Source organism: Saccostrea echinata, unplaced genomic scaffold (genome assembly GCF_033153115.1).
Source record: "Saccostrea echinata isolate AGI-Se365-2 ecotype Australia unplaced genomic scaffold, CSIRO_AGI_Sech_v1 ptg000054l, whole genome shotgun sequence".
Classification (NCBI taxonomy): domain Eukaryota; kingdom Metazoa; phylum Mollusca; class Bivalvia; order Ostreida; family Ostreidae; genus Saccostrea; species Saccostrea echinata.
The window spans coordinates 50856756-50917703 of record NW_026889803.1 but is presented as its reverse complement, the minus strand read 5'-3'; the positions used below and the strand labels follow the sequence as shown (position 1 = coordinate 50917703).

The 60948-nt window shown below is 32.3% G+C and overlaps 2 protein-coding genes across 2 annotated transcripts in view; both read left to right on the top strand.

Moving 5' to 3' along the window:
* Positions 1 to 20280: 20280 nt before the first annotated feature.
* LOC133171578 (cysteine-rich secretory protein 2-like) lies at positions 20281 to 30580 on the top strand. The gene is made up of 9 exons (XM_061306347.1): positions 20281 to 20441; positions 20571 to 20701; positions 26021 to 26230; positions 26589 to 26674; positions 27552 to 27637; positions 27737 to 27766; positions 27899 to 28000; positions 28094 to 28228; positions 30178 to 30580. Exons 1-9 carry the CDS (start codon positions 20396 to 20398, stop codon positions 30234 to 30236), a joined length of 885 nt encoding a protein of 294 aa, XP_061162331.1. The 5' UTR covers positions 20281 to 20395; the 3' UTR covers positions 30237 to 30580.
* A 28584-nt stretch (positions 30581 to 59164) lies between these two features.
* Positions 59165 to 60948, top strand: part of LOC133172297 (zinc finger protein 691-like) — a 5013-nt gene continuing 3229 nt past the window's right edge. The window contains exons 1-2 of the mRNA XM_061307158.1: positions 59165 to 59314; positions 60520 to 60948. The exon at positions 60520 to 60948 is cut by the window's right edge and continues 557 nt beyond it. Of these exons, the coding sequence (XP_061163142.1) occupies positions 59242 to 59314; positions 60520 to 60948 (502 nt within the window). The 5' untranslated portion in view covers positions 59165 to 59241. The remainder of the gene's footprint in view (positions 59315 to 60519) is intronic.

Here is a 60948-nt window from a genome sequence, read left to right as displayed (position 1 = left end):
TATTCAGGATATAACTTTGGGCAATACAGCCCATCAGTTTACAAAAATAACATATAATAACATATATTACAAAATTTAAGACTCTCAGTGAGCCTAAATTGGGGGGTGAAACCCCTGGTCAAGTGTTCCTCAGTCCCACTCATTTATATTATACTATAATATATTGAACAAATTAAGTACAATACAATAAGCAGTACAATACATAATTCAAAGTTATAATACAATATTTAGCAATGATGTTTTAATGTACAGACATCTGAAAATATAAACCTTACACAGATAGAAATTAGGTTAACCTGATTGATCTTAGGTGTCCGGCCCAACTTTTCCTTCATTTGTTTGAAGTTTTTGCAAATGTTGAAAACGCCAGTAAGTTTAAAATTAGTGCATGTACGCAAAATAATCTGTGTTCTGATTTTGATTTAATAAATGTACAAATTAAACAGACAGAAAAGATTCAATCATTTCCACTAAAAATGGGGGAAAATGCCACTTTTTTCTATAAGCCTAGGAAGAGTACATGTTGTTCATTTGGAAAGCATAAAGTTGATTAGCCTCTGTGACTTAAATGCATGATTTTGTTATTATATTAGGTTTACTTTTTATTAATTCTTCAACAAATTATGATCACTGAAAAACATAAAGCAAAGATCACCAGTGAAGTGGCCAATGTTAAGCGACTTCCGGTGTTGGTGTTAGAATTTTCCGACAGCTGGGGAGGATCATCAGTGGTGACCAATGGATCATACCATATGTATTTATTGAATCTTCGGAAGCGGAAGCGGAAAAGCTGGTTGGCGCCCCTTGTTTCGAAGACGGGAAAATTTTCTGGCATTTCTTCAGACCTCACCATGTTATCAACGAGAACCTTTAAAAAAAAAGTCCGTTGATAAATCTTAAACACACGAAGAAAAACATTATTGATCCTATTTGTGACAAAAAAAAAAAAAAATGATAGTTCATAATCATTGTGTCGGCTGCATTTCATTTCCGGATTTTTTTTTTTTTTTTTTTTTTTTTGAAATTTTCAATTTTTCATTTCCGACATTTTACAGTTTTCATTTCCGACATTTTCAAGTTTTCATCTCTGAAATTTTACTGGTAGTACTTTCGGCAATGAAAGCAAGATTGAAGACTTCATTTATAAAAATTTTAAAGAATAAACCATTAATAAATCATTGAAATCCAAATAATGAGTTGTGCTTAGATATCAATGAAAATAATAGATTTTTTTCTTTCTCTGAGGCACTTGTAAGTGTTATGAACTTTCACTCATCTCCTTTTCAAAAGTTCAATTTAAGTGTGAAATCAGATATGTTAGGATAGAAATTATAAGGTATATTTTGAAAATGTGGTTTGAAATTAATAAATTCTTTTAAAAATTCAATTTCAATCCACTTATTTGGCTAACATTAAATTGCCGGAGAAGTACCCTGCAAAATTCCGGAAATGAAAAAAAAAATAAATGTCGGAAATGAAAATAAAAATTGTCGGAATTGAAATAAAAAAATGTCGGAAATGCTATGCGAAATTCCGGAAATGAAATGCAGCGATTGTGTCAAATCAAAGAACTTACTGAGTAAGGGTTAATCTTGATTCATTCTCCATTATTTATATGGAGTTGATAAGTGTCATTTATGTACTGTTTTCTGCATTTTTTTTTTAAATACAAGATTAAATGATTATGAATCCTACTTTTTTGGATAGTGAAAGGGTGACATTTCCGCCCATCTCGAATTCCTCCCCACGGGTTTGGTTTCTTGGAATACGTCCAGAGGGTGGACGACGATTCGTACGTCGTGTTGGAGGTCTACGTCCAAGAACACGAAGCGTCACATCAAGATAACGTCCAATTTTCCCTGTACAATTTTCCCCATCAGTGTCACCACAAAATGTCCAATTGGCAATAAGAATATTGAACTTGACAGCTCCCGGTTTGACCAAAGTAACTTCACCATCCAAGGTTATATTGCCTTCCTCATGGAAAATAAAAACTTGAAATGTAAGCTCCGCACCGTTGGGGAGAAATCCGTCAAAAACTATTCTAGTAGCTTGCATGAAGGAAAACGTTACATTTACCGGTCTTGAAATGTTGAATTCTTGGTTTGCAAGTGTATTAAACCTATGTGGCATGGATCCTCCCTGCCCCACAGAGTCTCCCCTCCCATCAACCTCCTGAATAGAGTCGAAGTCAATAGTCATTGCATTAGAGTCCGATTCCAGATTTTGGTTTCTTCCGATTCGGAGTTTTCCGGACCTTCCTAATCCCTGTACATGTACTCCGTTTCCATTGATCCTGCCTTCGAGTCCATTCGGGGGTTTACCTTGGGCAAGAAGTACATGTAAACAAGCAAAAAAAGCTCCATAAAGTTTGTACATGGTTTTTTTGTCTTGATCTGAAGACAGCTGTGTTTGGGTTGATGCTACTTGTCAACTTGTCAATATCCTGTAAAATGTCCGTAAAGGCTAAATTCATGCTGGATTTATCCTTACGTGGTATAATACTTTTGCATAACGATTGAGACAGCGCTGAGTGACAAAACGGATACCCGACTTAATCCATTTGTAAATATAGTGTCCTTGTCTGCATCCTGTTACTATACCTTAAAATTTATTTACAATTATGTAGTAACTAACTCTAGACCAAAAAAGCAAAAACAAAGCAAAACAACAGGCCCAAGGGCCTTAACGGTCACCTGAGTATTAATAATATGACCCTGTAAAGTATCCATCGAAAGGTAAATAATTTTATTATATAGCTAATATATAGTCTAGTTCGTGCATTTGTACAGCCAATTGACCAATATAAATTCAATAATCGTTTGATATAATAACATAAAATATACTGAAATTCAGAAAGAAGAAAAAAGTGTGATCAGGGTCAACAAAATAGTCTGGTGATCACTCAGACACTTGCCTAGATATGCATGTGTTATCTTTACTCTATCACCCTCAATCATAACGAAGACAATGGCACTTAAGCAAAAACGTATTATTATATAGGTTATTTATAGTTCCTATATAATCTTTACACCCTCAAATAACGTTGAAAGCAAAGACTGCGACGGTTCGCGTTTGCAGTGCAACTTGACAAGAAATAAGTTTCTCAAGTCTATCGCCGGTTATTATCTACATGTATACATTTCGACTGGAAATGATGTCTCACACACTGAGAAATGCAGACACTGAAGTTAAAACTTGTAATATGGACATTTTTAATGTCTCTGTCACGGAAGTTCGTTACCGAAAATGGTGTCGTCATGCAGCCTTCGATGTCTCATTTATTCAACCGGACTATATAATAAACATATTATGGATTCTTTAGATGATTGATATGGTTGGATATTCACCAGAAATATCAATATTGATCAGGTGAAGCCAAGGTCAATATTGATATTTTTCTGGTGAATATCAAACCATATTTACCACCTTAAGAGTGTTCACAGAGTACACTCAGCACGATCCACACACCATTCTGACCTCTCTTGATCTTTGAGTAATATTAAATATATGTAAGGTATTTTCGTCTCATTTTTATTCATCAATTGTTAACAAGTCTACATGAGTATTCAATTTACCTCTCAATTCATTATTTACAATGATTAATTATCCCCATAAGTGAACAACAAGGAAATGACCTCCTAATAATGCAGGATGAATGTTAACATAAATGATAATACTAGAGTAGAACCCTTTCCTACCTCTAGAATGCATTTCTAGGGTACCATGAATTTCACAATTTTAAAAGAAGCATTCTTTTTCATTATAACCATGCACTTAGTTTTTTCTTCTAAATGCTCAAGAACAGAGAAGAAGTTATTCAAATAATAAATGCATTTTCCCTAAATGATCAAAAGACCCCTACCCTAATTTAAAAAACCTGTCTCCGGAGCCATGAATTTCAAAAATTGTGGAAGCACTCTTGCTTATCATACCATGTGCTTAGTTTGTTTACTTAATACCCAGAAGCAGAGAAAATTTTTTCAAAGATAATATTTAATTTTCAATATATAATCATCAGAACTCCGCCTTTGCACCTTCTTTTCTACTCCTGCGTATTAAGAGGGCTTGGTGGTTGTGACCATTTTCAGACTATTTTGATCTCCTTTAGAAGAAGAGCTCCATATAAAGATATACAAAAATAATCAAATTTTAAGACTAAAATGTATGAAATTTTTGTTTGCCAAATGATAGTTGACAGCTTAAGATATCATATCTAAAAAATTAAGTTATATCTGATGGTTAATTTGTTGACCCCCCAGCCTCCTTAAGCAGGCAAACTAAGTGCATGGTCATATGGTGATAAAGGGAGACTCACAATAATGATACGATCTTCTAGTGTGTAGGAGGTCGTACAGTAGCAGGCTCATATTAATATCGTTTTATTATAATGCTAATAATAAAAAATACGAAAAGTTTAGAGAATATCAATTTTAGTGTTCAATAACTTTTGCGTTTTTGAACGCTCAATTCGTAACGAATACGAGTTTGCCCCGAAACACTCCGAATGCGAGCGTTCACTATTGAACGCCCCTTTGTAAACAAAAAAAACAAAAAACAAACAAATAAATAAATAAATAAAAACAATATATATATATATATATATATATATATATATATATATATATATATATATATATATATATATATATATATATATATATATATATATATATATATATATATATATATATATATATATATATATATATATATTAAAGATTTAAAATCACTCAGCAAATTTAAGAATTACAAATGAATTCGAGTCATGATTTCAATAGCCAGAATTTTGTAATTCCTTTGTAAGATCCAAGTACGTATATAATGTATATACATTTAATATTATAACAGTTTATCTAATTGGAAATAATTAATTCTCAATTAAATGAAAAATAACCTTCTAAAACATGTGAACTAGTTTTTCATTCAAATATAAATACTAAGTATACATATTCTTAAGACAACACACATATTTTCTCATAAGTTGGTTGATAAGACTTTGGGATTTATAAATCACATGCAGTTTTACATACGCCTACATATTTCATTTACATTAGTGTCATATCATATCGCAATTATTTGATTAATTATCACCAAAATAAAATACCCTCCGAGAAACAAATTAAAGATGTAATGCTACCCAGTCGTTATATTAATATTCATAATATAACGATTAGGTTACGGATTTGCCTTCAATGCTTTTCACAGCATTGACTTAAGGTCTCGTGCATACAAAGAGCCAAGTGACTGGCTAAAAGGGTGAATTTGTCTTTCTTAATTAGCCCCGTATACAAACGTATACATGGAAAATTAAGCTCTGATAGATATGATTATTTCAGAACAAATTTCATTTTATTTTTTTTAACCTATTGATTGCCAAATGATTTTATTCATTTATAACTTATCAGAGCGGCACCTTTTTAAAGAAAAAATCTGAGATCTTCACTGATCTGGAATTCTCAATTACCAATTGCACCCCCTTATTAGAAGACCTATTTTTTGCATTCATATTAAGCAAAATCTATTCAAAAATTTCTACACGAGAAGAAAAAAACACTTGCTGTGGCCTTCAACTCGATATTTAGATATATGGACGACGTATTATAAATTAACAATAGTAACTTCCATTCATATGTCGACTCGATATATCTCAGTGAGCTTGAAATAAAAGATACCACAGAGTCTGACACATCTTTTTCACATTTGGATATTTTACTAGAAAAAAAACTTCAATGGTAACCTAACAACCAAGCTTTATGATAAAAGTGCTGACTTCAATTTTTCTACCGTCAACTTCCCTTACTAATGTAGCCATATCCCAGTTGATGCTCTTCGTGCGAACAGTTTCTAAAACGAGGCAAGCCATTTACAAACAAGTTGATGAAACAAAGATATCAACAGTCTCGTTTGAAGTCATCATTTCGCAAGTTTTATGGTCGATACAACAACCTTGTCAGCAAATATAACATATCATTAAGTCAAATGCTGACTGACGTTTTTCATGCTAGTTGTTAGGCCTATAATTACACAGTGAATTGTCTAAGGATTTTTCCCGATCATGGCAAGGAGCACACGGCGGGTGACACAACATTATTAATGCAAATATAGAAGTACTGTTAAACAGAGAACAATAGACAAACATGTATAAAAAGTCAGTAAAAAAGTAGGCGTCCTCATTATCACATGGAGGTTCAAGAATTTGTGATGACCCCCGCCTTTGAAAACAAATTGGAACTTCGTAAGTACATACATGTACTTTCATTTAGTGTAAAATTTACGTAAAGTTGTATATTTAATGTTGACAATTCCTGCAATTAATAAGAAAAATGCTTGTTTTGAAAGTTTATTTTGTCGCATGTCCTTAAGTCCAGTTATCCTTTCGATAAACTTAAGAGCTCTAAAATATTTGGCACATGCGTGTGTACATTGAAAATTTCCACGTACGTCATAGTGTGTCATAATAAGGAGCTTAAGTTTAGATTTTAAAGAATTTCACTGAAATTTTCACGTAGAAAGTTATACAGCAACCTGATAATTAACCAATCAAAACTTAGAAAAATTACAAGCATGGACGGACTTGTATTATCTACACATACTTTGAATTTTTCTTTAAAAACTAAGAAAGTTATAATTATATACTTGCAATATTAGCCAGTCAGAATTCAGCGCACATGCTTGCAAATATTTGCTAGTCAAATTTCTCCGATTTGCACTCTTATAGTGCCTTATAATATATACCATTTTCTTAGATTTTAAAGTATTTTACCCCCCATGAGGACCCGGCTGACAAGAATATGTTCCTGACACTCCCTTGCTTGTCGTAAAAGGCGACTAATTGACCGTGAGTTGCGACCAGTGTTGGTGGAGTTGGGAATCCTGGTGGCTGAGATCTGCATTGCTAGATGTAATGTACCTGACATAACCAACACTTCACTTTGGCCACATATTCATCTAGACGGAAGGTCAAGTTTGGCCTGACTTCATCAATTATCTAAGTATTGATGTATTTGCAACTTATATGAAATCATCTATCTTCTTCTTACGCAATTTTCCAATACGCCCACCCCCGTGGGGACCCGAGGTGGCAAGAATAGGTCCCTGGTATCTCCTTGCTTGTCGTAACAGGCAACTAAATGGGCAACCTGTTGGCCATGTTGGTGGAGGAGATCCTGGTGACTGAGGTCTGCAGGTGCTGGGTGTAATACACCTGACATGACCAAACCTCACCAAATATTGATATACATGCATTTGCAACTTCTACACTGTATGTTATTATCTGTCTTCCTCGTTTTGCAATTTTGCACCATTTCGTGTAAAACATTGCATTATTATACTTTTCAAATTCTGATTCAAAGAATTGATTAATCTTAATTCTTATTCTAAAACATATCACTCCTATTCGACAAAATGTGAGTCTTATTCAATAAGTTGTTAATTATTCCTATTCGAAAAAAATGTCTATTTGATAATTTGTCATTTCTATTGTTTGTTGTTTTGAACATATTTTATATTTTATATTTTATTTTTTTTTATTACAATATGTCAAAGGGAATGGATACAAGTTCCAAAAACTATAAAGTGTTATCTCTATTGGAAGAAATATGATTCTTATTCCAAAATATATCGAAAACATGTGTTTCCTATTAGATAACATGTGATCCATATTCGAAAACATGTGAGTCCTTTTCAATATTCTTGCTAAGATTATCGAATAGGAATTGTATGTTTTTGAATAGGAATGATATGTTTTTCAATATAAATAACATGTTTATGGAATATAAATCATTTAATTATCGAATAAGAATGACAAAATTATCGAATAGAAATGACAAAATTATCGAACAGGAATCACAAATAATCGAATAGGAATCACATGTTTTCGATGGGAAAAACAACTTATCGAATACGACTGATAAATTATCGAATAGAAATAACATTTTTGGGCAAAAGAATAACAACTTATTGAATAGGATTCATATTTTATCGAAAAGGAATGATACGTTTTAGAATAATAATAACAAAATTTTTGAATTGGAATAACAAAAAAGTATCATAATGCAACGTTTTACACGCCATAGCCGACGTTTCTATGTTGATATTATTTTATTCATCAAGCAGTGGCTCAGGGTCAGTCAGATATATTATGTCTGAGTACAGTTTCTTTGTATCCTCTGGGTGTCAGTCTTGCTGGATATCGTTTTACTCGACATCGTCAACGTTGGCGCTCCGAGGCGGGCGGGGAACAAGGATTCTGAAACTATTTCATCTAACCATGGCTTCTTCAAAAAAAAGTTGCTACCCATTAGCTTTAGATGTCACTGTGAATGATGAGTAGATACTTGTGTTACAGAACACTTGCCCCGCTTCATCACACTTGAAGCACAATTATCACATAAACATACAAAGCCTTTAACACAGGTGTCGCTTTTTCTCATTCAATTATTTCAACTCAATTATAAGTACACTAAAATCTGTCAAAAAGTTGAAAGCTTGTGCTCTTCTCATCAAAGTAAACAAAAGCAACAGTCTACATCTTTGTTGTCATCGAAGCCCCTTGCAGAAATTTCTGTAATTGGAAAGATTCTCTTATTTTCGAAAAAAGGCAAAATAACCTTCGTAGACCAAATCTACACAATAAACCTTTCAACCCTAAAAAAAGCTTACACCTCAGACGGATGGGTCGTTTCCGAGAGTACTCGCGAGATCATTCAAAAGAAGAAACTTGTCATGACAACAAGAAGGTCTTCGTGCCTTTTCCGTCATCAGAATTTTTTCCTTAACTCATGACACAACATGTATTTTTAATTCCTTGTGTTTAATCCCTATAACTCCTATATACATGAAATGTAATAAAAATTTTAAAATGTTAAAATATTGCAAAATTCGAAAGGAAAAAAACCAACCCTGACATCTTCAAAATTAAGATAAGTGACTCCTGACATGAGTTAAATTAAGGGTTTTTTTTTGAGAGGTTTATTTTAGATATCTACTCATTGAAAATTGGGGATAAGTATGCATCTTACTGAGCAACGGTACAATTAACTTGATATTTTTTGCACTTAAGTAATCACTTTAACCTAAATCATATTTTACCAAATGTAATCTTGGTAATAAATATAATATCATATTACTAGTATATGAACTTGTTTTGAATAATATTTATTATTGAAAAAAAAATCATGCAAATTAATGCTCGTAAATTTTTGTTTGACCTTTTAGCACAATAGATATATCATAATTTAGGTATTAAAATGTAAATAAGCAAAAAATATTTTCTTGTATCAAGCTTTTTAAAACTTTAGAACTGATCGGTTGGAAGTATAGTGTAGTTTTTTTAAATCAGTTTTTCGATGTACATTTTGAAATATAGGTCAAAATATGCGTTTTTAAGGCATTAAAAAATGTAAATTAAATCTTGACTTCTTCAATATATTTTCATTTCTGCTGAATGAATGTGTAAAATTTGGTCTAAAAATATCAATTGAAACCTATTTTTAATATTCCTAGCATATGATAACAAAATTCTCTGAGTAAAGATATGTACGGCAATAGTTCCAAGCTATTAAATTAAATCAAACAATGTGTAGATTTTAAGAATTTAAAAAATAATAACCCAACAACGTTAATCAACATTCGACTCAACGACAAATTGTATTTGTAAACAATTTGTATTGACCATGCATTTTGCGCAATGTTGACTTCATACGAGATTCATTTCTAAGTTCCCCTGCATCATCAACTTATGTCAGGAGATTGCTGCGTTTTAGAAATCGTATGTAGAATATGCTCTTGCCTATCGAATCAATTTGGAGAAATGTGCAAATAATAATGGTGAATTGCTATATGAATATCACGATTATCCTTATGAACCTTATATCATAACCCTATTAAGAATTATACTTCTTCTTTTGATAAACTTTTTAATTCTTCTCCTTACAATTCTTATATCTCTGGATTATTCCTTTAAAACCCGATAATTATTTTATTCATTTATCATTTTCAATTATTGATACATTTCACATTTCATCATGCAATGCTTAAAACCATATGATCACCAGTCAAGAAGTGCAACAATCAGGAGGAGAACAAGGGCGCTGAAAGAAAGGTACAAAGGTACAAGGATGACAGACGCCGCATTCAAACTTCTTCCTCAAGCAGATAAAGATTTACTAGTATAATTTTTCTCTCTTTCCTTGTTAAGGTTTATCCTTTATTGTGAATCCACCTTTCAGTGGGTCGCGTGGCGCAGTGGTTAGAGCATCTGCTCTAGAGTAGCCGAGTAAGGAGCTGATCCTTACGTCGCGGGTTCGAATCCACTGCGGGACATGGAGACCGGTCCTTCGGATGAGACCGTATAAACCGAGGTCCCGTGTCGCAGTAGGTGTTGGCACGAAAAAGATCCCTCACTGCTCAATGGCCTTGAGTGCCGAGTATAAGTATAAATTGCAGTCCTCAACCGGCAAGTAGTGGCGTCTCCATATGAGTGAAATATTCTCGAGAGGGACGTTAAACAACAAACAAACAAACAAAAAAAGCCTTTCAGTGGGAGCTAGGATTTGAACAAACTTGAATCTGCACTACCTAAATATACTTGCATATTATTGCCTAATCATGGCCCTGCTGCTCTTGAGAAGAAAGCTTTTAAAGATTCTCCCATATATTTCCCGAATAAAACTTTCATCCCCTATTGTAGCCTAACCCTTTCTCCGGGGCTATGAATTAAACAAAATTGAATCTGCACTACCTGCTTGAAAATTAATATAATTGATCATGGCCTTGTGTTCTTGAGATAAAGATTTATAAAACCCTTTCAATATATATTCTCGTATTTGATCCGTTATTGTCGCCTTACTCTATTCCCGAGGCAATAATCTAACCAAACTTGAAATTTCACTACCTTGGGATGCTTGCTGTTCTTGAGAAGATTTTCCATAGATATTTACCATATATTCCCATGTAAAATTTTGATCCCTTATTGTAACTGTGTCTTTCTCAAGGGGGTCATAATTTGAACAAAACACACACCAAGTCGGCCTCCTTAATATGACTTACCTCCCAGTTGATTCGATAAGCAAGGACACGCTCTACGTACAAACAATTTCTAAAACAAAGCAAGGTATTGACACTAAAGCTGATGATACAAGGGTATTAAAACTCTCATTTAAAGTCAATAATTCGCAAATTCTATGGTCGATACAGTGACCTTGTTAGCAAATGCAATCTTTCATTAAGTCGATGATGAACTGACGTTTTTCATACAAATTGTTAGGCCATTATTTTCACACTGAATTGTCTACGGATTTTTCTGTTTTCCAGATCATGTCAAGGAGCACACAGCGGGTGTAGAGCGGATGTTAACTCCTCCACGTCATTTTATACCACCTCTGATGTTTTTAGAGGTCAGTGTTTGCTTTGATCCAAGTTTGTATTGTTTCAGTGGACTTTTGAGCTTGACTAATGTTCGTTAGCGTCATATTTCATTGTCATGGCCATGCTGTTCTTAAGATGAAGACCTTAAAATTTTTTCTCTTAGATTCCCTTCTAAAACTTTGACCCTCTCTTATGTCCCTTCTTTTGGGAATGTGATTTGAACAGAATTAAATTAAAAGTATTTTAGGAAGCCTCCACATAATTTTTTTTCTATGAGCAAGGAAGCTTTCACATAAATTTCATCTTTTTACTGCTGCAGTGGTTCTTGAAAAGATGTTTTGAAAGACCCATCCTACTTTTTTATTTTCTTAATAATATTCCCATGAAAAGGGGCATGACCTTCATTTGAATATATTTGAATCCCATTTTAACAAGACTGAATTGTACCATGTTTGAAAATGGCACAATGTTTATGGAGAAAGAGCTGAAAAGGCGAAAAGTTTACAATGACAACGACAAACAAGGATTAAATTCGATGAGAAGGATGACGAGATAAGAAAGGATATTCCTTTTTTTTTTTACCTTTTTTGAAAGAATAGTCGGAATGTGTTTAGTTTCTTATCAGTCTTATGAAGATTAAACATATTTAGATATTAATACCAGGCAAAATATCTAAATTCAAAGTAAGGAGCGTGGAGATGGTTTAATATTTACATAAATGACTTAATAAATGTGTCTTAATGTGGACGGAAAGCCATTGCTAAAACAGACAGAGGTTCCTCATAGTAGTTAGAGGCGAGCATAAAACAATGATTTAAGTATTTGTCGAAAGGTCGCGAAGGATGCATACTACACAGATTGCATTTAACAAGCAAAAGTTTGGGTTTTTTTAACAGAATGGGTAATCAAATGCAGGTTAACAGGGGCAATATATTCTATAACATAGATTTATTGTCAAAATCGGTTATGTTTAAACAAAAAAGGATTCATGTTACATCCTCAATATATCTTAATATAAAACAATGCCATAACAAGTCGTCATACTTTGTTAAAGTACAGGTTTTACTATTTCATGCTGCATGATATTTATGCAATCTAAAATAAGGACTTATCTTTCTCTCTTTATAAGATTTTTGAAAATATTTTAAACCAAGTAAGCGGTATGTTTATAATGTATGTAAAACAAAAAGCAAAGTTTATTCAAATTATCATAAGACAAACAACAAACAAACTGGAATTTTTTATGATATAATGAGAAAGAAACAAGCGAACTGGATATTTAAGTATCTTAAAAAAGCAAACTGGATATCTAAAGGATACCTTATTAAGCAAAATAATGAACAATCTACATACTAGTTTTCAAAATATCTAAAGGAAAACAACAAACTGGTCATTTAAAATAATTATTCAACGAAAACTACACGCTTTATAAAACTGATTCTTTGACACATCTAAAAATAAAAGAGAACAGGAAACATACATATATATTTATTTTATATTAAGACAAACAACAAGCAAAACCAGAAATTTAAAAAATCTAAAGACAAGAAGGCAAATAAATGAAAGAATGGAGGCGTGCAAGGCGAGGACAATCCCCCGCTCAGAGACAAGATATTTCTCAATACCAAAAGCTCACAGAAAAGTTATATTTTTCAAACATTGTGTTGTCAGCATCATCTTTCACATATTAGATTATTATTATGCCCCCGTATCGAAGATTCGGGGGTATATAGTTTTTGCTCTGTCCGTCCATCTGTCTGTTTGTCCGCAAAAACATAAATCTTGCCCATAACTTTTGATTGGTTGGAGCTATGACTTTCATATTTCACATATGTATTTCTTGTGACAAGACCTTTCTTTGGGTACCATCATATTTGTCCTTGACCTTGGAGTTTGACCAACTTTTGCAAAATTTTCTGAGACTTTAACCTTGGCCATAACTTTTGAACAGTTAGTGCTTGGGCTTTCAAACTTCACATGTGTACTCCCTGTGACAAGACCTTTCTTGGGATACCAACAACTTTGACCATTTGACCTTGACCTTGGAGTTTGACCTACTTTCGAAAAAACTTTAACCTTGGCCATAACTTTTGATTGGTTGGAGTAAGGGCTTTCATACTTAAAATATGTATTTCTTGTGATAAGACCTTTCTTTGTATACCATCAACTTTGACCTTTTGACCTTGACCTAGGAGTTTGACCTACTTTTGAAAAACTTTAACCTTGGCCTTAACTTTTGAACAATGGGAGCTAGGGCTTTTATATTTAACATGTCTATTCCTTATGACAAGACCTTCTTTTGGATACCAACAACTTTGACCCTTTTACCTTGACCTTGGAGTTTGACCTTCTTTTGAAAAACTTTAACCTTGACCATAACTTTTAAACATTTGGTGCTAGGGCTTTCATACTTCACATGTGCATTCCTTGTGACAAGACTTTCCTTTGGATACCAACAATTTTAGCATTGACCTTGACCTTGGAGTTTGATCTACTTTTAAAAAACTTTAACCTTGGCCACAAAATGTGAACGTTTGGTTCTAGGGCTCTCACATTTCACGAACATGTGTATCACTTGTGACAAGATCTTCCCTTGGGGGCCCCATTTGATCTTGACCTTGACGTTTTACTTACTTTAGACAAAACTTTAACCTTCGCCATAACTTTTGAACAGTTGCTACTAGGGCTTTCAAATTTCACAGGTAAATTCCTCAAGACAAGACCTTTCTTTGGGCACCAACATTTTTGATCTCTTGACCTGGAGTTTGACTTGCATTTGAGAAACTTTAACCTTCGCCATAAGCTGCCATACGGGGGCATCAGTGTTTCACAAACACATCTTGTTTAAAAATTTATTGTTCAGTTATATTTTAAGGTATGTGAAAAGAAAAAAAAAGAGCCTCTTGTTAAAAACACTCTGATTATACACACAAATACTCCGAAGGTGATATTAAAATGTTGTTTAAGTTTCTTATTGACAATATGTATGTAGTTTTTGGAGATCAAGTCTTTCAACAATCTCCCATAGGTATATCCACCCCTTTATAAGCAGACCTATTTTTATATTCATTTGAAGCAGAATTTAGTCAAAAACATTTAAATGAGAAGAAATAAACACTTGCTGTGGCATTCAACTCGACATTAAGATATATGGACGACGTATTATCAATAAACAATAGTTACTTTCATTCATATGTCGACTGGAACTTGAAATAAAAAATACCAAGTCTGACACATCTGTTTCATATTTTGGCATTTTACTAGAAAAGACGTTAATGGTAACCTTACAACAAAACTTTATGATAAACATTATGACTTCAACTTTTTCATCGTCAACTTCCCTTATTTATGTAGCAATATACCCTTATCACCTGTATATGGAGTTTATGCCTCCCAGTTGATTCAATATGCAAGAGCATGCTCTACGTACGAACAATTTCTAAAACAAATCAAGCTATTGATGAAACAAGGATATCAACAGTCTCGTTTAAAGTAAACATTTCGCAAGTTCTATGGTCGATACAGTGACCTTTTCAGTAAATACAATCTATCATTAAGTCGAATGCTGGCTGACGTTTTACATACAAATTGTTAGGCCATTATTTATACACTAAATTGTCTACGGATTTTTCCCGTTTGCCCGATCATGAAAGTTAGCACACGGCGGGTGTGGTCGGTCGACAGGGGATGCTTACTCCTTCATGGCACCTGATCCTACCTCTGATGCTTTTAGAGGTACGTTTTTGCTCTGCTTCCGTTTGTATTGTTTAAATGGATTTTGAGCCTGATTACTGTTCGTTATCTCCATATTTGATTCAAACACAATCCAAAACTGGCATAATGAGTAATGTTAAATCACTACGCTATGCAGTCTTCTCATCTCTCGTGTCTCAGTGGGTTAAAGAAATGAGATTGTTGAAGTATATCTTTTTTTTTTTAAAAGAAATGTTCGATTTTCATAAAGAATGCGTTCAGATTCAATTTTTTGAAACATGACATATATTTTACATTAATTTTTCTGTCATTTAAAAGTTTCTGAAGAATTAAGACTTGACCCATTCATATTCGAAAATCATTTTAATATCTCTAATAGATCCATTTTCTACCATGTATGCTTTAACAGTCAACTTCAAAAACAAATTATCAATCAATAAGCTATTCAGAAGAAAAAAAAAATGAATCAAAGTGTTAATGATGAAATTATTGACAACATGTTTTTTAGGAAAATATTCTATGAACTTTGAAAATATATTGTTTCAGAGTGGGGGAATATTCTCGCCCCCATTATTTTTATTGAAAAAAAGGAATTTAACATCTAATAACTATATCATTGAAGAAAGAAGAAATCATCTGATCAGCAAATATATTTTGAGTTAGAAAATGTAAATTTCTTTCTATGTTCAGTTTTGTGGTCCAAAAAACATTAAAATGTTTTTCAAAAATTTCAATAAAAAATAATTTCATTGAAAGGGTGTGGTTGTGCAAACTTCCCTCTCATCACACATACGTAAAGTACATTGTGACGTGCATGAAGAGGTGTGACTGGCTATCAAAGTTTGTTTAGTTACGAACGAAGAATTTCAAAATCATTTCTGTAGACACTATTGATCACCATTTAAAGGAAAAATGCAAAGTACTGACCGACTGAATGTTGATAGCGGTAAATATTTGACCAAGATTTTTTGACCTTTCTTTGAATCAATACTTTGAAATAGTATAAGAAGTGTGTTAAATAAGTTATAGAAAGAGGAAAAAATCTATATTTTCTCTAGGTACACGAAATCAATTTTAGATTTTTGTTTCAATTTTAGTGCTTTACTTTTTTCAATCTATAAATGTTGCTGAAGTTCATGTTTACAGACATTGAGGATCCATAAGCATATTTAGAAAAGAAGAAAAAAGATTACATATGTATTGATAAAAAAAAATCAAAGAAAACTACAATATTTAAATATTAGTATCTATTTAAAAACAAATATTCAAATAAGCAAAAATTAAGATTTTATTCGCTTCCCCTTGGCAACTCTTCATTTTGACACTTCAGTGACCACGTATAAAAATTACCTTATTCTTCTGTTTCAAAATAAAAACAATTGTTAAAAATGACTGGTGTGATTAAGCTAAGCTTTTTAAAAATGACTGGTGTGATTAAGCTAAGCTTTTTAAAATCTTTTATACAAAAAGGAATATAAACATTCCTTAATCTAGATATTTTTGGTCGTTTCCAATCATTAATTTTATTTCTATTTGTGGCACCATTCAAGTGAAATTAACTTAACATACTAATACACGATTTGAAATGAATAGTACGATGAAACTATGTTAACTCTGCATTCCGTAGAAAAGTGACTTACTTTAAATTGTTTTAAATAAGTAAAACAGTGTTAATATATTCAACACTCTGTATTTAGCAACCACAATGATTTACCACAAGGGAAAGTGATAATTTGTAAATGATCCTACAGCAGCATTTACGAAATGGTCAATCACTTTCAGGAGACAAATTTTATGTTCGTATTGAACTATTTCACAATTCTATGAATGAAAACGTGGATTTCATGTACATCCCTGGGGTATACAAAATCAGAGCAACTGATTAATAAGGAGCCGTCTTTCCCGCTTCGAAGAGGCCACTGACATTTTGCTTGTATGACAATTTTATAGATAACAGTCTGTTTCATTTTCTCTGCTAATGTCAAGGACACTTTCAATATTTCTAAGTCCTTACCATTCATAATACATGTACATGTTTACAAATATATCTTTGGAAAGACTAAAAATGTATTTCTTATCGCTGTCAGCCGTTTTTCCCCTTAGATTTTCATTATAACAAACTTTATATACAGATAAATACAGTGAATCTGCTATTTTATTAAAGATTCAAGACCACAGATATCATGAGGAAGACAGAAACTAGGTTAATTTAGATGTAGTTCAGGACAAGAACTCTAGCTATATATAGAAACAAAACAACGTACGAACATATTAACAAAACCTGTACGCATAAATTATGATAAAAGTGGAATGAATTTTTCTTGCTAGACTGAAACGACTTATGAAGTCTTTTTAATTGTTCACCTTTTTTGCCGAAATGGTGTCATGTAAGGTCTTTCTTGGTATTACGATAAAAAATAAATGGATTCATGAAATCCTTGTTTACAAAAGTAAATTTGTCATGCATGCAAGATACTTCAGTTTGTCAAAATAAATGACGATTGTACTATGAAGGTCTTTTAATATTTTTAGCTTTAACCACATCCATATTTTCGCACCATATTTCATTAATAAAAGCATCTGACGAGTCTTTCATAAAATGTAAATATGAGCCATAAAAGAATTTTTAAAATTAAAGTGTGATGTAATTGTGCATCAGCGTTCAGACAAGTTTTCGTGTAAAGAACTATATGGTTTCATCACAGGCTAGGCAGTTGAGATATTAAATTTCCGAGATTCTGATTTATCCCCATCTGAAGCTAACTGGGTATCATTTACAAAAGTTTTCACCAGAGGGTATAGCAAAATGTATGTGAGCCGAAAAAAGACAATCCCTCTAACAAACATTAAAGTTTTATATTAGATTCAAATTAACCTTGCGAATGAACACCATTTACAAATGGGTTATATAACCCAGTTGTTTGCATAAAAATGCTATAATATGACCATTTGATTTGTTTCAGCGTTTATTCTCTCAAGTTTACAATCGCTACAATAGTTGTGGGATGGTTAAGTATGAAATTTATTACATTGCTTCGAGGTTATTTTACTCATAATGCAACAATAACAATTAAAGGTGCAGTTGCACAGATTATAAGTCATAGTTACTCTTTTGATAATAAGAAAATTGATTATCTTAACAAGACCTGCTATAACATAATTCTTTTCTTGGTAATACGAAGGTCGAGCGAATAGTTATTATCAGTAGGTGTAAGGAGACAGATTTCCATGCGATATGGTATATTTCGATGGAGGGAAATAACTTGACAGAAACAGGCCCGTAGAGCGCGAGGAGGCCGGGGGGGGGGGGGGGGGTTACTTTTCTGAATATAGTATTTTTCGTTTAGATGCTGGTTGTCAGCCCCCCTCTACTTTTTTGTTGCTGATGGGTCTAGCACTAGCAATTTCCGGGATTTGAAAAAAATGTACCAAAAAGTACGGAAAAAGTTGTTTTTGCTTGTCAGATTCTTTGCCCCTTTTTAAAACTATATATATATATATATATATATATATATATATATATATATATATATATATATATATAGGCAAAAACTTGCTTTCGATGCGAGAATTCCATCGGCATCGAAAGCAAGTTTTTGCCTAGATAGCCGAGCGGTCTAGCGCGCTGTTCTTGTACTGCTAGGAGACAGATTCCGTAGGTCGAGAGTTCAACCTCGGACTGGGGCGGAAGTGGGTATCCTTATAAAAGTGAATTTCTTCATGATTGCCCACTGTATTAATAGCAGTTTCAGTGGTAATGAGCTGGGTTTGTTCCCGTTTTGCACACATTTAAATTTCAGATATTGAAAATAATATGTGCAAAACGGAAATTTGTCCATGTTGGCGATTACACGGCGGCAGGATGAAGACAGGATCAGTACTTGTCATCAAATTACAGAATATTTTCAAACAAAATCTTTCAGAACATATGTTTTACACAATATATAACATTCCAGTAAATAGTTAAATGAATCTCAGATTTGATTATTATTTCACAAATAACACAAACAGATTTTTTATACATAAGAAAAGTAGAAATTTAAAACTTTAAAGGAAAAACATAATGAGTTCATTGTATACTTTATTCGTAAAATGATTTTCTAAATCTAACCATGCTCTGATGTATGACATGAATTATTTTCCTTTTTAAAAAAATATTTTATGTCTTTATGCAGACACATATTAAACAAGAAATCGTCTTCAACACAGACAAGAAAATCCAAAAAAATAACTTGTTTATATGTTTCAACTTTTAAGATTACATAAACATGTAATTAATTGTGGTTTGCATTCCTTCCCATCGGCTATTTACGTTGTTTGAAAAATTTCAAACATAATAAAATTTTTGAAAAATCAATTTCTGTTTAAGAGCTCTGCATTGTGACTTAAACGGCTAACATATGTAGATAGCATATATATATATATATATATATATATATATATATATATATATATATATATATATATATATATATATATATATATATTTCAATTTTAAATGTATACTTTCAAAAAGTTTCTTGTCCGAGATTTTGATGTAATGGTTGCGTTTGAACAAATATATCTATTTTTGACGAGTTTCTGTAGTTCTCTTTTCAATTTTTTTTTTTTTTGGGGGGGGGGGGGGTTAAAAGATAAATAGCATTATTTATGATGACTACCCACCATCAAACTTCCCTTTACCCCTCCTCCCTCCGAAAAACTATCTTGAAAACAATGTTGGCGTTAGGGAATTGGGAAATTATTATCTCGCCCTCTTGGTGTTCTTTTATCAAATATTTACGTAATCATTGTCTAAAATATTATAATTAAGTGTTTATTTGTTTTCATTAAAAGAAAACCACTGTTTGGATTGAAATAAAAAAAAAGAACCGAATAAATAGTTATGCAAGTACAACAGTGAGGACTGTAATATAAACCCATTGGACGTGAGTTCTACCAATCATCATAGATGTCCTTATGTTATGAATGGGTATATAAATGCGGTTATCCTTAGAGTTTCTTTTCAATTAAGGTTTAAAACAATTCATGCTCTATTGTGTGACTTTCATGGGAAAATCAAAGATTATCCGATATCGGAGTAGCATCTAGGGGTTTGACTTTAATCACAGTAAAACACAGCGTTACTGCCTCAGAGATATCAATTACTTCCGGAACAACAGCTACATTCAAGTGAAGTTGAATGAGCTGAGTAGACTGATTGGTCAAAACTCGCCAATAGGCCAAATAAAAGAACTTTAACACTTTTATGGAAATAAACAAGTTAATAACGGAGAGAGGGTCGGATTGCCGTCGGCAAAACTAATCAACAATGATTCAACTTAGAATCTACTTTATTTTATTTTTTAATATTTTAGGTATAGTATATTCGTTTCTTAAGTAAATAAAGGAAAGTGATATCTTCAGGATTATTTTTGCATCTGGGAATATAAAGATCATTGCTGAAAGCTGGATTCTAAAATCAAAACTTAAAATTGTTTTTTCAGAAGTGACACAGCTGAGAGCATCTCGGCTACGAATTCGACAAATTGAAGAAATCCTTCAAGAACATAATAGACATAGACGGAATCTTGCCATGGGATTGTATGGTACAAGGGTATCTAACATGAGAAAACTGGTAAGTTATTTATCCCCCGTAACAAATGTTTTAGCTTCTATTGTCAAGCATTTGGCTTAAAAATTCTTTGAATTAGAAGCACATCGTACTACCCAAAATAACAATTTTACTGGAAAAGATAAACTTATGAAATATGAACAAAATGTTATTTGAAAACATGTTAGTATAAAACAAAATAATATACTAAAATCAGTTATCCTGTCTACAAAATAGTTTATAAAATCAAGAATTTGACGTGTTGTGATCAACTGAAAGGCCAATGCATCGTCAAAAGTGTAAGATCGTTGCATTCATTTTTTAACAACTAATTATATTTATTTATATCGACTGTTATGAATGAGTTAATAATTTTATCGAGGAATCTTGACTTCGAAATCATTTTATTTATTTCTTCAAATGAGAAAAAAAGACTTTATATCGGTTTGACTTGCAAATCCCTGAGGCTTTTCAAATTTGACAATTTTAAGTTTATCAAAATAACTTCTCATCTCGTATCAATTGACGAAAAATTGTACATGTTTGTCTATTTCGACTGGTGCTGAAGTAATTGCCGGCGACGATATATCTGTATTAGTGTGCAGAGCTTGTCACAACATGTAATGAGATTTTGATTAAGAAAAAAACTACATATATAAAAGTAAAAAGAGGGGGTGGTGGCGAGGAAGATCAATTTGGAAGCTGTGGTAATTTAAATAAACGGCTTCAAGTAAATGTGGTCGTTAGATCAGCATGTGGGTATTTAAATAAAAAAAATAAACAAATAAATTAATGTTGAGTATACATAAAAATTTAATAGTTCATTTGTATTTAGCAAGACCGCTGGCAAAGTTAATCAATTCCTAGGTGATACCGTGAGTGGTTCAAGGTCTTTCATTAGACGGCTGTAATAAAGAAAATTTATAATTCAAGTCGCAGCAAAATGATTCAAGTTAATAGTATTCCGAAATTGTCCAACAAAAGATACAGAATTGAAGTAGAAATGCATCAATGTATCAATTTAAATAAATAAAGAAAGAAAAATTTGAAAAGAAACTATGTATACATATATGTTCTATATTTATATAAGAATAAATTAAAGAAACTCGGCCACAGAGACAGGCTAAGGAACTTTAAGTTATAACATCACTTGACTTGTTTTGATTTAATTAAACTGTGTTTTTCATTTGTGTCGTTTCAAAAATTCCTAAATAAATTTCAATTAACAATTGAAAAGCAATAATAATTGGGCTAATACATTAAATTTAACATAGTATGTGTGAATAAATTCCCTAAGACAGCGTGTAAAATTTCAAAATATATTATGCTAAAGACTGGTGATTTAAACCCCATTTTCACAAATGCATCACATATCAAAATTGTTTTAATCTGACAGGCTCTGTTTATTTGTAAATATTTTAAAAGTAGCATACCTTTCCCCAGATATTAGGTACACAGACACAAGTTGAACAAAGACCTAGTGTCTTCACAGTTGTCATCTATCTGCAATATATCTGTTTATAACGCTTTAAGTCCTAAAATAAAACAAGCGACAGATGTTTGTAATTGATGTGCTTTGAAGAAGTACTTAAATTTCATCAGAAAAATTGAATTTATACATTTTTCAAGCCTGCAATAATGCAAAAAAGTTTCAAACGAAAATTGTTAAAAATACAATGTAGTTCATTTTGCACTCAGGTTTTAATCTTATCTAACTACATGCATAATGCTGTAATTTACGTGTATAATGCTGTAATTTCTATTTGCCCGATCATGACAAGGAGCACACGACGGGGATGGTTACTCCTCATGGCTCCTGATCCCACCTCTGATGTTTTCAGAGATCCGAGTTTTCTCTGCTCCAAATTTGTATTGTTCCAATGAATTTTTGAGCTTGATTATTGTTTGTTATCTTCAAATTTCATACAAAAAACAGTGAACCGTGCGCGCATAAGGAACATTCGATTTAACGATAGATCTTTGTATCGACCATAGAATTTGCAAATTTTTACTTTAAACGGGACTGTTGATATCATCATATCTTCAACTTACTTGTCAATAGCTTGCCCCGTTTTAAAGTTCTTTTGTACGCAGTACATGCTCTTGCGTATCGAATCAACTTGGAGACATAAGCTCAAATGCAGGTGATGATGATATATTGCTGGATAAATAAGGTTGACGATAGAAAAGTTGAAGTCATCACGTTTATTATAAAGTTTTGTTGTTAAGTTGCCATTAATGTCTTCTTCTAGATCCAGATCTTCCAGATATAAAATATCCAGACTTATAACAGATGTGTTCGACTCCGTGGTATCTTTTATATCGAGTTATATACATGAAAACTATAATATGATATAATAAATATTGCATGTAGTTGAGGGTAATATTACCCCCCCCCGCCCCCCCCCCCCCCCCCGCGAAAAACATTGACATCGGTGACTTTTTTGGTGACTTTTATATATCAAAGAAAATAAATCTAGCGGTGTTTATTTTGGTGAATACCAGCTGTACAGTATCCCATTATTCTCTTCCAGCACAAGTCTCAGTTCATTGAGATGAATTAGAGACTAAAAACTCCAGAGTAATGTTTTTTAGAGGAATGAAAAGTTCATTGAGTGTGGTGCATTTTTTCAGACATTTGTGGCTACACTGCTAAGTCTGAAGAAATAAATCAGTATTTCAATTTATGCCATCCCCTTTGAATAAAAAAATTAACCTTGTTCATTTTACATCGGGTTAGCCAGGTCGGATTCATCATCATTTAAACACTTGATAATTTGCGGTTATCTGCTGTATTATACCGAGCATAATAAACTAAAATAATTCATGTTTAAAAGAAATGTTCCATTTTTTATTTAATGTCATTTGCGTTCATAAGACACGATACATTGCGTACGCTCCTTATGTTAGCGTAAAAAATAATAATAAGTAAATATGAATTAACCGAAAACACCATGATGGTTATTAAGGCCTTATTAACTTTACAAGAAGAAATAGTTAAAAGCCTTGTAGCTAAAGAATAACGGATGATATTATCTAAAAATACATTTACGTTGTTAGAGTAATAGTATGACATTTTAAAATTAGAGAAGTAAATAATTATAAATGTAAAGTTATTGCTCATTAAAACTTCAATTTGTTTGTTCAACCTCGCAACCCCGAGTTTTTCTCTTTAAACATAACTTTCAATTTGCCTCGGACATGATCTTTTTTATTCATTGTTTATATATTTAAAAAAAAATACCAGTTTAGATGACTTTAAGGATAAATGACATGTTGATATACATAGAAACATGTACAAATGAAAAAAAAGTTTAATAAAATAATTGCCTTTTTATTAAAGCTGATGCAATTACCACAGATAAATTGACATATTTCTCCTTTTATTTTTAAAATCCGTTTTTGACTTCATCGTAAAAATCATTTATGAATAGTAGCAATACCAGGTTTTATTGTGGCCTTCCTTCTACAAAGCATAAAAATAAATTTAACAGCGCAATTAAGCCTCATGCACATTTTAACTTGTACGATCTGACAGTCAGTTGCACGTAATGTGAACATGCAACAAAATGTAATTTTTATCTTACACTTTCAATAAAATACTGTATACTAGTACCAAATACTTTTGTAAAATCTTTTGTTTATGAATTTACTATGATAGAAGTGTTCGGAACGATTGCTTGTTCTTAGTGAATAAACGATAGTGACTACTTCGCGCGATAAGGAACAGTATGAACAGATTTCGACCATTTATTTGACTTGAAAGATCAAACCAGTTATAATTGAGGTAAATAATGTGTGTCTGAAATCAGCATCGAACTCGTTGATTGGGGGGACATAAGAGGGTAATAAATCAACCGATTAAACCATCAAAGAAGAAGGGCAAACAAGGCAAGCGAAATGCCTATAGTGTGCGACAAATATGAAGGCGAAAAATTAAATTTCACTTATAACAAAATTTTCTTTGATATTTCATCTAACTGTAAAGTATTCTTTATGTAAAATCTCCACAATTTGCACAAAACTCATAAAGATTGAAATTATTTGCCTATATGTAATAGCATACACACACCAAAGGGGGCAAAAGGGGTCATTTTTTTCATATTTTAGCACAATTTTTCTATATGAGTGGGTCTTCTCTCGAATTTTTTTTTTTAATTTATCCTCAAATTTTTTAGTAGCCCCTGGATCAGGAGTTTTGGTGTAAGGTCTGGGCTCTGTTGAATATATTGTGAAAATGCATTTATCTCTTTGAAAAATCCTCTTCTCTCATCCTGGGTATTTAGCAGATAAACTAATGCATGATTTAAATGAGCAGGTGTGCTTTCTCCAAAATTGTGAATTTCATGGCATCTGGGTCAGGGGTTCTGGTGTTAGGGTGGGGCTGTTTCGAACGTAAAGGGAAAATGCATTATTTCTTTGAAAATCCTGCTCTGCTCCTGAGCACCAGGAGGCAAACAAAGTACAAAGATGTAATAAAAAAGGTAGTTTTACCAGATTTGTGAAATTCTGGGTTTACTTATAATGTTCAAGCACTATTGTTTTGTTTAGTTTACGGTACATTGTGAGAGTGACAAATGGGGACAACTACAGACAAGTAAATAGATCTACTTTAAGATTTGTTACAGAGTGCTACACTACACAGGATGATTCTCTACCTTTCAGTCAACTGAATGGTCACTGAAAGGTCTGGAAAGGTCACTGAATGGTAGAGCTCTGTTATTCTGTCACATTTCAGTAATCTTTCACTCACCTTTCAGTTAAGTGAATGGCAGAGTTTCATCCTGTGCTAATTAATTGTTAATCCCTGTTCTTCCTATTTCTCTTGCTTTAGAGCAACATAGCTTCATTTGTCAGTTTATATTGTTTTATTTTATACCTCTTTAAACCCTTTACAATGTTGTATTACACTAGGGTTACCATTGAGGCTCTTGGGCCTTTTGTTTCTTTGCTATAAATGCTATTTTTTTTAATTCGATCATTGCTGTTTAGGATACATTTCACATGAGTTAATAGTGACGTTGTATTTCATGCATGAGGTTTTCTTTTCTTCTTTACATTTCAAAGGTCCTTATGTTAAATGTTTGGATATGAGGGAGTGTGTATCTAAATATTACACGTCCCAACAACAGGCATTTCCATTAAATGCATTTGTATATGTTTTTTTTAATTTGAACCTAGAAAAGACATGTAGACAAAAACTTTTTTGTGGAAAAGTGAGATTTGTATACATTTTAATAAACATGAATGAAAAATATCCGTAGAGTTTACTGTATTCTTCACTGTAACTGACTTACAAGCTATTATTATTATTATTATTATTATTTTTGCTTCTCATTTCAGACATGGAGTAAAAGTTTACAAAGGCATACCTCTGAAATTTTACAATGTAGTTCAGAAAATTCAGACTTGTTTCAGAACAGTTTGACTGTGAATATCGGAAAAGGTGCGTCTTTAAGTGGCATTATTCACGAGTGGTTTCGGGAAATTCAGCATTTGTTTCCTTATGAGGCCTCTTGTTTGGAATCTTCTCCATGTAGCAACATCTTAACGGTCAGTTAACATTCATTCACTTTCTCTGAAAATGATTCACAGAAAATACAGTTCCAACAGAAATTGTAATGGTTAATTAATATTCAGAATGATTTTTGACAATGCAAGGGCAAACAAACGTTTCTGTAGTTAATAGTGAAAAAAATTGCGATAGTTAATTAACATTCAAAATCAGTTTTGAGACAGCAGGAGAAAAAAATGTATATCAACAATGCAGTATAAGAAGGAGTTATCTCTTTAAATTAGAATATTGAAAGAATTTTGAAATATATCATGTCATGCATTGACGTCATTATTATTGCTTTTTCTATAAGTTTCACACCGTATACATGTTTTTGATTTAACATATTTTTTACAGATGATAAATGCAGGTCACCACTCCATAGGGTGTTCATTTAAAAGATGCAGTGGTAAAATCAAACTACTTTGTATGTACGAGGGCGGGTAAGTATTCCGTACGTCCTGGCCCAACAAGATTAACAATCTCTACAATACAGTAATAACCGTCATGCCATAACAAAAAATACTATAGTTTACTATAGTTAACTATAGTGATAACTTTGACACTACGACAACTTTAGTTAACTATAGTGATAACTTTGACACTTTGATTTACTATAGTGATAACTTTGACACTTTGCTTTACTATAGTTAACTATAGTTTACTATAGTATTTTTTGTTAGGGTGGTAGCTCATTCGGTAGAGCGCTCGCTCCCGGCCGCGACTGACCTAAGTCAAAAATAGGTAGCAACTGTTCCTTCGCCAAGCGCTTGGCACTTTGAAGTGAAAGTTGCGGTTCCTTCGGATGAGACCTTAAAAACCGAGGCCACGGCGGGCGTTGGCCTACGATCCTTCACTGCTCAATGGCCCTGAGTGCCTAGAAAAGGTCTAAATTTGATGCCCTTCACCAGTATATGGTGTCCTCTCTATATGAGCGAGAAATTCTCGAACAGGACGTTATTAAACAACATACAATCAATCAATCAATACAGCAATTTTATTCTGTTCATTATTTCATTTAAAAGAAAATTCAATGATCTTTTAACTTATTTATAATTCACTCTTTTCTGTCTCTTCTACAGTTTACCCTACCTGTTTTATTACGTACATTATTTCAGATAATCAACTAATTTATTTTTATCATCCATATTTATCAACAGCTAATTTTTCTAGTATTCAATGAGATGATTGTTATAAAAATATTTTGATTGCGATATATTGAAAACGAATCAAAAATGAAATTTTAGGGAAAAAAAGAGTATAGGCTTATTAATCGATTTATTAAATGAAAAAGTTATTGAAGGACTGTATAATTTACAGCGCCGAGTATCCCCCCGTGTACAAACCAGGTACCCCCTGTACAAAGTGTGATGACGACGCAGCTTTTTGTGATGACGGGCTTTGTGGTACCGTATTTTTTCTTTAATTTTCATAATTATTTTAAATCTTTGATACAATATAGTTATTGATTTCAATCATATTGAACAGATTTTGTTTTACTACAGTTGCATGTAACTCGACAATAGAGAGATGTGGTAAGTTACTGTTTTACGAAAGTTTTATTAATTGAGATACTTTTGAAATTTTCTTTGTCTTTTCCCTTTCTATTGGAAAAATCTGGCATATTAAGAGGGGTTCTATAAAAATGTTAAACTTATATGTTTTAGACTGTAGAAAAACTTGCAGTAAACCCTTGATAGGTCAAGGAACTTTAGACAACAGTACATGTACTTGTACATGTAGATATGGACTGGGTCCAAATTGTGATGGTAAGAAATTTAAAATTAGAATGAATAAAGAAATATCATGGCGTGTATGACTGTTATATGTACATGTAATATCATGACAAAAATATTTGATAGAGGAATGTAAGAACCAAAACATGTATGAAAACTGGGACATTTGCCAGGAAGTGACGGATGCTGAGTGTAACTCACCATATCCAGAGGAAAGAGAAATGTTCAAAGAGTTTTGTCCCCTGAAATGTGGGGCTTGTAGTAAGTATTAAAAGCGGATACAGATGAATATATTCTGAATTTGCACATAATAATGATTTTTGAAATAAGGATTTAATAATGAAAATGGAAATAGTAAGTGTTATGTAGAATCTTCACAATCGGGGGATTTTCAATATTAAAACTTGTCTGCAATTTCATTTGAACTACAATTTCTTTCCTCTTATAAGCTTTGTAATATTATTGAAATCACTGCGATGGCTTGAATGAGCGTTCGCAACAGTGCAAAAAGCTATTTATATCCCTTCCTTTGAATTTAATATAAGCATTATATTGCTACGTTTCTTTGCTAAACGTTCAGAAGCAGAAAAAGAAAGTTATGGGTCTATCAGATTACACCTTGCAAGAAATCTTTTTATGAATATAACGTGCACAATAATCTCGCTGGCTTTAGTTTGATCACATAAAATATGAATTCACCAAGTTGCAACCTTTAGAAGCAAACTTTGATATTGATGACGTTCTCTTGACCAGAAAAAATGGATACTACTACAAAAATATTGTATTTGCGATCATTTAGCCTATTTGCGATTATCATTCAAAGACTCATGTACACAAAAAAATTAATATGTGTAAGTTCATACATATTGAATTTTACCAATTTAGACGCGGTTTCTTTGATCTTTTTCCAAGGACAAACTACACTTAGTCTACCTTATTGTCTTATTAGCGTGATCGACTTCCCTCAAAAGTTATTCCACTCAAGGCACCTACCACACGTGAAAAGTTTTGGAAATTCACTATACAGGGTCCATTTAATCTAAAATGAAAATAATATTGATCATTTTGTGATATTGAATTAAATACACTCATTCTGAGAGACATTAATACATGATAGAAGTAATCTCTCTCTATGTCTATCTGCCTCTTTCTTTCTCTAAATCATTTTTTTTCTGAAAAGAAAGTAGACTTCAATTTTTCAATCGTCAACTTCCCTTACTTATGTAGCAAAATACCATTATCACTTGCATGAGGTGTTTTTGTCTCCCAATTAATTCGATACACAAGAACAAGCTCTAAGTACGAACAATTTCTAAGACAAGAAAATCTATTGACAAACAAGTTGATGAAACAAGAATATTAACAGTCTCGTTTGAAGTCATCATTTCGCAAGTTTTATGGTCGATACAATGACATATCAGCAAATACAATCTATCATTAAGTCAAATGCTGACTGACGTTTTCATACGTATTGTTAGACCATTATTTACACACTAACTTGTGTACGGATTTTCCCGTCTTTTCCCGGTCATGAAAAGGAACACACTGCGAGTGTGACCGGCCAGCAGGGGATGCTCAGTCCTCCATGGCACCTGATCCCACCTCTGATGTTTTTGGAGGTCCATGTTTACTCTGCTACCGATTTATATTGTCTTAATGGACTTTGAGCTGAATACTGTTCGTTAGCTCCAAATTTCATGGTCAAAGAGCAGACTGTTCTCTCCCAAAGATATACCGAGGCCATCAAGTTCACAAGCTATAGCATTATGCAGATTATGTATACATGCATTATAAATGTTTAACTACAAAAAGGATGATCCATAAAATTTTACCATATTTGGGCTCTTGCGAAAAGGATTTTACTGTACAGATGTATTTATAAATCAACAGACATCTAAAATTCCTCTCCTGAATCAAAATATTTTAATTTCATACTGATATCATGACTGTAGGTATACATATAACTTGTTGACCTGACCCCCTCTCCCTTTCCTCCCCGGAAAAGAAAATCAGTCACGAAATGGTTAAACTGTTTAATTTAAAGTATATATGTCAAAACTATGTTATCTGTGTGATATTGTAAGTTGAAAATCCAATGGCCTAACTTCACAATACATCTCAGAGGAAATTTTGTTACATATGCAACTATTGATTTTAAAACTTTTGATTCCTACATATCATTTCAAGGCCACATATTTTTTTCATTTTAGATATTTTCCCATATAGCCAAATTCTCTCAACTTTTATGAGACGAAGTAGAGGAAAGTGAAAAAGAAATAGACGAAATACAGATTTTGCAGTGGACGATGGCTGCAACTGGACATTATACGAACAAGTTATAGAATTGTAATTTATGTCCAATTGTATTTATTGTTGTAAGTGACTGGGGAACTTCCCTCTGAGGCTAACACTTTAGTTAAGCAGAGCTCCTCCAATCATGTGTTGCTTATCACCAATGCATACTTGTGTTTCAAGGTGTATTTGTTGTAAGAATCCGTGGTCTCTAAGGCAATTTCTTTTCTGTTCCCTTCATATTTTCTATATTCATGTTCCTCCTTTGCATCCCCTTATTTAATGAGACTAGTGTTTAAGAAATCAATTTCACAAAATAAAAAGTGGTAAATATCAATAGAGACGTCAAATACCGTGTCCCTTTCCATTACCCTCACAAAAAATTGATCTTTATCAACATCAAAAAGCACACATACCCAGTCAAAAATGTAAACATCGCGTAACTATTCAATATTAATAAATAACATTTAAAAGGAAAAAAACTGAAAGTTCCATTTTCCAAATTTGATTTAACATAGCATAGACAATTTTAATTTAACAATGAACCGTAAAGTTAAAAAATGATTTTTTTTTAATTTCTCCAGGTCATAAATTCAATATTGAATACATTGGCGGTAATCTATTTAATTCTAATAAAGGAATAGAAAAGAGTAAATGTTATAGATTTAAAGTGCTTACATTGTTTTTAAAAACTAATTTGTTTTAATATACTAGTAATTGGGTGCATAGATACAGGTCTTGTAGAGTAGGCTTTTCCCTCTAAAATATTTTTACACCAAGAAAACCGGCTCAAGAGTAGAATTTCCCCCACGGAAAATTGACTCTTAAGTAGGATATCCTCCACAGAAAATCCCACACCGGATTCAATTTTGGCTAAAAATTCTACTCTGTGTAATAGTTATCGAGTGCGATATCCTCTAGAGCCAATTTCCCCAGTATAATATCATGCGTGTACATGTACTTATTATACGAAGGGAGGGGGTGTTTTTAATTGTTGCAGTGTTCCTTCTAATTTTCCCCAGGTGATCTAGCAGGAGACAATCTTGCAAAAACTTCAAACAAAAAACTAAACATTAAAAAATTCCAAAATGACAACCAGTTCCATTAAAACATACGAAGTTTAAAAATATCATTTTTCTCAGTAATGTCCTACCAGTTTTCCTCTTTGTAAAAGCACCAATCTATAGATAAAATATTGGGCCGGTAAAGGACAAATTAAATTTCAAAAGATGGCCTGGTTCCCATTTTAAAAAAAAATGAACAAAAAGGTACCACAGCGGGGAGAGTTGTTGAGACATCAAGTCCAAAGATTTTTTGAGTGACTAATTTTACAATTAAAAAAGTTAAAAATTTGAGTTGAGCCTCAATGATTTGAGCTATTTGTTTTAAGATCTCATTCGAAATTTGAAATTCTTCAGTCGAAAACACTCATTATTCCATTAAAAATTAGTTGACGTTCATATAAACCTTTAGTCAAAATATTGTCGATGTGATTTATGGATCGGTAAAAGAGGAAAAATCATACTCTGAGAAAGAAAGAGGGGAAAATTTGGCTCTAGTGTGAGTTATCCCCTCGGGGTGATCTCCTACTCTAGATAACAGATCCCAGGGAAAGCGAGGAGCGAGAAGACATTTCTTTAAATCAACTGTACTTGGGCGAATTTAAAACGGCCGGGGAAAAAATAACATGCAAAAAATGGTATTCGAAAATATTGTATCCAGAGCCCCTAATTGATTTTTTTTTCAATTTGACAATAATTTTTTCCAGAAATGATGAAATTGCCTGTAATTAGATATGCTAGTTTTGTGTTAATAATATCTATATTTGGAAATATATGATATCTTAAAGCTGGTTTACATGCCCTGCTTTTGCAGCTGCTTTTAAATGATATGCACATTATTCTGCAAAACTTTTACCACCATGAACTGCTCTAAATTTATTTTTTTTTTTACTTATCATTTCATATAAGATCATTTATGTCTGCTTTGCTGACTGATATAGAGGAAGTTTTAATATTTCTCCCAGTAGACCTGAAATTGCAGTATCCCCAGTTTAAAGCTCTTCTTGTGCAGCTCTGTTAAAAACATCTGCAGAATAAAAATGAAGTATCTAAACAGACCGTTAGAAGATAAACTCATCCATTTTATATGTGATTTACCTTATTTAAAAACAATAATAATAATTTTTTTAAAAAAATGAGGGGATACAAGCTTACTTATAAAGCAAAAAGATAGATAAACATGGCTTACAGATTGTACCTCAAAACATTGTTTGTTTGAAATGTATCAACAATTCAAAAGAATGAATTGGAATTGTTTCAACAAATTGTCATTGGTAAAAAAATTTTCTGTAATTGAAGAAAAAAAGAATCTGATAAAAAGATAAATAGGTCATAAAATGAAAATTAACCCAAAACAAATTCTTACTCTTGTTAATTGTTTTTTAAGTTAGTGGTCTTGTAAAAAAAAAAAAAATTAATGTATACATGTATTATAAATAAATGAAAACTATTTTAAAGCGGGGAAAAAATCAAACTTGAATATATTTCATTAAGCTCATATATAAATGTAATATACAGCTTCCGTTTAACTTTTAATGTTTTTGTTATAATGATTTGTACAGTTTTGAACGAAATGAATTTTCTATTTATATTTTTGGGTTGATTTTTTTTAAATTATAGTTTAAAACTATACATTTGAATAACTTTTTACTGTGTAAATTGTTTAAAAATCGAAAAAATCAAATTAAAACATGGCTTTGAATATTTAATTTGTTTTGTTATTTATTTGTATTTCATCGTGATCGACAATAGATTTAACGTAATCCTTCAAATTATATAAGAAAGAAAGGAAGGTAAAAAAAGGAGAAAAATAAATGCCTGAAAAGAATAAAGTGAGTACAGATGAGCCATTTTCTTAAAAGCAGACTGTTTCGAATAATGCTTTAATTTTAACTTTATTCTAGATTTACTTTTCTTCTAATTCTTAGCAATAAGTGTTACCAATGTGTGTGTATATATATATATATATATATATATATATATATATATATATATATATATATATATATATATATATATATATATATATAGTCAAACCTGTATTAAGCAGTCACCTTCGGCAATCATTAAAAGTGACCTTTATAGAGAGGTGACCTTTGAAGAGAGGTTCATCTTTTTCAAGAAAATTCTTTTCCAATTTATGTTAGTTCCGTGTTTTACAATACAACATTATAGAATATAAAAGAAGGATGTGTATTGGACATCAGTGGTCTCACTAAGTTTTTTTAAATAAATTTTTAATAGTCTCAAGATTAAGTTCAAGCTAAATTTGATGACAAAAAAATATGAGTTTAATAGGGCATTGCATTATCCTCCATCCAAACAACAACAAAACTTTCTTTTATTATAAGAAATTATCATGCAATGCCATGAATTAAATATAATGTATTTTTATCTAAACTGCATCTTAAAAAACACGTTTAGTTATGTAAAATTAACAATTGTATGTTTAAAAATACATAGATCAAAGTGTAATAAACAGACAACTCGTGTACTCTCAGTTGATCAAAGCAGTGCACAATACAAATTGATATCAAATTCACAGGTGTTATGAGCAATGAAGCGTGACTAATCCTAACGATTGTCTTACCTAGGTGAAAATCACGAGATAATCGGGACACATTGTGTATACAAAACAGTTTTAGGGTGTCTACAAATAATACGTTTCCTAGGTGTTAAAAACTGCCTGCCATGCGTTTACACAATAACACCTATCGGAGTTGGGCATGCCAAATGTGAACTAATAATTAGGAAACACCTAAATATTGTCCCCATTAATAGATAAATAAGGATGCGTTGTTTTTTTAATATCACTCAGAATTTTTTAAACCAGATTCCAATTCCATAATGTAAGATTTTCATAAGTTCGTTTTCCTGATAACCATTTCGGTCATTAACACCCTTGTTTGAGTTTTCTTTAAATAAAATAAATAAATCATTAAATATTTTAAATTAGATAATTAGACTAATCATTTTTCCATGATCTCACCATACTAGACTAATTATTTACATTAGTGACAAAAATTGGGAGTCACCTGACTCTAGATCTGGTCACGTGATTGGACAAAATGGCCGCTATATACGAGGTAAAACGGCGATTAATCATTTTACATGAAATTTATGACTGCTGACCGCGTTACACAGGTGACCACTTAATAGAGTTACATTATATAGGAAAATTCATTGGGAGGAAATAAAATGACCGCATAGGACAGGTGATCGCTGGATAAAGGTGACCGCTATGACAAGTTTGACTGTATGTATATATATATATATATATATATATATATATATATATATGATGCAGTATAAGTGTATTTACTCAAAAGAAACTTACTTTGGTATATTAAAGGAGTTCAAATGTCGATCAACTTTCTGAGACATATTGGTTTTATACCTTTAAATACTTTGGTTGTTATTTTTAAACCGGTCGACAGGTACTTTGAGTGTTCCTTTTATAAAGGAAGAGCAGATCTTAAAAGGGTATCGATTTCTTACATCTTTGAATGAATTATTTGTTCAACGTAACAGGTCGTATTCTTGACCAAATGAATACGACCTGTTTGCAAACATTTGATAATGTACAGTACAACAATATATTCGAGAAGTGGTGTAATTCAGATGTGGATACTTAAAATCAGTTTACCAAAATCAATAACATCAATACGCACGACTTTTCAACTTACACAGCCATTCTCTGCGATAAATTAAAGTCCAGGGTTTTTGATATCATAGACAGCTGCTTTTTCAATAAAATGGAAGTCATCAATTTCATTGGTCATTTGCAAAATTATTTAGTTAAAAAACATTCGGACTGTACACACAAGTACTCAGAGGTAGATATTAATAAGATGCTTGAGTTTCTGATTGTCAATATCTATGTAGGTTTTGGAGATCGTCTTCCAATAGTCTGTTGGAATTCCCATGGGTACCAATTGCGCCCCGTTATTAGCAGACCTGTTTTTTTTATTCTTTTGAAACAGAATTTATCAGAAACTTAAACATAAGAAAAAAAGAGACACTTGCTGTGACCTTCAATTCCACATTTAAATATACTGACGTACATGTATTATCAATTAATAATAGTTACTTCCATCCATATGTCGACTCAGTATATCCAAGTGAACTTAAAAGATACCACAGAATCTGACTCATCTGTTACATAGTTGGATAGTTTACCAAAAAAAGACGTTAATGATAACATTACAACAAAATGTAACGATAAACGTGATGACTTCAACTTTTCTATTGTCAACTTCTCTTATTTATGTAGCAATATACCCTTATCAGCTGTATATGGAGATTTTATCTCCAAGTTGATTCGATACGATAGGGTATGCCCTACGTACGAACAATTTCTAGGCAAGCTATTGACAAATAAGTTGCCGAAACAAGAATATTAACAGTCTCGTTTAAAGTCAACATTTCGCAGATTCTACGGTCGACACAACGACCTTGTTAGCAAATACAATCTATCATTAAGTCTAATGTTGACTGACGTTTTTCATACAAATTGTTAGGCCATTATTTTCACAGTGAATCGTCTACGGATTTTTCCGGGTTTTTTTTCCCTTTCATGGCAAGGAACACACAGCGGGTGTGACCGGTCGACAGGGGATGTTTACTCCTCCATGGCACTTGATAACGATTGTGATGGGTTTAGAGGTCCGTGTTTGCTCTGCTGCAAATTTCTATTGTTTCAATGGACTTTTCAGCTCAGCTAAATTACCTTTCTTTATCTTCATATATATCATATGAAGACTTATTTACAACCCCTCTTTTAGTTGCATTCAGTAAATACAAGAACATAAATCAACTGATTATTAGACAGAAATTAAAATTACATGGAATTCAGAGATCGATTGGTGTGTGCATAAGGTATATCTCTGACATAAGAAGCGTGTAGGTGTCTACACCTGTATACATTGTCTATTTTTTTATTGTCTTATTGACATATATATTATTATTATATTATATTTTTATTGTATGTATTCACATATTTTCTATTGTATCTATTTATCTTTATGTGATTTGAAGCACCAACTTTTATTTGATTTATTTGATTGTTACATGCAAATTATATCAACTCAAGAAAAAATTGATTTGAAAATATCGTTCAAATCATACAGATATCGAATGTCGACATGCAACAAAGGAAAATAATATATAAATAAGTCATTTCGACAGGGACGTAGCATCGTTTTTGAAACCGGGGGGGGGGGGGGGGAGGTGGGTCAGTCAGAGAAAAAAAAATCAACTTACCTGAGAAAACTTTACAAGCAAGCAAAAATACAACAACAAAAACAAAACAAAACAAAACAAAACAAAAAACAAAAACAAAAACCAAAAAAAAAAAAAAGCGGAAAAAATTATCCAAACTCGAAAATCCTTTTTTATGTGTGTGTGGGTGTGTGTGTGTGTGTGAGAGAGAGAGAGAGAGAGAGAGAGAGAGAGAGAGAGAGAGTCTCTCCCTCTTTCTCTCTGTGTGTGTTTGTGTGTGTGTCCGGGGGGGGGGGTTCCAACAATATCTGTTGGTTTCAATGGACAAAAAATATCTCCTTCATTGGAGATCTGATCATTTTGAAGCCGTAAACCTCGGGCACATCTCAATGTCACTTTCAATAATTTCTGTAGAAATTGTTTGATCAGTGAATTATTTTCAGAGAGAGTAAATGAACGTTAACTGACCGTTAAGATGTTGCTACACGGAGAAGATTGCAGACAAGAATCCTCATCAAGAAATAAATGCTGAATTTCCCGAATCTACTTTTCAACAATGCCACTTAACGACGCACTTTGTCTCCTATATTCACAGTCAAACTGTTCTGTAACAAGTCTGAATTTTCTTAATTTCAGAAGTAGACCTTTGTAAAGATTTACTATAAGTCTGAAAATAAAACAAGCACAGTGTAACTTGTGAGTCTATAAAAGTAAAGGATTTGGTAAACTGTTTGGATGTTCTTCGTTTATGTTTACATAAAATACAAATCTTATTTTTCCACACTTTTTGTCTATATGTTTGTTTCTAACTTAAAATCTCGAAAGAAATACAAAAGATTGTTAGACGAAATACATGTAGTTGGTACGCGCAATATTCAGATACTCATTTTCTTATCTTAAAAAAATTATCACAAGAAAAAGCTTTATAATATAAGAAAAGTGAAATAACTTGTGCATGGAATACTATTTCACTTTTGAACTTTTTTCTTGAATGATCGAATTAACTTTTATAACTTTTACCAACAAAAAAAGATAAATTTTTTTTAAGAAAGTTAACAAAATTCTTTCAAGATCACATTGAGAAAACGTATATTTATCTCCGTGTAAAGCAAATTAATGATAATAAAAAACGTTTAAGTACATAAAATGGCTCTATAGTTCTTTCTCATCCCCTTAACTGTTTGTCGGTTCTTTGCTGTGATTCCATCTTCTTCATACTTTTGGGGAGATTCAAAAATAATTTTTAAATATGTCCAAAAATTGAATTTAAAACTTCCTGGCATTTATTATGATGTGGATCTCGCAAGGATTACTAGAATGATTAAAAAAAACTTAAACCAATCCCCCAATAAAATATCATGGCTGTAGTTACGTATGGGGGGTTGGGGGGGGGGGGAGGGGCGACACATTGCATGAAAATCTCATTAATCTCAGTAACTGTCCAATTTATTATTCTATCATTGGAATCTTATTCTTTTCACCTCGTCAAAGTAGTTTCTGGAAAAATTATTGGTACAATGTAATCGGTTGTTTCAATAGAAACAAAAAATAATTTTTAATTTAAATGGATTTTTTCTGTAATTGTATTTCTAAGTACATACTCAGTAATACTGATGTGTAAGTGTCTCCCCAAGTTTCTGGTGTTCATATATTAAAAATAGCTGCCGTTGCCATGGAACTAAAGATGAGTCATTTATTTCTACAAAATTGACATTTTTCAAAGAGAGAATTTGCTCCCTGCTTTCAATTCCAATATTACAACGCTGGGCTCGCAGTCTTTCTTGTATTTTTTTTTTGTTTTAGGTTTGGCTTTCCCCCCTTTATTTGAAGAACCACTCGATTCAGTAACTTACAAAATGATATGTGAAACCTGTCAATAACATAAATTTTAGAAGTTTTTCACACACTCTTTGTAAAAAGGACCGATCCATACACATGTAGATAACACTGGGCCTTTAAAGGGCAAACAAATATATTTTTTTCAAATTCGTGAGCAAACAGGTACCACTGCGCAGAGAGGGTGTGAAGACCTCCAGTCTTACGATTTTTTGTTGACTAATTTTACAATTTCCTATGAGTTAAAATTTTGGATTGATATTCAATGATTTGAATTATATATTTTAAGATTTCTTGCTAAATTGGACAAAATTTGAGTCGAAACCATCAAAATTTCCATTAAAAAGTCAGTTGACTTTCATATAAACTTTTAGCCAAAATATTGTCGATATGATTTAAGCATTGATTAAAGAGGAGAAATCCTACTCTGAGAAGGAAAAGAAGGAATTTGGCTCTAGTGTGATGACCCCCCCCCCCCCTGCTCTAGAGTACAGATTCCGGGGGAAAGCTGGCTATGGGAGAAATCCTACTCTACAACACATGTAAACATCTACTAGTATTTATCTGCTTTTCTGAAGAACTTGAACAAATTACTCTTTAATTGTCTATGGAAATTAAATGTTGATAAAATGAAAAGAAAAGATGTTACTTGGAAATATACAAATAGTGGACTAAAAATAATTGATATAGGCTGTTATATAAAACCCTTAAAATAAACATGGATTACAAGGAGAATTATTAATGTCAATAACTCCGAATGGAAAGCAAAATATAACTGATACTAATAAACTAATAAATACAGGATCATCATGTTTATAAAATTGTAATAAGTGTTTACAAAATCAGTTTTGGAAAGACACTTTCAAGGCTTCAACGAAATAACTAATGTATAATGGAAAACTATTAATTACATTCAATTTCTTGTGACACAAAATAGTAAATAACAATGGTTACAATTAATACAAAGTTAATCATCATATTCTAACTACAAAAAGTCTTAGGTATGAAAAAGGCAAACATGACACGAAATGTGGTCCAAAATAATAATAATAAACAAAAAGAGGGCGGGGTAACTTTTGTGAAGAAGAGGCGGAAGCATATGTCATTTAATCTGGATGTCAATTTGATCATAAATTTTATTGAATCTGGAAATACCTATTTGTTCATTTTTTTTTTTGGAGAAAAATTATCAGTCTTTTCCAAGCAAAAGATATTGAATTAAATTTGAACGCTTAATCATTTATTTTTGGTGAAAAAAAAATGATAATGAAAACTCAGATTATTTCAACACTATGTTGATATTAATGAAACAGTATATTTATATGAAGTACTTTGTCCGGATAGCTGTCCATCTATCCAAGGTTTTCTGAATCTATTTAATTCCTATTTCAAAGCTTTGAAATACACTGTAAAAGGAGATTAAAAAATCAATGACAATAACATTTTCTGATAAAAATGGGTTGTTATATTTATCTACTGGAATTCTTTGGTAATCGTTTAAAATGTTAATCTTTGAATCTCTCAAACTGCACTGTTTTGTTTCTCCATTTTCCTTCCTTTTTTCCCTTCTTTCCCTTTTTCATTAGTGAAAAATGATAAATGTTAAAAGAAACATACATGTAGTATGTTTTAGGGGATAAAAATAGTCTTCTTTTTAGCTCTACTGGTCGAAGATCAGAAGAGCTTATGCGATAGTAAGGTGTCCGTCGTCCTTCCGTCCGTTCGTCTGTCTGTCTGTCTGTCCGTCTGTAAACAATTTTTCAAACCGTTACTGTTGCCATTGTTACTAAAAATAGAAAACCTCTGTGAAATACATTCAAAATGCTACTCCTCCTACAGTTTTGGTCTGATTTCAATATAACTTGGTACACAAGTAGACTACACTAAGATGCATAATTCTTTTTTTTTCTTTTTTTTATCGTTTTTGAGTTTGATGAACGCTATCGCCATGGTTACAAAAAATAGAAATTTCTCTTAAATACTTTCAAAACGCTACTCCTCCTACAGTTTTGGTCTGATTTCAATATAACTTACCACACAAGTAGTCTACACTAAGATACATTATTCTGTACATTGGTTTTTAATTTTGATAAACGGTGTTGCCATGGTTACTAAAAATAGATATTTTCCAAACGCTACTCCTCATACAGTTTTGGTCTGATTTCAGTATTACTTTTGGCACACAAGTAGACAACACTAAAAGCATAATTCTGTTTATCGGGTTTTGATTTAGATGAACGGTGTAACCTTAGTTACTAAAAACAGAAACTTCTGTGAAATACTTGCAAAACACTCCTCCTCCTCCTACAATTTTGGTCTGATTGCAACAGATATTACCACAAAATTAAAAAGAAAGCATTATTCTATTTTATTGCTGTTGGATCGTTTCAAGTCCATTTAGTGCTACTTTTCATTTCCTTTGTTTTAAGTACAAACCAGTAGAGCTACAGTCTGATCAAAGACTTCTGGTTTTCTTTCTTCTTTGTTTACAACTTTTCTTTGAAAAACTATTTTATTATAAACAATATGAAAGGTTAGAGCCCATTTTTTCTCTCTCTCTTCTTCTATATCTCTCTCAAAAAACTTTTACACTGATTCTGATTAAGATTTTTTTATTATTTATTATTGTCTTGTACATATATATAAATATTAGTTTGTACATGTATTTGTAATTTGTGTGAAGGTTCATTTAAAAATTTTTTTTTTTTTTTTTTTTTTGCATACAAGCCTGGTCCTGTATATGTTAAATGAAGTTAAGGTTAAAATTTCCGACCCAGGTTTTTTTTTTGGGGGGGGGGGGATACTTGCTCTCAATCTTGCTTCGGATGCTCCCTGTGACAATATTAACTGGAGCGTATGATTTTGTATTTTTAACTGTTTTCCTTATCACGGACGTACAATTCTAACATTTACCAATATTGCAAGTATTTCATCATGTAATGTCTAACTTTTCTTCTGGTGTTCAATATGACCTTAACTGTCTGAAAGGGTGGCCAGAAAGATATTTTGAAGCTGATTCATTCCCAAATGTGTAGATACTTAGTATTATGCTTTTAAGCTGCAATATTTACATTTCCAATGTCTTTGTCCGAGATAAAATTACAAATTGTAAAAACACTTTATTTCTACATAAATCTACTAGTTCATCGATAGGCGCGGTTAAAAAAAAAATCACGTGCGGGGCGGGACAAACGCAGACAGAAGCGGGGCTATTAGCACGGGAATTTGCAGAATCAGGAGCATGTAAATATAAGGAATAACTGTCAGATTTTTTGGATTCATGACGATGATCAATCGACTGGCTTGCGTGATAATTTTATGCATAAACGCCTTCGGCGTTTATGCAAATTATCACGCAAGCCACTCGATTGATCACATCATGAATCCAAAAAATTAGACAGTTATTCCTTAATTAAATGGAAATTTAATTCTCGAGATATTATATTTACATTGACCAAACTTGGGAATATATTTCAGTAATGATGTCCCCGGTAATACATGTGATATTATCTATTTTCCAGAAAAGTTAGGCAAATGTAAAAGGTTCACCCTAAAGTAGTTACATGCCCCAAAATAACGAAGCTTGAAAAGCTGATACAGTGTAGATTTTTAGGACTTTTTTAAAGTAATTTCCGTCTGCAATGTAATCATCCATTTACCTAACGGGTATTAAAAATGAATATATAAACAATATATAAAAATATCCAACGAAAAATATTCAAATATATAAAAAAAGAAATATATTTTTTAACTTATGAAACACATCATCCATTTAACTTGCTATATCTTTGTTATATACCTTTGTTTACTTTTAGTAATATAAACCTTCAAATGACATATTCTGAGTTGATTTTTTGCTTTAACTAATAAGGATCCACATCTGATTTACACCACTTCTAGCTGTAGCACAGTTCGTCTGAATTTTCTCCTTTACAGCAATCAATATTTTTGTAAGGAGTAAAGCTAAGGGTTTGGTACATATAAAGAGCATTTGCTGAACCCAGCAATGTATCTTTGTTTGTAAGGATTTTTATGAAGTTTAGGAATCCAGTACAGGTAGGGTAGATCGAACTCACCTTAGTTGACTGGTATACTAAAAGTATTAAATATGATTTTGAAGAACTTCTTCTTTGGAAAGTGAACTGTGAGTATATGTAGGATTTCCAGACGTAGAATTAAAACCAAATTCTTCCAAAATACGATCATAATAATGAGCCTTACAAACAAAGGCGATATTGTTACCAGCCTTGTCTGCTGGAACCACAACATATTTTTCGTGTAGTCGCTCTAACTCTTTCATCACTTCCGGTTTAGTAAGAACGGAAGGGTAGACGGTTCGCATTTTGCCTTTTATTTTTTCAATACGAATCTTTAAATAGATTTCTAAAACACGTAATCCATTCTGACAAAGTGTTCAGGTCTACCTTTTTATATTTAGCCCAAGTCGCCCGCTTGGCGCAGTGGTTAGAGAGTCTGCTCTAGAGTCGCGAAGTAAGGAGTTGATCCTTACGTCGCGGGTTCGAATCCCACTGTGGGACATGGAGACCGGTCCTTCGGATGAGACCGTTCAAACCGAGGTCCCGTGTCGCAGTAGGTCCTGGCACGAAAAAGATCCCTTACTGCTCAATGGCCGTAAGTGCCGAGTATAGGACAAAATTTGCAGCTCTCCACCCGCAAGTGGTGGCGTCTCCATATGAGTGAAAAATTCTCGAGAGGGACGTTAAACAACAAACAATATATTTAGCCCAACGTTTGGCATAATCTTCGATAGAGTTCATAATGGAAATAAATTTCTGACGCCAATTGAAATATCTGGGCTCCCTGTACATAGGACCTTTTACAATGATTGCTTTAAGGTCTTCATTTTCAACTATATTAACATCACCGGTAACGGCGTGTCCAGCGGAACTGTAGTTGACGAAGAAGAGCAAGAACACTTACATGTAAGAGGATTTTGTTTTAGATGTTCAATATCTAGGCACTGTAGGATTTCTTTATAATTGAAAAGTTTGGACGCAACAGTTTGTGAATATCTGTAGGAAATGCAGGGTTTAGACAAATATGGTGGAATGCAAAACTGAACTTTTTTATGATTTAGAATATTATTAATGTTTACAGCATCTATTCCTGTTGTTTGCAAAGGATAACTGCACTTAACCGTGGGTTTTGGGTCTTTTTCCCTCGTTTCTGTCGCTTTTATATTTTATATTTTTTTCTTTTTGTATATTTACTAAAAAATTCTATCAACTTGGCACCAAAATTTAAATGTTAAAATGATTTTAGACTGTGATACAATAAAATAATTCTGTTTGTGGCCTTACTGCTTTCCAAATGTAGAGAATATACACTTACCTGCCCTTGATTAAACATTAGGTGCATTACAGGTGGAGCTTACATTGTAAGAATGACTCTAATATTAGACAAGATAAATAACAAGGACATGCATAAAAATAGGAGATTGCTCTTTCCTATCTCCCCCTTTATTCTGTATGGCACAAGTACACTATTAACAAAGGTTTCAAAACGAAGTTAACAATATGAGCACGTCCATGTAAGAAAAGAATATTTTGAATCGATGCCTGACAATTTCAATGTGTTCGAGCACAGTGTCATAGTTAGCACAAAAATTAACATGATACCTTACAAGTAACGTGACGGATTTCAGTATTCACAAAGTTACCTGAAGTAAGAAATCACAATGGAATTATAATATTCAACATGCCACAGCCCTTGAGTACAACAGAGAGAGCGAATGTAAGAAGAAGCAGTTTTTTCTCCTTTAAACCATAAGCTCATGTTTGTCTGTTAATCTCCGTTTTACACAACATTATTAATGCAAGTATACAGCTACTGTTAAAGTCATATATGGCGTATTTTTATAAGTTCAGACTAACTAAAATTAAAAGGATCTTTCTATTAGTTTTATTACTTCATATAAAGATAGGAATTTCCTGTAAATTACACAATTTAAATCTAACACGTTTGAAAGATATTAGAAATTTAAAACAATAACCGGTTTATTTACCGACTCCGCATTTAAATAACAGACCCAGTTTAAGTCAATTGAGCTATGGAAGCATAAGGTTATTCAAGTTCAAAATCTGTGAAAATTTTAATTTGAACGTAAATAACATATATCAGGTTTATCTACATTCAATCTCGTATTTTTATTTGTTAGCTCAGATACGCCATATATAGCTTTAAACGGAGAACAATAGACAATCATGCGCTGACTATGTATAAAGTCGTTGAAAAAGTGGGCGTCCTCATTATCGTATGGAGATTCAAGAAATTGTGATGACCCCGCCTTTGAATACAGCTTCGTACTTCGTAAATACATACTTTTAATTAATGTAATTACGTTAAGTTGTGGATTAGATGTTGACCATTCCTGTAATTAAAAGAAAAATGCTTGTTTTGAAAGTTTATTTTTTCGCAGTTTTCGCATTTCCTTAAGGAGGCTAGGGGGTCAACAAATTAACCACCAGATTTAACTTAATTTTTTAGATATGATATCTTAAGCTGTCAACTATCATTTGGCAAAGAAAAATTTCAAAAAATTTAGTTTTAAAATTTGATCATTTTCTATATCTTCATATGGAGCTCTTCTTCTAAAGGAGATCAATATAGTCTAAAAATGGCTACAACCCCCCAGCCTCTTTAAGTGCAGTCATCCTTTAAGCTTCAGGGATCGAGATAGGAATTAAGCATGGCTTTATACACTTTATATGTTTTCATTTTTTTTAAAAATATTATATATTATTGTGTTTTCATTTCTTTTCTTAATATTGATTATATATTATTGTGATCATCAATCGATGTGTACCTTTTCAATTTATATTATATGGAAAATAAAAGTAAAAGAAAGAAAAAAATAGAAGTGAAAAATTAAAGGGAATTCTTTACTGAATATAGAAAAGATATATTTTTTATAACCAAGCGAAGTTAAAACTTTAGATTATAACAATCATGATGCTTTAGTAAATATTACTATTTTCAAAATTGATTTATTTTAAATTCTACATTGATTTTCAGTGTTACTTATACTTTTTAAAATATCTTTAATGTAGGATACTGGAGTTTCCTGACATTTGCTCAAAAGAAACATACTTTCATACTTTGGTCTATTAAAGTAATTCGAATGTAGATCAACTTTCTGAAATATAGTAGCTTGTTAACCTTTGAAAACTTTGATTCTTATTTTTAGCCTGACAACAGGTACTTTGAGTGCTCTGTTTATGAAAGTAGAGCAGAGCTAAAAACAGAATTATTTGTTGAACGCAACAGGTCGCTTTTGGCCAAAGGTAAAAGTTCAGAAAACTTTGATACAGAAAATGACCAATTTAAAGTTGGTTATGTAAATAAATTTAAGGACATTGAGTCCATGGAAGATGTTTGGCATTTCAAAGTATCTCTTAGTCAGATATTTAGTTTAAAATCAATCATTCATGTTAAAGATCTATTGACGAAGAACACGCGAAGTTTAGGTTAAATAAGGTTCTTTTGAGGGAGTTCTATACACATACATACATGTATAGATTAAATCTTCTACCATATAAACAGCACTGAAAAAGCTAATCAACGTGGACGACATTCATAAAAATCAAGCAAGCAATTTTCCATTTGTGAATAAAAATTATATGCGTTGGCAAACAAATGTTGCCTAGCGCAACCTAAAGGAGATATAAAAGCCTTGAACAGTAAACGAATCACTGTGTCTTATTCTTTTCCCATCTATTAACAATAATAATAAATTCTGTTTCTTTGAAGGGGGCATGGATATGATTTTGGACCAAATAACACTTCGATATTTTAAATTAATGAAATGAAAAAAAAGTGTAAGACATATAATAACAAACCCAAATTTCAAAAACTGACGCAAAAGACAAAACCTTTTCATTTTCAATACAAGCCACGAGTCCTGTCTATGATTTACATTCGATTATTTATGTATTTTACTTATTTTAAATTATTATGAATTTTAGGCTTCGGCATTTTTAATACCATAACACAGATGGGAGAGGGTTTAAGTAATGAATTTATTTTGACGTCAAAAACGTAGATCACCGTACAAGTGCAACATCAGAATGTACGCTCAAATTAAATTTGTAACAACATCTTCAATTAAGTTATATAAGTTCGGTGTGTATTATTTAACCTAACATTATTTAACATCATTTGACCATTAAATAGAAAAAGGTTAATAGAAGTATTGAACTGTAATTTTTTTTTATGTCTGTCATATCATAGCACGGACTTTTACAGACAAATTTAACATGCTAACTCACATTTATTAATCTGTTAGCACAGCCATCCGTATATTATGACTCGATAGACGTCAAAAATTTACAATTCAATGCTTATATTAATAAATAACTTTGTGATTTACTTATTATTTTTAAAACGAAATGTTTTGTTCTTTTGTATCCTATTGATTTTTACATATAGAAAGGTTGATTGTTTCTGATACATTTTTGTAGAAATCTAGATGTCTTTACCTCCACATGTGATTCTTTGATGATGACTACTGGTGTAGTTTTTAGTCCTATAAGAATACATGCACACCACGAACATACTAATAAACACAGTGCGTGCAAACATTATAATAGAGTTCGAAGTGCTTCTTGTGCAGAAATATTATAAAAACGCTTTTTTGAAAGATCTTTATTTCTATGAGAAGAAAAGGTTTATTTTAAACAATCAAAAATCGTGCTGATGTTCTTTGAAGTACATCCATGAAATTCATTCGAAACCTTTGGTGGTATATTTTTTGCCCTCATATACAAGTTAATTTTTCTCGAATAGATTATGTCGATATACAAAAATATTATGTCGACAAATATATAAACATGCCAAAATTTAAGGAACCCCGATCTTTCGTCTGGCGAAAAAATTTCATAAATATTATGAATATGCCAGACGATGGGTCAAATTTGAAAGAGAAGACCTGGACACTTTGTCAAACTGAATAAAAGTACAAGATGGGTGTTGAAATCTCGTGTTAAAAACGCTTCAGGGGCAATATATTTTCAAAAATTCAGAGGCGATTGATTGATTGTGTTTTGTTTTACGTCCCGCTCGAGAATTTTTCACTGATATAGAGACGTCACCATATACAGATGAAGGGCTTCAAATTTAGCCTATACTCGGCACTCAGGGCCATTGAACAGTGAGGGATCTTTTTCGTGCTAACGCCTACCGTGATACGGGGCATCGGTTTTTAATGTCTCATCCGAAAGACCTGCAACTTTCACTTCAAAGTGCCGAGCGCTTAGCGAAGGAAAGTTGCTACCTATTTTTCATCTACTTAGGTCAGTCGCGGCCGTGATTCGAACGCACGACCTTCCGATCACGGAGCTAGCGCTCTACCGACTGAGCAACCTTGACTGTAATTCAGAAGTGAAAAAGAAAATAAAATAGATTACATGATCAATATGTACTTCTTGTCCCAGCTGACAAAGCAAGTAAAAATACTCTTTGTTTTGTATGGCTCGTTATAACCATTGCTTTTTAGAGGAAGTTGGATTTAATTCTACAAGTGGTAATCCAACTTATAGTTCCCTTTCTAAGGAGTAAATGCTTCAAAAACATATGCAGTTTTAAACATTTTAATATTCCGAAAAACCGAATTGAATATGAATTATCATACCTAGACTAGAAGAATCCTTACAAAAAAGATACCTAGCTGGTACTAGTAAATGTTCTACCAAGCCTCTTTCTTTACTTCTCACGAAAATATTAATAAAATATTAATAGCAGTGAAGGAGAAAATTCAGGAGTACATTACAGAACATAAACATATTTGATAGGTGGTGTTTATCATTTGTGGATACTTAAAAACTTCAAGGGACTTTTAGAAAATTTGAAATAAGAAAATTTTACCAAAAAATCAATAGCATCAAAATGTTCGACTTTTCAACGTTTTAAACAACCATTCCCCACGATAACTTTAAAACCTTTTTTGACATCATCGAGAACTGCTTCTTCAATAAAAAATGGAACTTTTTGTCATTAGTCATCTGCAAACTTATTTTGTTAAAAGAAACATTCTGTATCTACACACAAGTACTCAAAGATTGATATTAAAAAGATGCTAGTTTCTAATTGACAATATCAATGTAACTTTCGGAGTCCAGGTCTTAGAACAATCCGTTTGAATTCCCACTGGTACTAACTGTGCCCCGTTATCAACAGACTTTTTTTTTATTCATGTGAATAAGAATTTATTAAAATACTTCTACATGAAAATAAGAAATATCTTGCTGTAGAAGTTATGCTCAAAAATGATGCTAAAAATGTCAGGAGTGCAACACCTTTTTGTGACATTTTGAAAATTCATTTTTTTAAAAAAGATTTGTGAAAAAAATAATAGTTTATGTTGGAAATGAAGACTTTCCTGATTATATTCAAAGTATTGAGCTTTAAATTTAGACTGTAGCAACTTTTGTTTGACTGTTGCTGAAAAAAATACTATAACATGTCAGGAGTGCAACGGAAAAAATGTAGTGTTGCCAAAAAATACATCGATTTTAAAAATCTGTATGACATTTAATTCAATTTTTTCAAAGTGTAAATCAATAATTGGTATACCATTTAAAACTTAAAAATGATTTATAAATCACAAGCAGTCTTAATGAGAATCAACTATCTGTGCATACCCGATTATGTCAGGAGTGCCATATTTAATGTTTTTCTCCCCAGCATGGAAAAACTTTTATCAGTATATGATTCTCTTATTTCTATTTTGGTAAAATAAAGACACAAAGAACATTTTTACCAAAAAGACCTATCAATTACAGGGTCTGTCTGTGTTTCAGATATATATTTCTATGGTCAGGAGTGCAACATATTTCTTTAAAAATACAATAGGATGAGATGATATCTATTCAAACTAATAAATATTCTTTAATCAATAATGCTCTATTTAAATAATTTAGTACTAAAATTATGCCAGTTTTATCATAAAAATCTGTCTCTTTTTCAATTTGATAATTCCAGAGGTGTTTTTATCTTTTCTTTGAATTTTTTATTGAAAATAAAAAAAACACACACACACTGAAAAATTATTATAAAATTCGAGTAATTCCACCTCAACTTCACTGAAACAACAGAACACATTCTGCTGCAATTTATGCTTATTGTTTGGACATTTTACAGTCAAGTTACAAATTAGTTTTCATCACTAAAGATATATTTTTAAATATATATTACACAAGCAAATAATCATAATTTGATGTCTAGAAAATATGAAAAACTTGTTGTAAATTATACAAAAAATATCAAAAGGACGAACTGATTTACAAACTTTGAATGAAATATTGTGTGTTATATTTTTTAAAACAATGTTTAATAAATTACATATCAGATATCAGGAGTGTAACAAAATAAGGTTCAACAGGATCACTCCAAAATCTTGTATTTTTTGTAAGAAAACTTGCATATCAAAATTCTTTTTGGCTTAGAATTAAAAAAAATTGATTTAAAAGGATAAAAAAAGTAATTTTTGGGCAATTTATTGTATCATATTTCTTTCACATTAAAACCAGAATTGAGAAAAAAATAATGAAAATAGCAATTAAAAACCGATTTTTTAACAGATACAGGAGAAGAAACTCAATCAAGGTTTATATCTAATCATTTATACCCCTGACACGTTTTTTGAAGCATACAAAAACTATAATTTCCTTCGATTATGTATTTTAGAAGGTTTTCTTTTAGGATGTAGTAATATTTTCGTTTTTCAAATAAAGTTTTACTAATAAAAGTTCTGAAATTTTTTATGCAATTGTCTATTCTCATGGCCGTAGGAACGGGGGGGGGCACGGGGGGGGGCACCCCCCAATAATTTTACCGATATATAGAATACTATAGGAAACATAGATACTATATGCCTTTGTCCCCTCAATAATAACGTCTGATGACCTTTTTTTGCTTGTCAAGGATTTTTTGTATTTGATAGTGCCCCCCCCCCCAACTGGAAATGTATGGTTGTGCCCTCTCAAAGTGAAATTGCTTTCTACGGGCCTGATTCTATTGCCACTTTAGGAATTTTAACTAGAATGCATGCACTGTATGATGAAATAAGTGAAAAATATATAACGGTTAGTTGAATTTTTTGGAAGAAAATTCAATTTGGTGGTCATTAGTTTTTAAATCATCCAGATCTGTTTACTTGTGGGCATATTTATGCTGGAGAATGACTTTATAATTTTGCATGTGAACATAATCTTAGAAAACTTGAAGGTAAGGGCGGAAATATGCTTCCATAGACAGGCCCGTAGCAACGTTTTTCAAAGTGTGGGGGGACCTCCGGAAAAAAAATGACAAGAAAAAAATTCAAAACGTCTTACACTCGATAATACTATTTCGTGGTGATGGTGGAGATGTGGATTGGGGTGGGGTGGAGTTAGACATTTTTTCTAACTTTTTGGCACATTTTTTTTTTCAAATGCTGGACTTTGGAGATTTTAATTTCAAATTCTTAACAGCAGTTTCAAATTTGACCATCCTACAAAACCTTTAAATAGGGGTATGCTTAGATTCATAACCTATATGATTGACTGCCTTATCAAGTGGATGATTTAATTACTTCCTACAGAACATCTAGAGATTAAATGTGACAAGGTGTGTTTTGATTTAAGATTGGATCTCCAATGGACTATTCCCCATTATCATAAACTACATTAGGTATATCTAGACTCATTAACGGTGTATATCTCTTTAGAATTAAACGTGATATAAATAGAGACTTGATGAAGACACAGTCTTATATCCAAAGAGTAAAGTTACAGATATTGACCTAGTTCCTTTTGTTATTCTTGTTTTATTCTCTCCAAAATTGCAATTTGCACATACATGTCAATCTTTTGTAACAGATTAAAAAATTATTTAGATATACAATGATATGTAGGACAGGTATAACATGTAATTTGTTTCATCATGGCAAATATTTGTCACTTCAATAAAAGAAAATATATATACTTTTCGCTGAATTAGTTCAATGGACTGAAAAATCCAAGGAACGAATGTTGATTAAAACATACGTATATTTTTCACAATAATTTTTATAATATTCAATTTTAAGCCTATTATAGTATAATGAAAAATGGTTATATATTTCGTTAAGTAACTGCCCTTTGCTGAAGGCTATATGTCGTTGAAAAATACCCCAAAAGTTTGATAATCTAGACAGAGTACATTTAATCTTTAGAATCTTGTAAATTCGGAAATAATAGGCTGCAGAGACAGGTCATTCAAGTGTCCGCGTCTAAACGTTACTAAAATCTGGAGTTAATAAACTCATTATTTTTTTTAAACATTAAATTTCTAGATGCTTTTATCTAGACTTAAAAGTATACATCAGTTGAAATGTAATATATGCAGGGAATCTGGGTCTGCAAAATAAGGCAATCGGCAGAGGATTGATTAAGATACTGTCAAGAGGGTTGCAAGAGCGAGAACTCCCAAAACTGTGTTCGAATTCCTCTTGCTTTTCGTAGTTGTAGTAGTTCGTGTGCTTTTGACCTCTCATGCAAAGAATGAAGATCATGAATGTGATCAAAGTCTTCGTAATAGCCTAACTCAGTTTATAAACTGTAAAAAATAAATTGTTCAAGATTCGGCTTGCCTTTTCATTGCCTTAAGTTTACAGTCTTTTTTATTGCCTTGAGTTTTTAAAAAATCTTATAATTTCTTTCGAAATTAATCTTTCCTTTTTCCTGGATGTTAGAAAATGTGACCATAACTGAAGAACAATTCTCCAGCCCTTGTCGTGTCATGTATGTACATGTATTTTGGTACAAATTATAATTTTATCCTCGCCCTTGCAGTCGCTGTAAATTTTGGTCGGAATTTCAATGTCATCGAAAAGACTCGCATGATGTCATTCAGAACTTTCTGGTTTTACTGTACACTAATCAATGTCATGAGATGCATTCCGAAAACAATGGAAGGGATGCCGATTTTTTTTTTTTTTTTTTTTTTTTTTTTTTTTTTTTTTTTTTTTGTAAATGATAGAGTTATTCCCCATGTTGTCCGTTTCGGCCTTATTTTCCAGAAGATACTTTGATTTTAATTTTTTTAAAATATATTGTAATTATTAACACATGTAACTAGTGAATGTAAACTCTAGAATGAAATTCCTTAAATTCTGATGCTACGATGGATAAGCATTAAAGGAAAGTCAGAAATAGATAAATTCGAGGTCTTGTCATGTAAATTCGTGAACATTATTCTACCAAAAGTTTGAAACCTTTAGTCAATTCCATTTACATTGTAATCAATAAATTATAATCCATTTAACAGCAATAAGAACAACATATGTCCTTAACCAAATAAAAAAAAAGAAAAGAGGTGATATAGCTAGAGTTGACACATCCCAAAAACATACATTGAAGTACTGGTAAACTGTGGAATCATTAAAATTCGTGGGACCAATTTTCGTGGATTGCTAAAATTTAACAGGTTCGTGTGGACGTTATTTCTTATATTCTCTTATACCTACAAGAGAAAATATGATGTAGCTCTTGTTTATTAATTCGTGGAGGGTGTTAATTCGTGGATGAGAGGTAAACCCACGAATACTGAGCCACCACGAAATCTAATGATTCCACAGTAGTGTATTGGTGGGATTCGTCTCCAAAAAGACAAGATAATGTTTGTGTAAAGAAAATTCATTTGACAAAACTTCTTTAATTCTTTTTCCTTTTTTTAAGACAGGTAAACCGAGAAATTTCTGAAAGCCTTTGCTAACTGCAACGATTAGGAAAGTGCTTTGTGAGGTGTATTCCTATATCCTCAAAGATGAAAACAAAAGAAAACAAGTTATGCAATGCATATGGTGATTGATCTTAATCTAGTTTTTACACTTAGAGACACACACATCGGAGACTTGATATGTACCACCACCCACAGCGTCTTACTCTACTACTCAGTGCACTAGCTGAGTGTCACACGCTTGTGGTAAATATTTTTCGCAGGAGGGTTGTACTCGTCAAAAAAGAGATATGTTAAGAACAGATAAATAGGAATAGTTAATTATTTACCCTATATGCATACGATAAATATAAAATCAAAAAAACAAAAAACAATACAGTCGAACTAGCCACAGACTTTAACCAAGACCAGCCAGGTATAAACTCCGGGCAGAAGCAGCATCCATACAAATGCACCATATTAGTTGTGATCATCAGGGACGTAACCTAAACAGTGACTTTAACCACAGTCATGCACTAAAGACATCACCTCGTCCAAATTCAGTAAAGCTGTACCAATCTTAGATTTTCTTGTCACAAGCAAAAAGCAATATTTATAAAGTGCTTGATATACAAAAGAAGTATTTTATACATCAAATAATAAAGATATATTAACCTGCAAAAAATTCACCATGAAATACATCATTATGAGGTACATGTATTTTGAAACACAGAAGCATCAAGAAATTCAGAAAACTTGTGTCATAAATTGGCTCAACGAATAGGAAATTGTACTTTTGTTGGACAAATATAATCTTAGTCAACATATTTTATCTATTCTTATCACAGAAGTAAAATATGAGAAATAATGGAAATTTTGAAAATTTTACCAAAATCAATAACATCATAACGTACGACTTTTCAACTCTGTATACAACCATTCCCCACGATAAATTAAAGTCCAGGCTTTTTGACATCATTACCAGCTGCTTTTTTCAATAAAAATGGAACTCGTAAATTTACTTACCTTGTCAATGGTCATTTGAAATTATTTTGTTAAAAACATTCTGATTGTACAAACAAGTACTCCGGAGTAGATATTAAAAAGATACTTGAGTTTCTGATTGACAATATCTATGTGGTTTTTGGAGACCAGGCCTTCCAACAATCTGTTGGAATTCACATGGGTACTAATTGCACCCCCTTATTAATAGACCTATTTTTGTATTCATATGAAGCAGAATTTATTCAAAATCTTATGCATTAAAAAAAGAAAACTCTTGCTTTGTCCTTCAACTCCATATAGATATATCGACGGCGCATTAGCAATTAACAATAGTTATTTCCATTCATATGTCGACATGATATATCCCAGTGAGCTTGAAATAACAGATACCACAGAGTCTGACACATCTGTTACATTTTTGGATATTTTACCAGAAAAAGACGTTAGTGGAATTTAACAACAAAGCTTTATGATAAACGTGATGTCTTTAACTTTTCAATCGTCAACTTCCCTTACTTATGCAGCAATATACCCTTATCATCTTGGGTTTATATCTTTCAGTTGATTCTATACGCAAGAGCATGCTCTACTTCTGAACAATTTCTAAAATGAGGTAAGTTATTGACAAACAAGTTGATGAAACAAAAATATCAATAGTCTTGTTTAAAGTCATCATTTCGTAAGTTCTATGGTTGATACAATAACCTTGTCAGCAAATACAATCTATCATAAAATCAAATGCTGACTGACGTTTTTCATACTAATTGTTAGAAAGAGATAGGACTATCTCTTGGAAAGATGGTCATTGAGAGAACAGCCGACCGTAAAGTTGGGGACTGAATTGATATTTTGACAAAAGATGCGGATATAAAGTAGATACACTTTCAACTAATCTCGACAAGTCCGTCGCAAGGTTTCTGGAAAGGGGGTGTGGAGAGGGTCTTGGAGGGATACCCCTTCTTCTAAGCCAAATTTTTTTTTTATGAAAAGGGTACAATTTTGGTGGGTTCTGATGTTTTCAGGAAATCATTTTCAAATATTAAATAAACAAAATCAAGTAAGATTACGTTAAGTAGATAAATAATGAATTTATCATAAAGATTTAAAAAAAAAAAAAAAAAAAGATCGATGGTGCGATCGCACCTAACACACCTATTCTTCCGACGGCCTTGCTCGACTGGGATTTGTCTTGGCTGGATAAACTGACGTCGCCGTCGAATCTCAAGACAGTGATTCATGCCTGGAAATTTACACTCAACTTCGGCTGGTTTTAACTTTTGAAATACACATAGGGGAACATTGACGTTCACTTCAAATATCGTTATTCTATTTAAACTTTACTGCTTCCTCTATATAGATATGTAAATACAAAAACAATAAAAAAAAAAACTTATTTTCCGTTCGGATATTGGCTTTCAAAATAATTTTTGTATCTCTTAATTTGAAGAGTTCCTAAAGTCTATATTTGCCATTATAGACTATCAAAATACGTACTACACAAGTTCTTTAATAACAAACTATAGAAACTCTTCAAATAGGAGATACAAAAATCATGACTTGCCTTAATGTGTGGATGTTTTGTTAATTTGTTTGTTGTTTAACGTCCCTCTCGAAAATTTTTCACTAATATAGAGACGCCACAACTTGCCGGTGGAGAGCTGCAAATTTATATCTATAGTGGGCACTTAGGGCAATTGAGCAGTGAGGGATCTTTTTCGTGCCAACACCTACTGTGACACGGGACCTCGGTTTATACGGTTTCATCCGAAGGACCGGTCTCCACGTCCCGCAGTGGATTCGAACACGCGACGTAAGGATCAACTCCTTACTCTGCGACTCTAGAGCAGACGCTCTAACCACTACGCCACGCGGGCGACAATGTCTCAATGTAAGCAATGATTAATTTTATAGAAAATGAGTATAATTTGAAAGAGATGTAATATTCATTCACAATTAAAACCCAGTAATCATATCATATGAACACTGTTTGCATCTTAGAACAAAACTGACCCTAACCTAAATACAATGTGACTTTATAAAAGTGGAGTAAAACTCGGATATATGGAAGTCACAGGGACTTCAAATTTTACTCTCTTATAAGTAAACCGATATTCTTCATATCGATGTAAAGATCATGTGTGAAAAGTCGCCTAGGAGATTCATCAACAAATAAATAATTAGATTTTAATATATATATATATATATATATATATATATATATATATATATATATATATATATATATATATATATATATATATATATATATTTATTATAAGAGAAAGGGGAAAAATCTTCTTTGATTAACAGACGATAATACATAATATGCAACTTAACGTATTTTTCATAAGCATTGTAGAGAGAATCGATGTGTGGGGAAAAACTACTTGATAAATCTTGATCTGCTAATCGTTTTAACACCACAGCACAAGATGTGATTTCTCAGTTTGCCGATTTATCTTCAGTAATTAGAACTTATCCTTCTCTTGTCTGAGAAGGGAAATTTGGAGTTAAATGAAGCGTCTGATAACCCTGCGGTAACTGAAAGGTCTGAGACACCTGTTCTGAGGTCTTTACTTTTCTCAGACAGGAAGTCTCTGGTGGTCATGGTGAGCATGTTGGTCAGGCTAATTAATGTAAAATTCTGTCTTACTCATGGTTACAGCGTAGAAAAATAGAAGAAAAAATTCTTTTGAATTAAGGCATAAGCAAAAGACATGTATACTAGTATTTTAAGTGATGCTCTCTAACCTGATAAAATATTCTTTTTTTCTTTATATATATTTATCTATTTTGAAATTATACGACATGTATATGAAAAATACGACAGTATATGAAAAACTCTTTAAAAATTAATCACTTACAATTTATGAATCAGGAACTACAACGCTGACGACTTATAAAATGCGATTTGTCGAACCCTCGAACCAAGCTGTTGCCTTCAGCCCAACTGCCTCAGACAAAAGTTTGGCTCTCGGGTCCAAAAAAAAAAAAACAAACAAACAAACAAACAAACAAACAAACAAACAAACATATGCTGTCCTCGAACTTTTACAAAAATATATATATTGTTTCTCTTTTAAAGTATTTCCTACATACTAAAAAAAATTCTAACATTTCGAATGTTTTACTGAGTACTAGTGGTCCTCGGACCACCTTGAGAGATAATGGATCTGCCGATGAGATATTGGACCAGTTTGACTTTTTTTTTTTTTTTTTTTTTGTTTTGTTTGTTTGTTTGTTTTTTTTTTTTACGTCAAATGGTATTCGGGATCAGCTATATCATTCGCATTCATGGTGTTCGATACTTATCTGGAACTGACCGATTTAAATCAGCAATGCGGGTAAATGAAATTTACATCAAGTATCGCAAATATGGAAGCCAGCGCAAAAAATTGTCTTTCCACAAATTTTATTTAAAAATACTTCGTTGTTATGACTATTTCAAAGTAATCATAACAACAAATTAAAGTTTATTGTAAATAAAAGTTGTGGAAAGACAATATGTCAAAATAATTAAATACTAGTAATTAAAGGTACATATATAACAAGACATTTATTGACTTTATTCTCGAGCAAAATGTGTTTAGCCAAATTCTCGAGCCAAACTTTTTGCCTTCAGCCTAACGGCCTATAAAAAATATTTCCTAATGGCCTCAGGCAAACAGTTTGGTTCTTGCGTCCGACAAAACGTATGTTGTCCTCGAACCCATTCAATAAATGTATATCACTTAACTTTTACATGATTAAAGTAGCTAAATTTTGAGAGATGCCGCAACCAAACAAGAAACAATCATAAATCATTAACTTTATATTTTCAAAGTAATTAAAAGTACAGGTTATTCTACGTGCTTAATTAAATTTACATTAAGGAGTACTTGATAATTGTATTAAAGAAGTTATCGATATACTTTTTTTTTTTTTTAGAAAAGCAGTATTATCTACAAGCTCAAATTTATTTAATGGACTTGCGCAATTCTTTCATAAAACTTAGTGTTGCATATTATGAAAATTTGTTCAATGCATGGTCACCCAACCTAGCTTCAAGCTAGCATAATACACTAGATTTGCTGCAACGGAATTCTGGTGCTTTTTGAAATTCTCACGTACCGTGCCATAAAAAATTATTATAATAAAACACGTCATCAGAAGAAAGTGCCCGTCTGCTTGTAAAATATCTTGGTGTAACAGAGAAATCTTCAATAAGCAATTTAGCAGCACAGTTGTTCTCATTTCGAATAATAAACTTATCTCAAATTCATTTCGGTCAAATCTTGATTAAAACCGGATCCCAGCTTTCGTATATCTTGATAATGTGCGATACTTGCTCGCGCGATCACAGGGCACGAGTCGTTTTACGCAACGCTTGGTGATCGATCAATGTAGGCCATGGAAACCCGAGCCCCGGGGAAGCGAGGCACTCTGTTCCGTATCTACTTCGTCAAATTCTTACCACATGTTTTCTCGTGCCGTATCATCCATGTCTTTTGGTTTCCATAACAACGACTCCTTCTCCCACTACTACAATGTCACTTTCGAAGATTTATCAAGCTATTTTATATGGTAAAGCACGTGCTTTTCGAGGCACGTAAGCATAAAAACCAAGATCTGTAAAGTTGTTTGAGAATTAAAACAATTATGTAGTCGGAAACTTGAACTCCACGCGCAATAAGGATGCAATGAAACCATGAATGGCACGATAAAAAAGATCGCATATGTTTGCAATGTTATGAAAACCCAGAGTAAAATTGTTTTCTCTTTTTTATTCCATGGTATGATAATAGGGGGAAAAGACATTACTTATGCAATTATTCCTGTATATATACATTTATATTTTTAAATCCCCAATCAGATATTAACTTGTCAGTTAAAAAAATAAAATAATGCTAATTTGAATTCGACATAATTTCAAACTGATGTGTTCAACACAGTCATGTTATGAAGAATATAGCAGTATAACATCCCATTTCTACAAAAAGACATCTATCCGTTTGCCGGCGTTTTTTGGACAGTAGTGGGAGTAGTTTTGCCTTTGACACTTGTTGCGCGTGCTTCTTGGCAGCACTGCCAGAGAGGGCTTGTCTGCCAGAAGATCGACAGCAAGCGCACGTGCTGCACGTAAACATTCACCATCGGCACTCATTTCATGTCACCTGGAAATTTACCATGCCAAAATCCTTTTTATTGACAAATCGGAGGTTTCTAATTGAAAAGAAGAAAATCAAAGAATTATCTGCAGGTAATAACTGTCTTTTACTTTTTTTTTTTTTTGCAAATGAGGATTACTTCCAAGAATTAACACTTCAGATCTTCTTAGCAAAAGAATCTACTAGTACATGATTAGCAAATAAATGTATTCTATTCTATATTATATTATTTCATTTGTTTGTTATATATATATTTCTTTGATAAATTTTGCATCAGAATAGTAAATGTATTCTAGAATGTGCTGTATGTAATTTACATTTTCTAGATACGTTCGGTTTCATGAGTGTTTTATATTTATTTAGATTGTAAGATTAATAGGGGGCTATTGTGTGTTTGCATTTTTCAGATACTTAATCAATTCATCTTGCTGATTTCATGTTGTCCACTAGGTTTTCAAGGACAAGGTGTCATATTTTATTTGTGGAATTGTTTACTCTATGTGGACTTGCAAAACAAAATCTTTATGATATTTATGTAAAAATAAAAGCTTTTTCATATATGCTTACAAAGTGCAATTCCACATATAAAGATATGTTTCTGCTAGCAACATTTGTTTATAATGAAAGAATTTATACAGAAGTTATACAGAAGAGCAGACTGTCATATTTCAAAAGTTCTCAAACCTCTTAAAGTTATGTGGTATAGAATATTACAAAGTCGTGTCCGCTCAGCAGGGAACTCAGACGGCACAGCTCGGATCTATACCGCCTCATTTTGATCTCACGATAATTACTCGAGTCTGCAAACTCATGCAGTGTAAACACTGGTCTTGTTTTCTCGTGTGTCGTAATTTTAAGGCTGACCCCTGGTGAGGCTCGAGGGCTCACAAGGTCATGAATCACCTGCAGAATCATCGCCACTGCTGATGTGATTATATGGTATCTCTCGCCAAGTGAATCATCTGTAAATGTGCAGCTGACAAATGCCTTCTGACACCTCTCTGCATCGTTTGCACACTCATCACTGAACACCTGGTGTGTTTATGTATCGAGTAAATAGACCTATAATAAAGACACCTTTTCTGACACCTCTGACAACTAGATTCCACCTGAGAGACCACTTCTTTAATATGGCTTCCATACAGAAGCATTGTATAAGAAACAAGATTTGATTTCTCTTTATTTATACTGTCAAAACAAGGCTGTTAAGATTTTTCTTACTCTAAACCTCTTGAAATATATTTATCGCGGAAGATCAATTTACTTATTTTCAAAATGTATTTAATTAAAATTTCAGAGAATAGTAACAGAAATGCAGAAATTAGGAATGACGAAAGTCCTTTCGAAGCTGGAGAGATGCATCAAAGCTGGGAAAACAATCCAGCGCAATCTAATCTACAGCACAATTTAGAATTTGTGGACTATCGTCAGATATTTTACATCGAACACGACAATAAAACACTCCCGAACAGAGACAATTCGAACGAACAGGACACCGATAATGACTCCCCGAAAGATTTGTCAACAAAAAGAAGAATGTCACCACTTACATCAATACGATCACCTGATGTCGATCTCTCGAGACACAACGAGAGCAACATTGTCTCTCACAAAATTTCGAACGCTCATACTCCACCTTTCATCACGGGACCGCGCTCATCGTATTCGTATTTTCATTTCCCGGATGACACTGGTGGATGTAGAGACTACTCAACTGAAGCAGTAC

Coding starts and splice junctions, on each gene's coding strand:
- LOC133171578 (XM_061306347.1), top strand. CDS start 20,396: ATGATTCAACTTAGAATCTACTTTATTTTATTTTTTAATATTTTAG. Junction 28,001..28,093: donor ACTGGGTCCAAATTGTGATG/GTAAGAAATTTA, acceptor AATATTTGATAG/AGGAATGTAAGAACCAAAAC. Junction 28,229..30,177: donor CCTGAAATGTGGGGCTTGTA/GTAAGTATTAAA, acceptor TTTTCATTTTAG/ATATTTTCCCATATAGCCAA.